A 59,433-nucleotide genomic window follows, 5' to 3' on the forward strand; every position below is an offset into this window, starting at 1 on the left:
ATACACCGGATGAGTCACACACACACACACACACTGAGTGGACACTGTCCATCTCTGAAAAGTTGTTTCTACACTTACAACAGCAGCACAAACACGCGTTAGCGGATAACAACGGTACAAACTCAGAGCAGATCCGCTCAGACTCGAGCAGATCTGGTTTTGGCTCATCTGACAGTGAGATGTCATCTTGGAGAGACACTTGTTTTCTGGCTCTCCTCTGCACCTATACACTCTGCACTAAATAAACAAGCTGATTTTAATGGTGCTCCCTTCACACCGCCCTGACCGCTGCTGCACAACAAGCATGTACACACACAGTAGACCTGTCAATCCACTGCTCCACAGAGGGGCAAGATTTGTGTTCATCCCCATCAATCTCTCCGTCCATCTGTCAGTCTTCCTCCCTTCTGCCGGCACACTCGGTATTTGAGATTTTGAACCTCTTACAGAGCTTCTTTTTTTTTTGGCCTAACACACACAAACAAAGGAAAGCACATGCAAAGTCTTTGGATCAGGAGCTTCAACAAGTCAGTCAAGCTCAACAACTGCAAGCAGGGTTGGAAAATACCCAAGAACATTTACTCAAGTACTGTACAAATCTAAGGCTCTGAGGTGTTTTCATCAGAACATCAAACTTAATTCTCAACTGAATTTTCTATACCATTGCACAGTGGAATATTTCTATATTTGCTCTATACTCCACTGATTTTACACATTTAAGTCTGTTTTAAGGCCTTCAGGACCTCTAATGCATTTGAAAAAAAAAAAAAATCAAACAGCTGAGGGATGTTCCCTAAAATGCCTCAAGTGATGTCACCTTAATCAGCATTGGCTGAAACTGAGAAACAGAGTGTGGAGAAGAAAGAGCATTTGCCAGACCGCTGTGGCCTCGTCTCTGCTTCAGGCTACATTAGCAGCTACTGGTATAATCTTTAACTGAACTGTTGGCGGTCCAGTTGGATTGTGGGTAATGGAGGCTACACTACGCTAAAAGATGATTGCGTGTACTAACACAAAGGTTGTATTGCATTGATTTTTTTTTTCAAACCATGTAATGTCTAATAACAGTACAATGCTAAATCAGTGGAGTAAATGAAGGAATGAACAATTAAATAACTGAAGGCAAACACTCAAAATAAAAGCGATCTTGCAGGTTCATATTTGGTTCGTGTACAGGACTGGAGATCACAGATTTGGGCCCCAAATGGCACCATGACATCACAAATAATGTGAAAGAGTGAAGTTTAAGGGAAAAGGAAGCAAAGAAGTGAGTTGTTAAAAGTCCTTCATTAGAGATTCAGCTTAGGGGCATTTAAATAAATTAGCAGAGAGAGTTGAACAAGTGACATGACGCAGTCTTTGTTTGAAAGCCAATAGAAGCATCTTTATCCAGGCGCTTTCAGGCTGGAGTGATGTCATTATGACGAACAAATGTCTCAGTGACGCTGATATTACATCCCTCTGTGCCTCAACAAATAAAATTAATTAAATGACAATGTGCTCTGAATCCCTATTTGTCAATATCCCAGAATAGTCACAGTATTTTGGTGTCAGCCTTTTCAAAACCAAACAATAAATCCTGTGTTTTTGTTCTTTCTTTCTTGATGGTAAAAGGTGTGACTGATATTTGTGTGTCTCTGCTTGTGTGTGTGTGTGTGTGTGTGTGTGTGTGTGTGTGTGTGTGTGCGCGTGCGAGTGTGCGTGTGCATGCTGCATTGATTAATGTGAGGCTACATGTATTATTTCTGTATGTCCTTGCCTGTTTCTCCATTTTTTTTCCCCAGTGTCTTTTGTCCGTGTTTCTAAAACTGAGATGAGTTGCTATGGAAACCGGGATACATGTGTAAAAAGGAAGTGCCAAAAGAGAGAAATGTGGTTGTCAGGAGACATTTGAAGACCATGAAGTCGAGTGAGCTTACAGAGTATTTTTCATACCTAATTCTACCAAGACTCATTATGTCACAAAGACAAAGGCAGACTCTATTCTTTGATTTTGTTTACAAATGATAATAAAGTCCTTGTTTATGCTCATATACGTCTGTCTGGTGATAAACCTTTGTTCACCGTCACACAGAGTGAGTGAAGGTGTGATCTTTCACGTGTTGACAGGGGTTAAGCGACTCTCCGGTGATAATACAGCCGTTTCAGGCACTCCATCACTTGATAATTACATTACACTGGTACTCCATTGCTTCCACTCGCTCCTGGTAATCTTGTTAAAATCCCAGTGATTGGAATCACAGCGACAGAGACAAATGACAGTCGGTCGGTCGCCTGTGGAGCCGAGCCCTCTCCATGTCTGAGTAAAGGTTTTGAAGTGAATGAAGCCTTTGTCAGGTAACCATGGAGCTGCATCGGCATACAGGTACTGAAAAGCAGAGGTAGTTCCTTCTAGTTTCCATGAAGGAGCTGTCCATTTGCTATTTTATAAAGAAATAAAGGGCCCTCCTCAGTTTTGTGGAATATTTGTGTACTTTTTTCTATTTTGTTTTTGTTTTTACTCAAATAAGGATCCATTAAATCACTACACAAAGGCTGCCAGCCACTCCATTATAAGTAAACATAGCTCCCCTTTTCCCTTTTGTAGTCTAGCATAAAGGGTTTGTGATTAAGCTGCTATGCTGCCCTCTGGTGTCCATTAGTTGACACTCCACAGAAACCGTTTTAATATATCAAGATACAGCATATTGGTTAGTTTGAAATAGAGGAGCGCAAAAATGTGAAAAACATTTGTGTAAATAAATCTGGGTTTCTTTTTGTTCTGCTGCAGAATCAGAGTAGTAACTTCCTCGCCCTGGTCCCAAACCAGCTTCACATTAAGAAGCTCAGTGTGACAGGTAGTTTAATTAAGTAAAGGTCTGCCCCGCAGCTACTGACCGCCTGGCCTGCCAGCCTGAGCCGAGGTAACCAGCATTCATTTGTCATGTGCACGACTGGCTGACACATTATTTATTAGTCATTTATATGAACGTCTCACAGGCACACACCCACCGACAGGCTGTGACAGTGAGACAGGGTTCATACTTTGGAATGATCACCGTTAAGACAACGCTAGGACATGGTTTAACATTAATGCACAATACATGATAATGTTGGATTCATTTGAAAGAACTCCATTTGCTTCTTTTAAATTAACTTTGTGCACATTTTACACTGAATTTTAGTCAAGTATCAAAGTCTTGTATGCAAGTCAGAGAGTCTTGAAGGACTGCTGGAGGGGTCAGGTGTGAAAGCCAACGTGGTCTCAGGAATTTTTGAAGTTTTAGGAGACAGACTTCTAAATCGCCCCCCCACGTCTCTAATTTTCTCAGCAATCTGGTTGATTATGATCAGGCTGATTCAAAAATAGCTATTGCTTTAAATTTTGCGTTGCACTTCCATAAAGCTGGAAAGCTCAAAAGACACACATTTGAAAAAGGAAATGTTTAAAAATGATGCAGCAATAAATGTTAGTACGATTATGAGTCAAGCTCAAAAAATAAACTAGATCCTAAATATCCAATAATGCAGTATAGTATCTTTTGATTACAGCCTCCCTGCCTGATAAATGCCCAAATATAATTCTATGCTTCTTGGACTTTTATAAATCCCTTTGTTGTCTCCAGGTCCAGCTTTCTCCCTGATGACATAACTCATCATTGTACAACAGTTTTCACAGGCCGAGTAGTTCAACATGACGAGCAACCTGAACCTTCACAAGAAACACTGATGGAAATCCTCTTCAATATAACTATACATCAAGAGAAAGCAGGTGAAACCATATGAAAAAGAAAAAAGACGAATCAGCTTAATGTTCACACCTGACAACAACACCTAAACAACAACTCCTCCACCGACCACGACCGCATACGTCATTTGTTCCTACCCTCACATACAACCCACAGCAGTGTTTCCTGAAATAGCTCCCCGTGTAGGTTCAGGTACAAAAACAACCTGCTTCCAGTACGACAAAGATAATTGTTTGGGTTAAAATGATGACTTGAACCCAGTTGGGCATTAAAAGTTGCTGCTTTCTTAACCTTAGTTGTCATGGCAACAGTAAACAAGCTTTTAAAAAAACAACAACAACAACAAAAGAAAACCTCTGCTGTTGTATCTCATCTTCCAACCAACCTGCCTCCTCCTAACAAGGAAAAACCCACATTAAATAGACGTCATCTGAACTGCGTCACTTCCCCAGGACACCAGATTGTCGTTATTCCTACGACCGCTAGAGGTCGCTCGGCTTTAAAACGTAAGCCGCTGACACAAAACATCGACAGTGTGGGCTTGGGTTTTTTGGACAGTTGGACAAAGTCAACATGAAGAAATGCTAATATACTGTGTAAAAATAAAAATAGAAAAATACTAGCTATCAGCAGCACACACAAAAAATATTCAATTACATGAAGGGTACCTCGTTCCACCTCAATACGAGATCTGCTTTAATCTGACAATGATAAAACACTTGTGAGTCTCTAATAAGTGTGTCCCCATCTGATGGGCCTCAGGTCCTCCTGACCCAGGGGACCAATTTGAGTGGTACACAGCACATGGCGCTGTGCTGAATTATCCCCCCCCACGATTGCAGTGGGGATAAGAGGGGGAAGGATTAGGGTTCAGTTGTCTTGGCAACCTAAGATGCCATCTGTCATGTGTGTGTGTGCTGATCCACATCGTGTATCTGAGACATTGTTTTAATTCAATCATTTTCTCGGCGCCAGACAGAGCTCCGTATTCAGTGATAAGATGGATACCACCCTACAGCCAGCAGCTGAGTAGCTTAACTCCCAAAAAACATTCTTTGTTCCACCTGGAATCAGCTGCCAGCCAAGAAATAGTTCCCTGACGATGAATGATATAAAATAACACCAGCCTTATCCTTAATGTTAGGTGTCCTGGGTAATAAAGCACTGTGTTGTCTGGCTTCATTTTAAAATGCAGGCTGCGTTCCAGATGCTGAGGGACTATTTATTAACTCAGTGGGTGCTTCTGAGGCATTCTTAAATTGGTTTAACAGGTCTTTAAGGCGTCGTCAGTACTTCCTCTATACCATACCTGCTCTGAGGCTCATTCAGCCTCAACGACAGGAACAGGACATGATTCACTCTGTCTCAGGAACCTCTCAACCATCAACAGCTCACTCAAACTGCTACTGGTTTCTATCTTTCTTTAACAAATTATTTTTCATTAGTAAAGCACCAACACATACACTCATTACTATTCACAATAGTACAGACGAACGGTAACCAGTGCACATGAGCAGGAGGGCATCAGGGAAGAAGAGGGGAGCGTCTGATAGACGTAGCGACACCAGGGACTCGTCCCGCGGGAGAGACTGCAAATGAACCAGCAGCTACACCTGAGACTACAGCACACGCCCAGCTTAGAGCTGCCTCCAACACCAACCTGATTGATTGAGGCCCTGAAGCTTCTTTCTTCAATTAAAAAACACACACCATAACCTATTTCAGGAGGTGTAATTCATGCCAACACCACCCTGGTAGCAGTAATTAAAGTATATAAATGGTAGAATAGATATTTGCTTCATTTCAGTCTGAGAAGAGGTCTGACAGGCGGAGGAGGGTGTTGGTGGTTAAACGGATAAAGCAGATGAGATGTGGTCCTGAGCTGCTACATAAAAGAGCCTTTCTGTATTTATCTGGTGAACCAGATCAAAAGGTTCACCACAACAGTTATTATCAGAGAGCTCAGTCACAAGGTGAACTTCAGATTTTCTAGCAGCTCCTTTAAAAAGGTGTGTAGATGTGCACAAACCAGAACAATAAAGGCAACCAACTACGCACGAATCGTACATTACAACCAGCCGTCTACATCTGAACCATCTAACTCTAACTTCCAGATATCAAAGCAGGGATGCTCCATGATATCGAAACATCATCAGACAACGTAGTAAAACCTACATTAAATATCAGCCTGAAATGAACATCTATGGCAGGTCAATACAATGATGCTTTAATTATGCCTAAATGCTCAATGATTGACAGATACTCAAACAATAGTGTGTGTCATAGTTTACAGATCAAAAATGAAATAAGAATTGCAAATATTTTAACTACCGTCTTAAAATACTTTAACTTTATTACATTTGATTACATGTGATTATTGTTCTAACAAATGTTTAGAAGTAGGCAACCAAGCCTAAAATTAAGAGTACGACTACAGGCCGTGTAAACCTCCCACCAAAATATAACTTGAATTAGGATTAAAATGTTTTGATTTTAAAACACAACTACCAAAACTAATCACAAGTGTGTAAATCACAGCTGACTGCAGTGAATATTAAATGTTCTCATAACGTCAAACCGAGTGTACATTCAGGTGGGCTCTATGCTGATTGATGATAGACAGGGCTCGGGGCTGTCCACGGTTTTTCACACTAGTTCCTGAATCACTCTTTTTAAATACCTCTGAATTATGTCTGATGACAATTACTGATAGTGAAAATCTAAGTTTTTCACAAAAGTTTTTAAACTTAATTCTTTTCTCTTTTTTTTTTTTTTGCTGCTTTTTATTACTTACACAAGCTTCACCTATTTTTTGACAGATTTACACAGATATAGTTATAATAGCCTGAAAATGATGTCAAACTGCATATTTGTAATTGTAGAGCGTACAAATATAGACACCCCGCTTTCTTTACGGATGTACCCCCTTTTAAAATCACAAACATTTTGAATAGTAGGCCAACTGTACATTAATTCGGCCTGACTGTAAGCTTTAGTATATTTTGTAATCTAATTATGTAACATCTTACTAGAAACGCTTCCTCGTGTGTAGAGGTGTTTGGTCTGTGATGCTTTCATACCTTGCAGTGTCTGATTTATGCTGATAAAACCATCTGCAGGCTCTTCCTCCGGGTGCAGAGTGATAATCCTCCTGTTGATATTTCCACGGTGTTGTGTGTTCAGCTTCCAGCGATACACCGACACAAAAAAAAAAAAAAAAAAAAAAACTCACAGCACGACAAACTAATGTCAGCGCCACGGCGCTCAAACCCTCTTTGCTCTTCCGGTTAAACACCTGACAGGAGTGACCTTCCATCTAAATAACCTGAGCTCTGGATATCAGTACAGCGACACCTAGTGCTCACACGGTGCATAACAAGTACATCCTGGTTATTCCACGACGGGGTTTTTTTGGGGGGGGGGCTCCTACAAGTCACCAAAAGTCTTATAAAAGTTCCTCTTTATTGAAATTTCAAAACAAATCAAACACAGACAGTTTTTTTTTTTTTTTTTTTTAAAACAGAAGTCATTACAATATTATAAACAGACAATACGCAATACAGCAAAGTACATTGTTTTTAGGGTAGAAACGTTATTTTAATACAGCCGGACGTACAGGACTTCGTTATGTGTTGCTATGAAGACCAAATTGTCTTCCCGTTAGATGTCGACAAAGGCAGCAAACAGAATTGAACTTCTGCAGCCAAATGTGAATGAGTTTATTCGAATCGGACTGGCTGAGAAGTTTTCCAAAACTTTCTGTCTTTCTGAAAAAAAAATGAAAAAAAAAAAAAAAAAAAAGTGTGAAAATACTTGACAAGTGTTTGATTTTTTTTTTTTCCTTATTTTTTTTTCCAATATAGCCTAACTTGTCCTCAATGGTTGTAAGTTGACACCACAAACTTTGCAGGCGTGTACAGCGCAGTTGGTTTTACAAGTGACGGCCCCCATCACCATGTTGTGCACTCACATGTGGCGGCGCTGAGGGCGGTGAACATCTGGTTGAGAGCGATGAGTGCATGTGTGCGGACTAATACGGCCGAGACGCTGTGAGGGAAGTTTTATGACAGAGGACAGAAGAAACCTGCAGCTACTGTTACAGTTTTGTACGTAAGTTATATTTTACGTTTTAACATTTATTGAATAGGAAAAGCGTAATTGCTGATGTTTGAGGGGGTTATGATGATCATGATGATGGCAATTTTTTTTTTTTAATAAATAATCATTTCACCGTTAAAGTTTTGTTTTGTAAAACCTTTGTCATGTGAAATATGATCCTTCTGCTTAATGACAGGGATAACACAAGAGTTTCAGCATTGAAAATAATTGACTTCAAGTTAATTAGAAAACTGATTAACATAAAGTTTTCCAATGAATTTTACTGGGATTAAAATTGATCTACTAAAATTGATCTCTAACTTACAAATGTTTCCCTCTTGTTCATTCTTTTTGCCTTACCGTGATGAGTAAATTATCAAAAACAAAACAAAAGGTAATTGTGTAATGTAATCAGAGGAAAATATGTGTTTAGTGTGATTTTTTTTTTTTAAATGAGTAATGACATACTCATGTAATGAGTAATGACATCCATGGTGTCATGGAGTCAGATGTCACTCAATGAACACACTGTTCTGAGGTGGTTTATTTGATTTACCTCCAGTCAATCAATGGAAGATTCTTTTAAATCTTGGTGCCACAGTTGTATTTTTATTGGGTTTTATTGAAGCTGGAATACAGTAGGTCTCCACTGTTCACGGTGCCTATATAGCAGCAGGCGATAGACCTTGCCATCCTGTGTTGATATGAAGTTTATTTAGTCTAGCAGCTGAAGGGAGGCCAGGGGGTGAGAGCACAGCTATAGCTGAAACCTATACCACAACTATGCAGTTTTATCCATTCAGTACCTGTTATTCATTCACTAGCTTTACACGACCTCTTTTAAGATGTTACAATCCAACAACTGACACCTGAGACAGACTCAAAGCCGATGGAGAGAGCGACGGCTACCAGCAGCGCTGCCGGACATCCACTTGAAGTTATTAATCTTGATATTTTGTGAATAGCTCTTCCTAACAGTTGATGCAGAGAGTGGACGTTGAACAGCCTACAGGTTACAACAACAGCAAAATCAATCTGTGCTGAAATTAGTTTGGAGGAACAATGACACACTCAGTGTGTAGCTGAAGAGATGAGTCTTTTGGGGACAGATTTCCTGCTTCTACCTTTTTACAAAGTAAACACGAGAGCTGTGTCGACCATCGAAGAGACTGAATTTTGTTAACTAGTTGTGAAGTTAGTTGTTTACCAGACACAAGCTTTGGTTTCATGCTCTGGAGACACCCATGTTCGAGCTGTGCTGAAGGGCACATGCACCCAAAATCATCAATCACTCTGTCATCTTACATACAGCACACGTTCAGGTATTTAAGGCACAGCTTCAGCTCAGATCCATAATTTTACTCACGTCTTTTAGACAGGCTGGTATTTAATTTGAGCTGTTTCCCCCTAATAGAAGGTTAGACGGTGAAGATGCTTGCTATTATAGCAAAAACACAATTAAAGGCTGTGACATACCACTGAAGAAAATCTTGCTTTGGAAGCATTACAGGTTGTGCAAGGTGTATGTGGTGGGATAGAAGCTATGATACATGCATAGGCCTGTGAGTGTGTGCGTTCCAGTGTGTGTGTGTCTATAGACATGGACGCTCTGCAGGAATATAAAGGCTGCTAGTGTCTGAGAGCTGGGCCACTGGGTGACCTTTGCTTTCCCTTCCCAGCAGAGCCATCCCGTAGCAGAGGTGTGAATATTGCACCTGGATGTTTTGTTAGAGACAGAGGCTCTCATGCCTGCTGGTCAACCTGTAAACCAGCCTCAAACTCGGCAGGCTGTACCCTCCACATACACCTCGTCTCTGTCCCACGTCTGCATGACATGTTTACAAAAGACTCTTTTCACTATGTCCCTTCAGAACCTTTTTTCTACAACATCCTCACACTTATCTCACACAACCTGAGGTCAGAATTCCCTGACATACATACTGTATGTGGCCCTTCGCACTACCTCCTCTGTAATCCTGGTGCAAGGGAACTTTTTGCTGATGTAAGGCAACCTAACGACAAAATTATCTAGTTATTAATCTGCAAAACTGAGCTGCAGGTACACGTGAGCTCAAAATGCCAGTGATGCCAGTCAGGGTCGCAAACATCTGTCCTCCAGATGTGCATTTACGCCTTCTCAAGATAAAGTCTGTGTTAGAGATGAGATTTATATCAGTCATGTTAGCAGGATGACAATGTTTTGTCTCCCAGTAAGTCTATTGGTTTACCAATTTGGTTCAGGTTATATGTCGACATCTTTTGGATGGGTGGCTATGACATTTTGTACAGATATGAATCCTAATGACTTTGATATCCCCTGGATTTAATGGTAGAGAGTCTGCACCCACAGTACGTAGTACTTTATCACCTTAGAAGTCTCCAAGTGCTTTACACTGTTTCCCACTCACACACCAATGGCGGCAGAGCTGCCATGCGAGGTGCTCGCCTGCCATCAAGAGCAACTTGGGGTTCATGTCTTGCCCTAAGACACTTTGCATGTGAACAGTAGCAACTGAAGATCAAACCATAAACCATTTGGTTAGGTGGCAACCGTCCCACAATTATCTGGGCCACAGCCGCCCTTGAACGAATAATGTGCAGTACCTGCTAAAGATGAACATGTTAGCACTGGTTCTTAAGTTAACATTTAGGTCAAACTATAACTGTGCCAAAGTACAGCCTCACAGAGGCTAGCAGGGCTGGAGAGAAGGCCACATTCAGACCAACAGTAGCCCTACGTGAAACCAAGGCAGCCCTCTCATACGTGTGTGTGTGTGTGTGTGTGTGTGTGTGTGTGTGTGTGTGTGTGTGTGTGTGTGTGTGTGTGTGTGTGTGTGTGTGTGTGTGTGTGTGTGTGTGTGTGTGTGTGTGTGTGTGTGTGTGTGTGTGTGTGTGTGTGTGTGTGTGGCAGTTTGGCGATGCAGTGGAAGCAGGCTGCAGGGTCGCACGGCAAAAAGTTGAACAACTTGTACCGCAGGGCAACATCATGGGGCCAGGCATTACGTTGGCTTGTCTAATGCATTCAGGCTCATATTCTCGATGGCTTAATTTGTAATAGGAACTCTTTACTTCATTAAAGATATGATTCTTGCCACCACGTTCCTCCCTGTGCAGTGTTTTGGTATCTGAGAAGCATTAAGATGAATTGTTTTTGGTACTCAAACTTGACTTCACAGAAATCAGACATCAGCCCCCATTATCACTGCCCGTTGCAAGATGTAAGACTGTCTTCAGTCTAAATGTTTGCTTAGTCCTTAGTTTAAAGTCAGTCGTCTGGTGCAGACGGAGCCTCTGTCTCTACTGTATGTTACTAAGTAGACCCAGTGACCCACTGCGTATGTTGTCGTCTTTATTCCAGTTGATTAGCAGCGAGCATTACTGGCAGTCAGAGCATGTCTCTGCATGGGACTGAGCTTTACGATGCTGGCTGCTCTGGGAACAGGACAAATGAGCCATGCAGCAGCACCAGGAGACCGGCTCAGGGCTGCAGCTGTACATCTTATTAAACACAAGCTGCCTGCTCTCAGTCAGTTTAATCCCTTTGATTAATGATTGTGTGTATTGTTTGGTCGGGAATAACATGCGTGAAAGCCGGTGTTGCAGCCAAGTGCAAAAGGTTTCAACATGTATTGTTGTTTTTGCACAGTCACTCTAAATAATCCTTTAATACCCGAAAAAAAATTGAGTTTTACTTATTTTCTGTTTCCTTAAAGGACAGATTCACCTTTTTCAAGTCTGTGTCACTCATTCTTCCTTTTGTTCATATTGTATGGCTGAGGTGTCATCTTAGTTACAGCTCAACTTAAGTGCAATTTTGCATGAAAAGAAGAGTGTACATCTCGTTTCTCATTTCTTCCATGGGGGGAAGGGATCTCTTTAACAAAAGGATGAACATGAAGAATGATTAAAGGGGCTTTTTCAAATATGGGCATGTGAGTTATGTCTTGAAAAAACATGAACCTATCCTTTATAGTCATATGGCTTACTATCTCCATAAATGTTTGCAGCATCATGACATTTAAAAAAGAAATCATTGCAATGCTGTTAGGATTTAATGTACAAAATGTTACTCCTGTTGCTAATTTATTGTTATTCCATTTTAATTTCCTGTATTTTATTTTATTTGTCCTTTGCTTTCACTTGTATTAATTCAGTGGTTTACACATCAATTACCTTCCTGTGCTGTGTTAATAGTCAAATGAATGACACAGTGCAGCTGAGTCAAGTTGGCTTGGCTTTTAGTTTTAAACCTGCTTATTGAAGCAAGATATTCAGTTTTATATGTTTTATATATATATCAAAGTAGTAACATTGGCAAATATAAGTATAACAACCTGGTGAACAGAGCTGACCTTTTCCCTTTTTCCAAATCTTTCTAAACCTACAGAAAAAACAACTGTTTGATTAATACAAACAAACATTTATTTTTGGCCCACCGAGGTCCGTTAAAGACCAACCAGAGCTGAAGTATGGACGGTGAAGGGGGAGCCATGGACACCAGCCTTGATAGTCCTCTGAGCCCGAGACACCTGACCGGGTTGGGGATGACCTGTCTCCTCTCCCCGAAATACAAAACCTCTGGGCCGGGGCTCGCCAGTCCGCAGGAGTACAGCCAGTGGCTGCCTTACCGCCATGACGCCAGCCTACTGCCCATGAAAGAAGACCTGGCCTTCTGGTTGAACACCATGATGGGTGAGGCACTTTCCCTGTAGTTCAAAAACTTGGTGGACTTAATTGCCAAAATCTGTAAACTGAAAACTAGACTCTTTCCTTTTTGTTTTTTACAAAATAGAGATTTTTGGTTGGATTATAAGAGAGGATGTCAATTCAAAACTTTAGTTCAACCTATTTAAATGATGTTAATACCATCCAAGAGTCTCCTCAAGTTGTCGTTTGTCACAGTCATCCACCAATGAACAGGACTGGACAACTCTGAGTTCGGGATTGGGGCTTTTAATTTGAAGGAAAGGTTAAAAAAGCTACAGTCATGTTTAAAACAACGGCACATTAACCTACTTATTATCCCAAATCCCTAAAATGCCTCTCCATGGAGAGAACTGTGTCTGTGTCTGTTTTGTCCCACTTTCCTGCATTGTCAGAGAAAACATAAAGGGTCGGCACATGACACAACCTGTTGGAAGATGTCTGGTTAGTGACTCAAAAGAGCTGACTGATACAACACAATACACGTCTGGTGGGCCAGCGAGTGTGATTTGTTTAGGGAAAAGTAATATCATTAGCACTAATTACAATGTGTTAAAACTAACTGTCATTCCTTGACAAGTCAAAGCTTTTCTCAGAGGGAGAATGTGGCTGTGTTTGGTGTTTTGTAAACCTATAAATCAAGAGATTTAAGAACAGAGTTTTTCTTTCCTCCTCAGTGATTGCAGCTGTAATAGACACAATGAATCAGGCTACATAAATATTCAGCTAAGCCACATGTTTGCAAAACTTTACCTTCCCATTTTTGACTTATCATCAACTACATATATTTATTGATATTTAAAGGAAGCTGACAGATGAATTTAAGAATTAATTCAGGAAAATTTGGAAAATAAAAAAGTGTTTTCACGAGATCAAACATTTACTGTAGTTTCACCTTTGGTCCTTTCTGCTGAGCTGCAGTTTAGTTAAGAGCCATTTTGTTTTCACCTATTTGATCAGATAATTTTAAGTTCATCTCATCTTTGGAGGCTTCTGCTTACTAAAAACTAGTGACACTGTTCCTCTTGGAACAACAATTAGAACAACTTTGTGATAATCAGTAACATAAAATCTAATTGATCTCTGTATCTTTTCATAAAAAAAATGTCAAAAGGCAAATTGGACAATCTTGAGTAATAGCTCTACGTTACCATGTGTAATTCATGGTGTGTGTGTGTGTGTGTGTGTGTGTGTGTGTGTGTGTGTGTGTGTGTGTGTGTGTGTGTGTGTGTGTGTGTGTGTGTGTGTGTGTGTGTGTGTGTGTGTGTGTGTGTGTGTGTGTGTGTGTGTGTGTGTGTGTGTGTGTGTGTGTGTGTGTGTGTGTGTGTGTGTGTGTGTGTGTGTGTGTGTGTGTGTGTGTGTGTGTGTGTGTGTTCTCCTCAGGTGTGACGCTCACAGCAGACAATCTGATGGAGAGGTTGGATAACGGCGTTCTCCTCTGTCAGCTGGCACAGCTGCTCCAGGAGAAGATGATTTACACCAACAACAGCAAGGTGCTGCAACAACACACAGTCACGCACACACACACACACACACACACACACACACACACACACACACACACACACACACACACACACACACACACACACACACACACACACACACACACACATGCATTAAGAGAGGATTAATGCTAATGTTACAAAAACACAAACTAACTTAACTTAAATCCACCAAAGGAAAAAACTAAAACTCTGTTGTCCCATTATATATGTCATAATAAAGCTGAAATATTGAAAATAGTTGATTCAAGTTTTGTCGTAATCGGTTTATAAGAGTTTATTAAAAAAAAAATACCTGTTTCCACCTAGTTGTCAAGAATAATTGAATTATAGGATAGTGGTGTCATTGAAATATTAGAGGTAAAAGCCAGGTCAGGTCTGAGGTTGGCAGTTATCAGGTGGTGCATTCAGTAGTTGTCTTTGCCTGTTCATGTTTTCTTTTACTAAGCCTCACCTCACTCCAGTTGTGTTTTGAAAAGATCATGTTGCTGATATGTCCTCTGTGCACACAAAAAAAACAACATTGAAGAGGATGTCAGTTTGTTTATATTTAAACAGTGCTGTAATTTGAATCTGTATTGTTTCTCTTTACACGGAGGCTCCTGCCCTGAAACATCGACCAACACATGAACCAGCATTCATCCATTAATGTGGTACTGCAGAAATAAGAGAGCATCTTTCCACTGCAGTCTCACCACCTGTGTGTGTGTGTGTGTGTGTGTGTGTGTGTGTGTGTGTGTGTGTGTGTGTGTGTGTGTGTGTGTGTGTGTGTGTGTGTGTGTGTGTGTGTGTGTGTGTGTGTGTGTGTGTGTGTTGAAAACAATCACAGCCCTTCATAAGAAGAGTGATCCAATGGCGAGCTGATGCAACTTCTGGATCATTTTTCGCCCGAGACAACACCGCCAACTTCCTCTACTGGTGTCGAAAGATTGGCGTTGATGAGGCTTACCTTTTTGAATCGGAGGATTTGGGTGAGTTCAGACCGGAGATTGTGTCTTACATTATTGAGTCAAGAAGCTCTGACTGTCTATGACTTTTACCACTGAAGACTTTATAGTCTATGAATGATGTCATGCAGCACTAGCAGACGGATTAAACTACGGTCCATGAACTTTAACTTTAGAACTGTTTCAAGCTATTTATGTATTTGACTGTAGTCCATGTAGTGTGAGAACATGATGTCTCTTGTAGTTCCTCTTTAATCTTTCCATTGCTTCTCAATCTTTTCACCCTATTTTATATTTTTTTCCCTCTGGTTAAGTCTGCATACATGTTATAGACGCAACATAATGCATCTTATTTGTCAAAAATACTACTTACTTGCATCGTATTTGTTACCTGTTCCTGCTGTTAGGCATAACTGGAGGCGTCATGTTTACGGTTTGCCCGTCCGTCCGTCCGTCCATCTTATGACCCGTGACATCATTTTTCTGTGACATCACTTTTCCGGCCATTATTAAACAATTCTAGTTAATTCTAGTAATTATTTTTACTACTGGGCACATAACACTTTAACACAACTTTTTTCATGTTACATTTCTTACACAACATTTTTAATCCTGCATTTAAGATTAAACAAGAGGACAGATCTGTTGTCAGTGGGCGGCTCTTGTCTTCCCACTTCTTCTGGATGGAAGAGAGAATCTACTTCTGATGAGGCAGAAAGTCTTCGTCCTGCAGAGTCTTGTTTTTTGTTGTTCTATTTTCTTTTGAAGATCCTCCACGTTCTTCACGGCCTCCGTTTCATAGTCCTCCGCCTGGATCCTCAACTCTTTTTCTTTGTGGAGGATCTTGGTGAGCTCCTCCATGTCTCCAACCAGACCGTCATGCTTCTCTTTCACCACCTTCAGTTTGTCAGCGAGTGTCTTGCTTTCAGCTGACAGCTTCTCTGTGATTGTTCGGGCCTCCTCCGATCTTTGGAAGAGAGCCTCGTTGATTTCATCGGCCTCTGGTTTCTTCCTCTCTGCCTCTGCTCTCAGCTCCTTCTCTTTCTGGATCTGCTGGTCCAACTCTTCCTGACGTCCTCTATTATAGTGAAGTGCAGGAGGTTTTCAGCCTCAGCCTCGTCCCTCCGGTTCCGTTCTTCCTGCAGCATTCGCTGTAGTTCCTGGATCTCGAAACAAAGTTCCTCCTCTTTAGTATTTTGAAATGTGGGCTCATCTGAAGGCTCACCTGAGACCTTCGGCAGGTCTTCCAGTTTCTTGAAAAGAGCCTCTGCAATCTCCACAGCCTCCTGTTTCTCAGCCTCAGTCTGGACCCTCATTGTTCTCTCTCTAGTGCTCCGTTGAGGTCCTCCAGGTCACGTTATATGACACTCAGCTCGGCGGTGAACACCTCCTTTTCATCCAGGTGCCGTCTTTTTACCTCCTCAAGTTCTGAGTTGACTGAAAGCTTAATTTGTGAGTCATGACAGCCACACTGAATGGGAGTGAGACATTGATTATATATTTTTTTCTGCTTTCAGACTCCCCGTGTTGTTTCTCATTCACCTTCTGTATGTACGATGCTTTGTGTGTCTGAGGAGAAAACAACTTGCAGTTAAAATGCTAACATGTATCATTAAAACCACTCTTCTTTATGCACTTATTACTTGGGCATGTCTCTGCAAGGCAGCAGATGTGTGAGACTGATAAAGTGCAGGTTAATCCCCACCAACAACAAATCCCAGCTGCAGGCAAGGTAACCTACTTCACTTGACTAATTGACTGATGGGGAGAGTACACTTACTGTACCATACCATACTATACTGTACCATACTACACGGTACTGTACTATACTGTACTGTACCATACCATACTACACGGTACTGTACTATACTGTTCTGTACTGTATTGTGCTGTACTGTAGTGTACTGTACTGTACTATAGTGTACTGTGCTGTACTGTGACAGGCAGTTTACTGTCTCAGTGACACGAAAGGACAGATGATATTCTGTTTCTTTACTGTGGTCTGATGGATATCAAATACAGATGAATGAAGAGAATCTGCTTAATCATAAATGATGTGGGCTATTGTACATGTTTTCATGTTCAACCAAATGTCCTCTTAACATATTAGACCTAACTTTTTCTGACCCAAACCCTTTTTGATGAAAAGATAGTGGAGCGGAAGCAGGAGCTGCTGACTTGTTGATGAAGCTTTCATGCCCTCATGTCCTCAGCTGCACATTCAGAGCCCACAGGAATTCCTGCTCAGCTTCAAAGATAGAGATGCACAATAGACAGAGTACCCCCCTGAAATGTCCTCCCTCTCTAGCAGCTCTGACAGAAGTTTATCTCCGGAAACATCTTTCCTTAAAGATGAGTAACTTTTTTCATTTCTGCCCCTGTGTCCTTTTTGTTTGTACGTCATGCTCGCGCTGTGTGAAGTCCTCCACAAACAGCCGCGGGAGGTGTGCCTGTGCCTGATGGAGCTGGGACGGATTGCAGCCAGGTAACTACAGATTAACAACGAGTACAGCTCCTTAACGTTTAATGTTTAATTAAATTAAATTGCAGTGAGGGGAAAACTGCTGTGCTATATTTTGTGGATTGAATTTTTTCAACATGCTAAAGCATTGGAATATACGAAATATGAAACAGGAAAGCAAGAGTTTGTTCTCCAGTGGTTTCAAACCGTTACTACCTATTCTGAAGTACCACTTCCCGACACCATCCATTACAGATGTATTCATTAAAAATGATTTTGAAATGGATGTTATTTAACACTGTTAAACATATAAGGGTTTACAATGTTTTTTCATACAATTGATCCATCAATGCTGAGGTCAGTTAGGTTATGCTTTTTTTGCTTTTTATTTTGACTGGTGATCAATTACTTTTATCTATATTAATTTTAGCCACCCGTTACAATAATTATGTCTGCACTGATGATAACTATGGCCAGATTAAGTTTTCGAGTTGTCTGTCTGTCCCTCCAAGTCTCAGGGACGCAATTAAAAACGCCTTGAGGGAATTTCTTTAAACTTGGCACAAATGGTCACTTGGCCTCAAGGATTAACTGACTAGATTTTGGTGGTGAAAGATCATGATCACTGTGACCTCACATCACTCCCATCCGTCTTTACTATTCTCATGACCACGCTATCTTAGGAACACCTTGAGGGAATTTCTTCAAATTTGGCACAATCGTTCACTTGGACCCAAGAGTGAACTGATTTGATTTTGGCGGTCAAAGGTAACCGCCACCTTACAGAACACGTTTCTGGCCATAACTCAAGAATTCATGTGGTAAATATATAAAATTTCAGTCAAAAATATTATCCTTCATCCATTAGGTTTAGCTGCAGAAGTCTGTCCTGGGGTCCAAGAACCCTTGGCTGGGAATCACTATTTTGTACAACCTGGTATCAGAGTCAGTGTCGGTGTTAGTGACAGTGTCACGGCTTTGCCAAGCAAGACATGAAAAAACAAATGTTTTAGGACAACAAAAATGTAGAAATGGACGTGAATTAGAGAAACACACACAACATGCAAAAACACAAAACGTGTGATTGCTGATATGTTTTTGTTAAACCTCACTTTCAGGTACGGAGTGGAGCCACCAGGGCTAGTGAAGTTGGAGAGAGAGATAGAGAGGGAGGAGGGTGGGTGCTTATCTCCATCCTCCCCTCTCTCCTTTTTTCCTCCTACATCCGTGTATTCACCATCACAATCATCCCTGTCTCCTCCTCCTCCTCCTCCACCTGCTCCCCTCACTCCGAGCACAACCTGTCTGTCTGAACCCCTCGCTGCCTGCCTTGCCTCTGATCTTCCATCAGTCACAACAAGCCGTATGCCCACATGTTTATCTCCTCCTCAGTCTTCCCTCTCGGCCTCTAACCCTTGTACAACCACAGTCTCAACACAAACACCTTTGTTCTCTTCATCCTGCACCACTAACACATCTGCTTCAACGCCGCTGACAACGCCTTCCCTGGGCCAAACCCTGGTATCCACTGCCAAAGTCTGCCCTACCACAATAAACAACCACACTCCCCCAGCCACACCGACCATCACCTCGCCACCTGCAGCCCCGACTCCCTGTTCATCCACCAAATCCACGAGCCGGAGGAGCACTGGCACCAACAACATTCTAGATGACATTGTATGTATTTAATTTCCAGTGAAAATGAATCTTATTTGAGCTCACACGTGTTAAAGGAGGGAGCATCTTTGTCTTTTCTGCCTCCGTTTCAGGTGAGAAACATTATTGAAAATCCACCCTGCAGCTGTCCCACCAGATTCCTTGTTGAGAAGCAACCTAAAGGCTGCTACCGTGTTGGGGATAAAGTTCTCTATATACGGGTAAGTATGCTCCTGCTAGCTGTGCCTTCTGGAACATGAATTTGATGCCCTACAAATAAACCACACACCACATGTGAAACACAATCTCCTGTCAAAGTCCTGCACTTTGTACAGCCACCATCCACCCTTACCTCCTCCACTGCCGACATCATACAGGCAGTGATTACGTTTCACATCAAACATAATAAACAGATGAGGAAAAAAATTAATGTTTTCTGGAAGACAAGCTTAGTTTGTATGCCACTAGTTGGATGATAATACTTCTGATTTGTTGTTTTACATGGTATTAAAGTAGCAAAATAAACCAATTAAAGCTACTCTCATGTAAACTAAGACAAATGAAAGAGAATTGAGGATGTGTGGTACCATAACATGTAAATTATAAACCAAGCCTATTGGCTCATCAAATGAAGATGCATCATAGATGCTACAACACCTTAAGACGTGAGGCGTGACGGCCGCTCAGGTTATTAATCAACAGTTGAGTCAGCAACAAGTGCAGTGTGTCAGTGACTGTTTTGCAACCACTTGGGATGGAAGCGTTGGTGCCTTTCAGCCACCCTGAGTCATGCTTCACCCGTGTGCCTCTGTATGAAGGCTCAAGGAAGGGGAGGCATGGTTGCTTGGCAACCAATGGTCGGGATAAGACTGGCCTGACAATGATTGTATTCAGTACATAGACCTTCAGCGAAGAGTTCAAACCTGGAGGAAAAACAAACACGTCTCTTTGAGGATGATTCTACGAAGATATGACCCTGGTGAGCGCTTTAAATGGCAGCCCACTCGGGAGTCCATGTATGTGGGGAGGATGTTGAATACGAGAATTGGATTTTACTTCACCAGCTTTATACATACATCCGTCTATACAAAGAGAGAATATAACAGCTTCAGTGTGCACACTGTATTGAATATAAGCAAAGTACCTCTAATCTCTATATATAAAATAATCTATTTCTTAAATACTATACCATTGGAAAAAGAAAAACCAATAGAGCTAAAAATGGTTGTGAAATCCTCTTAAAACCGATCAACAGCATGTGATTGATGCTGATCATCGATAGTGTCAGATGTGTATCAGCGCTGGTCTCTAGACTCTCTCTAAACTGGGAATCATTGCTGTCAACAGTAATTTGTTACAATGCAGCTATATTTTGACTGGTTGACAGACGACATCATTTTACTGCCCTTTTAGAAAGTAATGCTCCGCCTGGAGTCACAGAACAGCTGTTTCTGCACAGCAGACCTGCCGGCAACACGTCAAAGAAACCTACCGTGATAACAAAAGCATTGTTTGTTTATGGTCAGATTACAAATGCATACGTGTCCAAATATGTAAATGTAGACCACATAAAAGATATCTTAATTTCAATATTTGAAAGATTTGTGTTTCTGGAGACCGTCGACCTTCTGTGCTCACCGTCTGAGCAGCCGTGCAGATACGAGGTTTTAACCATAACTCTGCATCCAGCTGTCAAGTTTTAGCAATAATAACTGGCTTGCAGACACTAACAAGCAAACACACCTCAGCTGTTTGAATAGAGCGACGCAACCCATCGACCCCAACGGCATCCATTACCACACGTGTGTGCAGGGAAACACGCCATAAGCCTCAATTACCATATACCATGATAGCCTGTGTGCTGCTCCTCGGAGAGCGCTGCATTCACCCTGTACAGACCTTTTTAAAGAGCAGATACTATTGATTACGGAGACAGAGTCATTAGCGAGGGGTTTAATCAGACAGCTTGTTAATGAGCGGCTGAGCATGACCGCCCCTCCTCACATGTAAACCTTCTAGCCCCCCCCCCCACCACCACCCTATTCCCCCAGGAGACTATTCAATCATGCTGGCCCTGGAGTGCTTTGCCATTCTCTGGTGTTGAAAAAGACGAAGGCTTTTCTTTCTTCTCCGAGCCCAATTAGGCTCTCCTTCTCCTTTGTAGCGGGGACACGGTCTGACTGTGATGGGAGAAGGAAAAATACATTAAAACACCTCCTAATATACATATGAGTTCTGTGTTTATCTAAATAAAAGATAAACCTGAAAAGTAATCACGTTATGAAGACTGGCTGAGCAAAACCACCATGATAAAAAAATAAATTGTTTTCTCACCTTCAGGCTGACATTTTAACAGAAAACCTCTTCATCATATTCCTTTCTCAAGAGTCCTTGAGCCTGAATTTGACTCAATAGAAGCTCTGTGGTCTTTGTTCTGCAGCTGACCGTGACCTCTGACCTTACAGTGGAGGGGGAAGCAAAGAAATAATTCACCAAAAGCAGGACTAAAAAGACTTTCTCTCAATATCTGTCATTTCTAAAATGATTCATCTCAGCTGACTTTTTTTTTTTTTTTATTTCAATGACGTAATCAGTTTGATAAATAAAACAAAGAAGCTGCACGTGTGCAGCAGCTCTACTCAGGCACAGCTGTAGCCGAGCTTAGCTTAGCACGCTAAAATGCCAGTAATGTCCGTGTTACTAACGAGCTGGAGCAACGTTAACCCTTGCTGCGTTCAAATACAACGGGTGGTTGCAGCCGAGGGTGCTCACCGTGTGCGTCTCTCAGGATGTTCAGTTGTGAGACCGCCGCTGCTCAGCATGGAGGCTAACGAGTTAGCACACTAGCAGGCGGGTAGCGGCGCACGACATATACCTGAGACACATTATTTAAGTTATGAACAAAAAAAACCTCTACATTACTAAAATAATAATAATAATAATAAAAAAAATACAAGATATCAGCTTAACATCCAACGAAAATATAATTTCTACAGCCTCTGCCATTTCTGTAAACGTCAACAAACACGTGACGTGTGAACACCTCGTTTTTAATCCGGAAGTCTCATCGGGGTAAAGGTCGCTCGTGCACGTGGGACCTGAGTGCAGCAGCAACAAGTTGCCCACGTGTTGAACCCTGTAACGCTCCTCAGTTAAGTCTCTTCACTATAACGTTAAAGTACTGAGTGTCACTGCACAGGAGCGTCAGAGAGCAGCGGATGTGGCTGAAGCCTGCCTCCTACTGGCAGGTGGTGGGATGACTCCTCTTTCCCTGAGTACACTCATGCATCTTTCAGCAGGAGAGGGGAGAGGGAATCAATGGAGCTGCCAGGGGGGGACACAAGGGAATCCAGACGGTAGTTTATGGGCTGCAGACGTAGCACACTTTGGACGCAGACCTGGAGGGAGGGAGAGGGGGGGTTGTGGAGACGGAAATAAAGGAGTCTGCCTCACAAAGAGCACTAGTGTGGAGTATTTCACGACAGGGAAAGACGCTGACTCTGGTTTTTTTTCTCAGATTAATAGTATGTATGATCGGCACGTGCTCTAACAGTGCTCAGGTCTACGACATACAGTCAAATGTATCTCTAGAAAAGCGTATATCACAAAGACTTTTGCCAATTAATATTATGAATTCATTTAAGGAAGTCAGAAAAACATTAGTCATGCAATCAGACAACTCTAGTTTTAATAACTGTTGTAATAGTTAAGCATCTTAATTTAAACATTACAGAACAGCGAGGAGGGAAGACGAGAGTAAATATGCCTACCGGGAAAAACATATATTGCATTTGAATAATTTAGTAAAATATGTAATTCTTTGGACGACGACTGCATTTTTGTATCAGATTGATGTTCCCTCCATGTCTGACAGGAAAGTGGTGCATTCAGGATGTCAGACTTGACCCCTGTCAACCTCAACATTTTAATCTGCAGGATGACAGCTGAGATTGACCACGTCTGGACTTTCCTCCATAGCTGCCCGTGTCGCCTGCCTACCATTGATTTTTTTTTTTTCCCTTCTATCCTACACATGTGACACACACCTCCCCTCACGAGAAGAGTAGATCTGCTTGTATTATCACATTGATAATGGCTCCATAATGAAGGGTTTATTGGCGATAAAGTGAGAGGGGGGGGGGGGGGGGCGCTGACAGAAGAACGGATAGCTTTGCAAAGCCTCCTGGGAATGTTAATGTCTCCTGGGAGTTGAGGGTCTGTGTTGAACTCATCTCAATTTCTCCTTCCATTTTTTTCAAGGCTTTATATTGTGGATGTAGTTGCCATGGCAGCAGTTGGTTTTCAGCTGTAAGGATGGCTGTCTGTAAACGTGTTCATTCAGAGCTCACTGAAACTACTATTAACAGACAGAGCGACTATGCTGCCATCATTGTATTTAAAATAGTGCTTATTAGGTAGATTGTGTTGCAGGTCTGCCCGGATGTGTCTTGGTGTGTCACCGCGTGTGCGCATGCATGCTCATGTGTGCATTAGTACTGCATGTGTGCTCAGCTGGTGCCATGAGGTGGTTTCATTTGGTTTAATGAGATTTTGAAAAAGCTATTCGAGAGATCATTTGCCTTTCATGGGCAGAGTTAGACATGCACAAGAAGGTTGTAAATATTAGAGTGGTGTGCATGTGTGTGTGTGTGTGTGTGTGTGTGTGTGTGTGTGTGTGTGTGTGTGTGTGTGTGTGTGCGTGCGTGTGCGTGTGTGTGTGCGTGTGTGTGTGCGTGTGTGTGTGTGTGTGCAGTGAGGGAGGCTCTGCTTTTTATATAATTGAGAATTCATAAACATCCTGGCCATAAATCAGCCAGACAATATATGCATCCTTTATTTCCCAGCATTCCCTCCCTGACGGTACAGTGTCGTGTCACCTTTGCAGATGCTGAATGAGCGCCATGTGATGGTGCGCGTGGGCGGAGGATGGGAGACCTTTCTGAGTTACCTGCAGAAACACGACCCCTGCAGAGGAGGAGGGCTGGTGTGCAGATCTGAGGTCAGGGTGTGCAGGGACAAAGCAAAGCCACCCAGCTTGAACATATCAGCCGACAGTTACATGGTGGTCGGCGCCCATTACCGCGGCAAGAAGTAAACTCTCAGACTGCTTCTGGCTCCCGGCAGCAGTGTGAACACTCACTTCATCAGACCAATGATTCATCACACAGTTCAAATCCCTTTTACTTAAAGTTTAACAGGAAATTCCTCTTTTTTCTTGTCAGAAGTGTGCATGAGATATCCAACCCACGGGGACGACTGGCAGTAAAGTTACATGACTGTACGTGTGCAACAAATAACTGGCAAAGATTTTAACAATCAATCAGTTCTCATGCAACATTTCCTGCTTCCAGCTGCTTTATAGTGAGAATCTGCTGCTTTATTTGGTGCATACGACAGCATCTTCTTTGGGTTTTGGACTTTTGGTTGACTAAAATCTGAATATATCGTCTTAAGAAATTATAATAGATATAATCATTAGTTGGCACACCAGTTGTAAGTGTAGCCTCTATCATTACTTTCATATAATCCTCATCCTGATCAAAACAAGTTGTATGGAATACTTTAGGCAATAATGTCATCTCAGTCTATTTGTAGCTACTTTTGTTGAGCAGGTATTAAACCTACACATTTGTGTTTATGTATCATGGTACTGTAGTTTGAATTTGATATGATGAAGCTATGATCGAGGTTTTTGTATTTTGGATGCCAAGTGCCTTAACAGCAGCAGTCCTAAAGATCTGGTGATGTTTATGTATGGACATTTTTACTGGTTTCTGTTTAAAATAAACTGTTTAAAAATATAGATATTTGAATGCTGTTGTAAACATTAGTTAACAGAGAGATTTAAGGGACAAAATCTTGCACAGTTACAGTTTATAACACTTGTGTTATTGTTGTGTCATACTTTTATTTAATATTGTGACGGATGCATAGACCACCTGTATAGTTGTCCCTCATGAACATCATGGGCCTGTAGTAGAGATTTGATCACTTCAAAAAGCAAAGACACCAGACATCAAGTCCTCCCTCTAGATGGCACCATGTCCTAAGTGACAAAAGGCCAGGCCATGCCTCCCACTAGTTTGGAGGAGGGTGCAACACTGCTGCTATGACCGTGTCATACCTCTTGTGTACGTTCATCTCTTAGTTGGACTGGAAATCTATTTTCAGTTTCAACTCCTCAATCTATCTCATCCTTGCAGATTCGAGAAACATTCAGCTGCCTCATCGGCCAGATAAGGACAGTCACAGTCACAAAATTTTTCAAGATGAAAGTTCATTAAAAAAAGAAAAAGAAAAAAAAAAGAGCATTAGTTGAACATGATTCACAGACAAGTGTGCAACTTCGAGCAAAACTGCAGAATCCAGCCACACATACACAGACAGCAAGTCACAACATATTAATAATTACATGTTTTATTTCAGTAAAATAAATCAATTAAAAATGGACACAAGTTTTTAATATATTGAAAGAAACTAACTGTAATGAGATCATGCAAGACTGTAATGTCTTTTTTTTAATTTTTTTTTTTATCCCCACATAACATCTGCAGTGGATGGACCCAGTATAAATGACTTGTAGAAAATAATAGCTGTGCTACTGAAACATGTGCCACTCTAAATGGCGGCGTTTTTCACAGGGCTTCTCTCATTGCACAGAGTACATTTCTAAGTTCCTCATGAAACACAGGAAGTTGCCACTTGAGAGGGATTTTACAACAATTTTTAAATACAATGTTACACTGTGCTGACCTCATTCGTTCTTGAGAGTTCAGTATTTTGTAATGTTTTGTCAATCTTGCTACTGTGTGCTACTGTTCTTCTGTTTTGAGTCAATGACAAACCTTTAGGTTCAAAATACAGACACTGGTAGGTGTTGGTGTTCTTGAAATTTACTATTGAGATAGAGGGGTGTAAATATGTGCTTCAAAGTTTTAGATTGTAATACTTTTTGACTGCACGTGTGCAGCGGTGGAATATCAGTACTGGAAAAGTCAAGATTTTCCCAACACGAAAAGAGTTGTGTGCAGTTGTGCTTCAGTCCTAACAACACATTATACTTGCACCATGTACTTATACATTACAGTTTACTGCTTACAGTAATACTTTAATTACTGTGGATCACTTTGGGTGTGAACTCAAAACTTAATAAAACCATAACACCAGTTGCCAGTTTAAAGACCATAAATATTTTCATATTTATAGTGTGTCCTAGTTTCTTAATATTTTCACAATAAGAGCCTGGACCCACTGACCCTGAACAAACAACACGGTATTATAAACCCAAACTCTTTGTAAAAGACACAACATGGTGCTTATTACATGCTCTGATCATCTTTTGCTCCCATGTGACCTTGCAAACACATAATGTACTGTATAACACCACCTGCTTCAGACCTCAGGTTCATCGACTGTTATGAGATGCAGCAAAGTGCAAAGATTCAACAAGACACTGAAGATACAGTTTTCAATCATGCCGCAGTTAATTTTCCTCATTAATGGTGATGGTGAAAGGACTGAACATCACACACAGTGTTGTTAACACACTATAACACGTTTTTTTTTTTTTTCTAAGAAAGTTCATTGACATAGCTGATAGAATATCTCATAATTCATCTCAGGCAATCAACACTTATAAAAACTTCATCACACATGGCTGTAATATTTTTGTATCATGAATTTGTGGTGAGTTTCATGACTTCAAAATAAATTCTGTCTACTTACTGGGGGATCAAAACAAAATATCACAAAACAAAAAACTGGCTGCTGTAAGTTATTATCACCCAAAATGTGTCACCAGGAGAATCATTTCTTTTTTACCATTGAACAACTTCCAAGTCCGACCGCCTACAGTCCATTTTCTAAACCTTTTACCTCTTTCAATCCGATACTATATACACATCGTTGTAACTTAGTTCACAAAAACGGGTGTTGACATCAGTCAAACTTTCCATTTGAAATAGCACCTCCAATTTAAAAGGATTTATTACTTTGTTTTTAATCATTTGTTGATTTCAAAAACGTAAAAAATAAGACAGCAAAAAATGCATAAACCTCAATAAGTGTTGGACATTAGCATCTGTTAAGATGTCACTTGAAAATCAAGTCACTGAATACTTGTCATTTTAAGTATATTCATTTTGTTGTTTTGTCATCTGTGAATTAAATCAGTTAAAATACAAAATAAGTATAAAGTGTGTATATGTAATACAGCTTTAACATTACATTGCTGTAGATACTATAAAGTTCCTATTTGTGCTTTTATGGACACCAGATTTGAAAGTATTATTAAATTCAAAGATTAAACCACTAAAGTCAGAAAATAAAAAAGATGAAATTATCGCCATGTTCCTTTCAAGACCTACATAATGTACAGGTTGTAAACTAGGACACAATAAATGTCTGTTTTACTGATACAAAATTTGTACTGATCCAGAAATGATCAAACTGTGAACTCAGAATACCACAATCTTAAACATGTTTCATGGATTTATTACTTCATTTACACCTGTTTCATTTTTGGTTTTGTTTTCTAAGATGCCACTTCACCAACTTACATATTAAATAAAGAATAATAATCAGAGTGAACAGCTTTTCCATTTACAATATGCATTCGATTGTGGGACCATGATGTCCTTCCCATAAATGATCTTTCATTTTCTGCTTATTTCCTTGTTTCCAGTTACACATTTTTACTTTGCTCCTCTACATGTTATTGTACTTGTTGCAGACGAGGATTTTGAGCGCCGCTTGTGCTTTTGTTTTTAGTGGAATCACTAAAATTTCACTTTTTTATTCTAAAATTCCTTAACTTGCTAATATTCAGAGTATTAGACAAAAACGGTCGACCAATATTAAAGGTAAACAACGGAGCGATCAAACACTTCCTTCACAGTTTGGTTTTATGTTTAGCTCTGGTCGGGTTATGATTCAGCTGTCAGCAAACAACCGTCTCCATCAGAGCGGTGACAGCAGCTGCGATATGTTTTAATGCTTTCCTTAGTTCTATTTATTTGGTGCCGCAGAAATGCCTTCACACGGCCGAATGCAGTGATGGATTGGACTTTTTGTCCACTCTGTACTGTCACCATCATCCCCTCTGAACAAACAGAAAACAAACATTCAGATTCTACTTTACACAAACGATGATCTGGATCGACGTAGAAATGCATTTGTACATTTAGAATCTTCAAAGAAGCTTAAAAAAAATTCGCTTTTCAGGCAATTTTACTTCCGTGTATTTTATCCTTCTCACCACACTGCTAGATCCATTAGAGGCTGTAGACGTCTATCCCCGGGGCTCATGTTTGATATCACTTAGTGTGCTACACTAAAGATAAGCGATGGGCAGTCAGCGCCAGAATATATATATATTTTTTTCATTACGAACAAAAACACAGCACACATCACTCGACTGAAAGAGGAATGCTGACAGGATGCTCTCGCCTGATGTTTGTGCTCCTTCTGGAGGATCTCTCTCATGATTCATCCAGAGTAATTAAGCATGTGTGGAAAAGCTGGTGTGTGTGTGCATGTGTGTCTTTCCTGTGTGGGAGTGTGTGTGTGTGTGTGTGTGTGTGTGTGTGTGTGTGTGTGTGTGTGTGTGTGTGTGTGTGTGTGTGTGTGTGTGTATTGTATGTATTTCAGAGAGCACCATTTTAAGACAAATTCTCTTCAGAGAAAACAGTCACCTTTAGATCACCATAAAGTCAGCACATCAAAAATCAAAACCCCAAAAAACTAAAAAGGCTTGTTTGTGCTATGAGAGCCATGCTCCAGTCATACGTCACTGTAGGTGTCACTCTTGGTGTTCCTGGAGGACCCTCAGGGATTTTCAAAATTAGGTGTGTGAAGTTTGTCGTTGCTTTGCTCCTTCTGTCACAAGTCAGGCACACTGAACACTGAAGGGAGATGGCGATGTTGAAGGTGTTGTGAGATGGTGATCAGACAAAAACTGTTTCAGAGTTAAACATCAAGGTTGGAAGGGTGTGGTTTGTGCGTTCGGTGGGTCGACCGCGTCACGACGCCTCTGTCACACGGTTCCATTCTCCTGCCTCGGCTTGTGGGTCGTCGTGCGAGCAGGCGTGCTCAGGGAGGGGGCCAAGGTGCAGAGGAAGCCAGCCAGCAATGTGAGACCGAGGCCCCCCCAGGCACAAAACATGGACCAGCCATAGCCATGGCTAATGTCTTCAGGGAGGCCGTACATGTAGCGAGGGTAGCGGGATAACTCAAAGTTGATTCCTGCCACACATGTGCACAAGGAGATGATGCAGCATGTTCCTGTGTGAGCAGAAGAAACCAGCGGTGATTTAAAATGGCTCGTGATCGATCATTAAAATCCTACAAGAGTCATGTTACTGCACGACATTGATCTGCTATCTCATGTTAAACCGAAGGCGCTCTCAGCTGTCACCAAACAAGTATAGAAATTGAATAAAATTGGATTTTGTCTGCATGCTTGTGTGTGGATGTGGGCATGTGTGCTCTCACAGTACCTCCCATGAGAAAGAGTAGCCCAGCTACATATTGCATGAGGTCATGCTGCTGGCAGCATCCCAGCACTCCAATGATCCAGCCAAAAAGAATGATGGACACAGCCATGCCCACAAAGCCAGCCGTCATTCTTCTTAGATCTGCAAGCAGAGATTAAATCATCACCAGGTGAATTTACTGGTACTCAACAAGACTTGTTGTATAAACTGGGATAAATGGTAAAGATGTATTTCCACCTTAGCAGCCTTAAAGATTTACAGTTTGCCTCCCATTCACACCAACAGTGACAGAGCTGCCATACAAGGTGCTCGCCCACCATCAGGAGCAACTTGTTGTTCAACGTCTTGCCCAAAGACACTTTGGCATGCGGACAGGATGGTGCCGGGGATTGAACTGTCAATCTTACTATTCCTGGGCACTTGTGAATGAATGAACTATTATTTTAATGGTATTGTTAGTCAGAAAAGGTGTGAAAGAACAACCCAACCAACACTATTGATCTAACATGCTTTATCATCCTTACTTACATCAAAGAATTAACATTAAGCCTGTGAGTTAGCACTTATTTTAATGCGTAAAATGTTATTGATGTATTTACTGTATTTTTTTATATATTATGACAAAAACAGGGATGTCTTTGAAAGAACCCCACCGACTCAACCCAAGAAAACATTACTTTAATATGTTAATAATGTTATTGGAAACTGTGTTTGTTCTTTATGTTTGACTGTATGTTTGCCTGCAGACAAATTTCAAATTTGTTCCTATTCAGTCCACCTGATGTGGGCTGGCTCCACCCGATGTGATTACGCAACACTGTGGTCAGTGTAGATTTGTTAAGGCTGCTCCAGTAGTTTTGAAATTAACTAATTAATTATGGTCTACGCCCAGTAGGCTGCGGGAGCGTAGACGGACCCAGATATTCATAGTGGATTTGGGTCTGGTAATACAAGGCTAAACCTGCTGTGCATGAATTGAAGGAAAAGGAAGCGCACAAATTTGTACAAATAGTTTTTCCTAGAAAACGTTTTGTGATTTAAGAAATTATTGTTAAATTATGACATTGGGCAAACACTAGTGAACTTAAAAAAAAAAGGATCAATGTGTAACGAACGGTAATGATAGTGGTGATGATAGGCGTTGCCAACATTGGGCTTTAGCCGGGAACGTTTTCATGACGAGCCCTGAGAAGAAAAAGTCTATAATCATCAGGAAACGTAATCAATTTAATTCCCGACTGCCTCCGAGCTTTGCTGCTGCCTGTGTGTAGAACAGACTGAGGGGCTGAGTAACATCCACTTGTACACAAGCTCAGTCCATCTGCAGCCCTCTCTCTCCCATGTCCTCACCTGCACTATCGTATGGACACATGGCATCCGAGGATGCTTCGGCTCCATGCTGTGTGTTGGCTGTCGGCTTCACACAGCAGTTACAACACCGCACCAGAAAAGTACATTTTCCACTAGTTTATTGACTAGTGTGAACTGCTGAACTACCAACTTACAGTGTTTTATTCTACACGTCCAGATCATTTGTGGACATGTTTTAATCTTCACTAGACTCATGTAAAACAGCTGTAGATAGTGAACGCCAAAAATGACAACATGAACTTACCTACGAGCCTAAAGGAAATTTTTATTTTGTCAAAATTGGTTTGGTAAATTATGAAAATAACTGTTTGTGCTTTTATTCATTTTGTGGTTGTTGAAACCGATGAGACAGAAAAAACACCAACACTGGTTAAAAAACAAAAAACAAAGGTATGCATCCTATATCTCGGAAATATCCCCAAAAATCTTATACACAGCAACATTTATAAGATTTACTGTTTGTGAATGCGAAAATCAGGTAGCACTACATTATTTTGTCATGCCTGCGTAGACATGAGTTAAAGGATACACAATACTTAAAGAGTTAGTAACACAATTTGGAGAAAAGTGAGATGTTAAAACACCAGATATTCCCTCAATGGTTGTACAAAGAAACCAGTGTTTCAATTCAGTCTCCTGCTGGTTTATTTTATTTGTACAACACAAAGTGTGAAACAAGACAGCAGGCAAAGAAAAATATAAAACAGAATAAAAATGTAAAAGAATAATTAAACAGTAACGCTGTAGGTTTGTGAATTCTCAGCTTCCCTGCACATTTTGTCCAGGAAAATTGTCTTAACATTACTAAAACAAGCTTAATTTCAAATGAAAGGCATTGTTTGTAATAAAACGAGGCAGTCATGTTCCAAGCAGAGCAGCGAGGACCAACCAAGAAAATCTGCCATCAGCAGACACCCTGACAGCAGCTGCAGTTGGTCTGAGCTTATCCTCAGACCTGGTCAACTCTTGGAAACGCCTCTGACAGTAAAACCTACAAAGATATCCTCACTAAGTAGTGTAGGTGTGTATGAGTGTAACGCATGAGAACAAGAAAGCCTAGATAATGGTTGAGTATAACAAGTTTAAAGCATCACACCTGTACTGAATACAAAACAACACACGGAGGCAACAAGATAAAAGTCCTCGAACATCACACTGAAAATCACTTTTGCTGCAAACCAAGGTCAAGATCTCACTGCCTCCATCTCTCTGAACAAAGATATCAAGTAAGAAGTACAAACCTACCATGACTTATTATTTCATGAGAGAAGTTGAATAGAAGTCAATGGAGCCAGAGGCTCTTTGGGCTCTTTGTTTTAAGGTGAGATTTAAAAGAAGATACTGATGTGTTTGACCTACCGTCCCCAGATAAGCCATTATAAAAGCACAGCGGCTCCCTAACAGCAATAACCTCTGGTCATGAGTGTAGACATGGGAGAGAAGGGCTCAGAAAGCCCCTGATATATTCAGCCGTGAGGGGAAGGCTGTGCCTTCAAAGTGATTTGGCAGTTCAGCAGGTAACCTGTGTGAAGAGGCTGGCAGTGTGGTGATATACTTTACTCATAGTTTAAGTTACAAATCTCAATGGTGCAACTGTACATAAAAGACTAGTTTATAAAGGACTGAAGAGAAGGACGGCTAGTTTAAACTACTGGTACTACTCTGAACCACAACACATATTTTATTGCTTTTCTATTATTCTATTATTATCTTATTGCTTCTGTATGCTGCTGTAGCGAAACAATTTCCCCTCGGGGATTAATAAAGTAACTACCTACCTACCTATAGTTCATAAATGTTGTTGAATGCTAAAAGCAGGACAAAACAGGGTTTCATTCTTAAAGTTTCCTAAATATCTCGTAATGCCCAAACTGCAGACTAAAAGAACAGAAGGCTTATTTGATGTTGGTGTTACATTTGGTTATAAATAATATTGTACCTCTCTACTGGGTTTTTAGCAGCAATAATAATGTGTTATCAACAGCAGAGTCTACTTATCCATCAAAACTGACTGAGGGTCAATCCAGTTTGACCAGCAGAACTCATGACACAGAAAAACGTGTTTGTGTCAACCTGCTGAACTTAAGCACAATATTCACTCATATTACTCCGGAGGGAAACATGTGGCTCTGAAGCAGCTAAATGTTCCATTATGTTCATTAGCTAGTCGCTGATTGTGTGTTTCTGCTGTTTGCTGACAGATTGAATCAGACGGTAAAGGTGCCATAAATCAAATAACAGACTAATAATTTCAAACAGGTGAGTTTGAATTTCGATAGAGCTGAAACAGGAAAGTAAAAGTAGACTTTTCATTTTCAGTTTCAATATTTTTAAAAATGTTCAGTTTCAGTTCACGGATTAATGTGCATTTAAAGAAATATGTACAATGAAAATAAGATGGGACCCACAATCATGCTTTGAGGAACACCAGTTTCACGTCACCACTGTTTTTCTCTCTTTCTAAAGTCGTCTGTTAACTTAGTGCAGCAGAAAAGTAAATGTGAATCAATTGTAAAGACCAGACGACCAGTGACATTAAAACAGCAAGTCAAAGCAGCTCCATACAGACAAACTCTTTCAGACTTACGGAGTGCGTGCCACTCATCCTGGCGTATCGTCTTTGTGATGTTGATGGGTAGATTTCGTGGCAGGATGGATGAGGAGTAGTGATACTTGACCGGGGTACATCTTTGAATTATTCCTGGCAAAACAGAGATAGAGACAATTACAAATGGAGCACAATTACTCTTAATTCAAGTCGAGGTTTACAAAGAGGAAAATCAAGGCAGAATTGCACTTTGCGTCACTCCTGGGATCAGAAGATAATGTGAACAAACATGGTAGAAAAGCTTCTTATTTCTTCGCCACCCTCACTAAGTTATCATTTTCTGAGTTGGCCTTATTAACTTGATTTACCAGCCAATCCTACAATATGAAGGAGGGATTAAGAAACAATATGGAATATGGATCATTCCACCGAAGGCCACATACAGACCTTTTTATCGTGAATATCTTCATATTTTTGCTTTTGGTTTATGGAGCTAAAATCTTTTTACATCAGTTTCCACTGCTTTCCTAAATTTAGGGACAGACTGGGGGATTTCTCTAAACTACTCAACTCTACAACCATGACAAACACTTTTATTTCTATAACGAAATATCATAAAATCAATTATAGAAAATTCTCACCACTACTGTGTCAAAGCTTTAACCTCCACTACATTTTGGGGGATTTAGAATCTCTTTGTTTGTGTTTGTGATCTTCAAAGCTTTGATACAACCGTTCTTTGTTAATGACAACCAAGACTACAACTGAAGAGAGTTGTTTTTACATCAGGGTGTTTTTTTCAGTTCATGTTCTCCCAGCAGGCTGTGATTTTACAAAGCCAAGAAGTGACGCAAAACTGCAGCTAGCTGGCTCCTATTAGGAGGACTTCAGCTTCTTAAACCGACATGCTGTGAATGCAGCTACAATCTCACAACTCATGTTCAGAAACATTTAACTTCAGGAAAAATGGTGGCTACACGGAAAAACCTGATATGCAGTTTTCGAGCATGATTAGAGCTGTTATCAGGATGTTGTGGGAATCTACAGACTTTGTGATTGACATCTCCCCGACTCTCCTCATAACTGCGTTGCTGTGTACAGAAGTAGACCTTTGTCATTACTATTGGTATAATGATTCTGGTGATATCATCTAAGCATATTGCCGCCAACTTTTTGTCTTATCAGCTGAAAACATTTCAAATGGAGTTCCACACAGTGATGCTAAATGATGTTGTACTGAACTGTAGGGACAAGCATATACAGAGAGTTTTTCATCCAATAATTAAACTTAGTGCATTAGTGACCTTTAATAATCATAACATCCAAGTTTGATAAACATGAATTCCTAGTGAGTGAGTGTGTCTGAGCAGAAGCCGGTCCAGCTGCCTCTAAGAGAGATAAGTGATATGGTTTTGGTACAAGTTGCACGGAAATTCTGGGAAAAGTGTTTATTCTCCACTTCTCAAGAAGTGGTCCAGTAACACACGTCCTTCTTGTGAAATCTGAGGGGATGTTTGGAAAAATAAGTCTAGTGTTGGGAAAGAGTTCGAAATTGGAGCATAGTGGATCCTACAGACAGATCCTGAGCTGCCTGGTTTCAGCTGCAGGTTTTAGTCAGGCTGAGCCAAACGCTGAGTTTGTGAAAGAAGCGTATACGAATGCTGAGTGTGCAAACTATGTTGTCCATTCTTCTGATAATGTAAGAGATTTATTTAAGATCTCAACAAATCTTGATCATCATTAACTTGGAAAATCATCTCACTCCTGTGTCTTGATTTCTGTGTATTGTGTACTTCAACATCAACAAGTTCAAGTGTTGAACAAGAAGAATCACCAAAAGTACACTTGCTCAAAACATGTTTGAACACTTTTGAACACGTGACGTGTCACTTATAAGTCTGCATAGATCTGAAAAATTAAGCTTTCATTTAACACCAGTGAGCATAAGTCTCAACCAGCAGAATGCACACAGAAAGCTATTTTCCTGACATCCCTGCTGTCACGAATGCAATCACATTAAGACAAACAGCAGACAGTTTTGCACCAATCAAGTTCACAGTTTGCATTACTTTCCGAAGAAAACATCTTCGCCTCCATGAGACACATTTAATAGTTAAAACATTTTTGCAGCTTGTATCTTTCATTCTGTCTGATTGTCAACACAGTTTTGTAAATTATATCCCTTGAGAGTTGTGCATTCACTGCTGCACTGATGGAGGTTAATTAAGGTAACTTTAAAAAGTCGGGCTGACTGTTGACGTCTGATCTCACTGTGTGTTAAAACTCGATTTCAGACTGGTCAGCATAAACGTTGCTTGCAATGAAACTAGCCATGTCAGAGCAGTTATGATGTTAAATTAGGTACATTTGTGCGATTTATCAATTTCATATAATGTTTCTTGTGTAAACTTATCTTTAGTGTAGCGAACATGGCAGCGACAAATTAGCAGCATCTGGTGCAGAAAATAAACCTGTATTCTGTCTGTTTTTAACTGTTATTAGTCACTGTACAGTAATGTTACTGGCTCCCCAATTAATCTGTGAAAACGTATTAATATATGACATGAAAATGCTCATTTATTAGTGCCAATATTTAAACTAAACATAATTATTGAAATAGAACTGAAATATGACATTAAAAGAATTAGACAAAGCTGTTTAATTGAGTAATATCATGTGTATCAGATTGCATGTATTTACTATCGGGCCACTAAAACTAACAGTCAACAGATTTTATTATTCTTGAAAATGAGCCAAGTCCTGATCTGCACCTCCGTTCTGGCTGCTGAGCTCAGTATGTTAAATAACCCAGAGGCAGAGGAGCTGCTAGCAGCCAGACCTTTAAATAGCAGTTAAATACGTTGTAGTCAAGGTGTTTGGATGGTTTATAGCACAAAGTGTGGACAACATGCACATTTGTATATATTTAACTGCAAAAAATGCAGATGCTAAAGTATTTTATGTTGACACTTCGTCTAAAAGTCAAATGTGCTTAGAGTGAATGCAGTTCATTAAATAGCAGTTCAGAAGTACAGCTTCAAGGACTGAATCAACACATTCCTGACACAATGACAAGCTTTAATGTGGTGATTTTTGAAAAGCAAATCTGAGTCTTACATGATTTCACTCCAGAACCTGAAATGATGTTACTGATTTTATATATTTTTTTTAAAATGTAATGTTACATAAGTTGCACATTTTACTGGTTAAACTAACAAAAAGGAGCATTAACCATCAATTCTCTGTAGATAAAGGGGCGTTCTTGGAAGAGAAAACTGTCATTGATGTGCCATTTGGCCTGTTTTACAGGGATCTATGACAACTCATTTACTTCTACTTTGACAGCTGTAATGACAACAACTTGTAACACACATGTTTGAAGCCCCTCTTGGTTTACATGCTCAGTTTTAGGACCTTGGTCGGGACCAGGTAGGGTCTCGGTGTGGTCTGGTTTCTCTGCTGTTAACTGGCTCTACATTGTGTTGTCTCTGCTGCAGCCCCAAAATTCAAAACAGATTTATCAACAATAGGTTTGCACTATGAAATTACTTATTTTTTAAACTATTACATGGTGTTGTTTAGTCTCTTAGACCAGACTATTGTTATAAATACCAACTGAGACCGGCCATTATCTCAGACTGAGCAAGAGGAGGTGCACTCAGCACCATGGACAGCGAAATTCACCAATAAATCAAAGATACAAGCTTCTAAAAAAGACATCCTTATCAAGTTGTATCACCTTAAAATGTAATTCAGAGAGATGAGTTAATGTGAGAGGCCTCTGGATGATCCATTGTTTGTGTCAGGCTAGGTGTGAGCTCATCGCTGAGCATCACGGCCTGGTGCACACTAGAAAAGCAAGGCTTCACGCCACGGCTCCCGTTTACCTTTGTAAATAAGGTCCTCGGTCTCCAGGTCGAATCCCTCCCGGTGACACTTCCTCCACAGCCCGGAGATGGTCGAGTTGAACTGCCGGCTGCAATGGGACTCCATGGCAGACGCTGCGGCCAGAAAGTGCCGCTTACCCCTGACGAGGGGAGCAGCATCTGGGCCGTTACCTTTCCTCTCCAGGCTCTTTGGAGGCATCTGGAGGGGGAGGTTGTGGTTTGAAATGTAGATGTAACCCGGGTCGTTTCGCTTGTTGGCATAGTTTTTACACCTCTCTCGATGTCTCCTCGCGTCGGTCTCGTACCAATAATCGGTGCAGATCGCCATGGCGAGCAGCCCCAGCGCACAGAAAGCCAAGAAGAGCCCCGTGCTGGTTAATATTTTCATAGCGGCCATCTTCCCCACTCGATGGAGAGCCCAAACAGTCGCAAGAAGGTTCCTCCGTGGCCGTGGTGGTGGTGGTACCGCGTGAAATAAATCACGACGGCACTCACAGCCTCGAGCAGTCCTGCACTGGGAGCATGATGGTGCGAGGCCAGCGTTGTCTGGACGGGATGCTGCGGTCTATTGTTGTGGTACCCGGTGGATGCAATGTTGTTCCCACCATCTGTTATGGTACAGGAGGAGGAGGAGAGGGGATGGATGGCGACCAACGCTGTGAGGAGGAGGCAGGGGCAGTGATGTAGTTGCGCTCTCTCGCCTCCAGGTTGTTGCGGGATGGAGAGCAGACAGAAATGTGCTGTTAACGGGGTTGTGGTCATTTGTAATGCTTCAATGGTCCCCTTTGCCATTTTGTAAACATGTGAAACACAGGTAGGACAGAGGGAGAGTTTCATCACGTGCAAATAAATCTTTCAGATTCATTTCTATAGAAATAGCCTTCTGTATTATCAGCAAATCAAAGTGACTGAATTATAGACTCCAATACAAATGCTTTTTTATTTTACAGTGGACTTCATGAATCGTCCAATAATAACTGAGATTAGTTCCAGCTTATTGCCTTTTGCGTGTTTGTGCTCCAAAAGTCCATTTTTATTTGAGTATTAAGCCAAATAAAATGTCCTAAATTCAAACATGACTAAGGTTGTGCTAATTTATCCCCCCGTGTATGAGGTTCACATATAAACTTACATAAACATGTTCATCTCTATGGTTCCCATGACTACAGTTCATATTTTATTCAGTCGTTTAACCTGTATTTCCACACGGTGGTCTAATGAGAGCAGCTCACGCTGTGCACAGTTGGGCAGATTAACCGTCTACATATGTTCAATACTTGTAGGTGTTTAGAGCAAATTAATCTTAGATCCGATAACAGGTTCGGTTTAAAGGAGCCACTTGGACAAACTGAGACTGGAAAGGAGTTATTACTTAGAATGACCTGCAAGCTAAACTAAATCTAGACACTCATCTTTCTTAAACCAGAGGTGCCCAAATTCTTTCCTATAAAGGGTCAAACATGTATTTGGATGGAGGGCCGAGTGCCAAAAATAAATGTTGATGTTCTGTGAAATTACATTTCATGAAAATGTGATATATTACAGAAAATTCTTCTAAATCTGAAATTAAATTTCAGAAAATTGAAAATACTCTTTCATCTTGTTTAACAGTATTTTAATTTTTTTTGCTGAAATAATTGTCAAAAACAGTCATCTTGCCAATATATTCTACATTTTCTCTCGGCAATGTACCATTACATCGATCTGTCAACTTGACTAGCAGCCCAACGTCAGTGAGGCAGGACACACTAACAGCACATGAGCCTCAGCAGGAGAGAGAACACCATCATTGTTCCTACGTAACGCGTAGATCACTGTAATTAATGAGAAGCTGAACAGCAGCAGGCTGTTGATGGTTGCGAAACTCTTGCCTACCTTTTAGCAGCACAAAAATTACAGTTCAAAGTCATTAGTTAGGATTTTACAGTGGTGGTCAAAACAAAGAAGCCTCTCAACTGTTTTAAATAAAACAGAACTGCAATTTTAGCACAAAAAGTTTTTATTAAAGTTGTCCAATGTTTTTTATATGACTGTAACCTCCTGTGTGATGTGCAAACATTAGTTATTGCTTGGTTTCTCTTTGTAACGTCTTTTTTTTGGTAAATTCTTCTAAATATGTAGTTGATGTGCACTTCACACGTAACTCTGCTGCCTTCGTGGCCGGGTCACCACCGGAACATAAATTTGATCTCAACTGTTTGAATGGTTGAACCTGGTTGAATAAAAATATCATAACACAAGCAAGGCAAATATGCCACAGAAAGTAAAAAAAAAATACATTTAAGACAAACATATGAAAAAAATATGAGAGCAGTAAACAAGAAGATAAGAACACAACCAGTATGGGATAAATGTATCGTAAAGTCTTGGATCTGTTGCAGGCACATGTGGTCAATAGTGAAGACATGACATGATCCAGTTTGAGGTCCTGCTGCTGTCGGTTACACCTTCAGAACAAAACAATCCTGAGAGCTGGTATACGATGGAGAGTTGAGATCTTACATATTGTACACGGACTGTTTCATAAACAAATAAACTCCACTTATTGTCTAGTTGTTTGTAATGATTAGTTTCTCTCTGTATACTCGATAGCTACAGTAAACTATATAGTGAGCAAAAACATGCTTTATAATCACTTTACAACAGTTATACAACTATACTTTTATGTCGGAGCAGTTTCAGAGTTTTTAAAAACATATACAAGATTTAAATGTCGATTTACATGATGTAAAGAAAATCTAAATCAAACGTGTCTCACGCTCCTTTAGTTCCTTATTTGTGATGGTTTTATACCTAAATGAGACTCAGCAAATGACAAACCATCTGTTAAGGAGCTTGTTGGAGCGTTTCCTGACAGAGCGGCTGTGTTACGGCACACAGACCCGACGAGACGGTTTCGATGTGCCCGTGACACGTAAAGCTCGGCTCACGTTGGAAACGTTGACAGTTGTGGAGTCTAGAAATCTTGCTGAGGCTGACTTCAGCTCAGGCAGTTAAAAGACTCCAAAAATGGGTGCGACTAACAGTTGACTTCTCACTGCATATTAATTGAAGGTTGATCTTGCTTAATATTTACCACCAAATAACCGAGGACACTCTAATCCTCGGCAAATTATTATATTTGTCATCCATCAGTTGGATATTTGAATCCGCACACGAGGAATTAAACGGTTGGATTAAACTGGGAAGTTACGGGAAAGCAGTGATCCCCGCTGAATGTGTTGGACTACAGTGTAAATGGTGGTTGTTTGTTGTCCTTCTGTGCTGTGAAGGCTCCCACAGACAATAAGCTGCTCACAGGCTGATGACTAAGGAAGGCAACACGCGGCGGAGTCGTTATGGCAACAGAAGCTTGCCAAATAGACTGTGTTGGAATTGGACAAGTGTGAGCACACAATCAATACACACCCCCAAACACACACACACACACACACACACACACACACACACACACACACACACACACGCACGCACGCGCACACACACAGCCACCCCCCCCCCCCCCCCTTTGCGGCAAAATTTCTCTTATGGTGGTTTTTGTGCAGTGAAGTCAGTACAAGGCACTCAGCACCTTTACCAATCAATATCAGGACTTCCTAAATCCAATGGGATGAATATAAAGCCTGGATCCCAAGTATTTATACTACATATTAACGGTCTGCTATCATGGCTGATCTTTTTCTCTAAAGTTATAAACAAAAAAAACAACTTTTTACATAGATGTTTATTGTTTCAGGGGTAGAAACTTTGACCAAGAGGTGTATCAACAACATGACATGAATAATCCTGCAGGGTAAACTCAAACTAAACTAAAAGTTATTATATGTCCCTAGTCTAAAACATTTTTAGTATTAGGTCAACACAGAATAACAATCTTTTCCTCTAATAAAGTAAAATTGATCATCATTATTTAAGCCGATGAGCTGAAGCGGTGCAGCCCATGCTGCACGAGGGAGATGCAAACAGATCAACTTTGATGAGGAGCCCAAACGAGAGTAACGGGCCATCCCGACTTCTTATCGAGACAAAATGATGGCATGGCAATGGTGCACGCCTGCGGAAACTGTGTTCTGATTCTCAATAAATATGCAGCAGATAGGTCAGAAACAGAGGATGAACAACGACGCAAAACATTTAAACGATGTAGGTTTGCATGTAAAGAGGGAGGTCCTTGAACAGGACCAGTAACACCTGCTCCGCCCAAAACAGCGACTATTATTACCGATCTGCGCAGGTGCATCAGGTGTATCTGTGTAATTATATGTGCAAAACATCACAATTATCTGATCAAGACAATTTGATAACAAATATTCATACAAACCCTTTTAATCCTCCTTTGGTATTTAAGTACGGCACACTTTGTAATGTCCAAACATCCACCAGGTGTTCCTGTCAGTCGTCCCCCATAAAGTGCCGTCCTTTGGTCAGATGCTTGTTTTAGTGTAACATGATGTTTCCATGAATGAGGGGGGAAAGGATACGAAGGGTCGGTGGAGAACAGGAATCCCCTCCACTGCTAACTTTTAGAGTTTGGTAAGTCAAGAGGGACGTTTCCTCTGTATTTAGTCGATAATGGCAGAGAGCAGAGCCATGATGGCCACGCCACAGAAAATGAGCAGAATCTGCAGCAGGGAGTGCCTGGAAATAAAAAAACCAAAGGATTCACATTCAGACTTATTTCAGGGTATCAATATGCAGTCTGTCCATCTTCCAAATTATTTCTCAGCAGGTTTTGTTCTACTAAGACCTTCAAACATTCGTCATTAGTCAGACTTCCAACACAGAGCAGTGCTTCTTTTGTAATGTGAACACGTACAAGGATGAACATGTCTGATCAGGCAGGCGCTGCAACTCAAATCCTGCCGTCACGTTATTCCAAAGATCCAACAAAGGCAGTGAGGAAGAGGACAACTGTGAGCTAGTAAACGTGGATGTAAACAATGCGATTTGACACGATTTCAAAACTCGGCCTTCGTGTCTAATGAATACTGAACGTAAACAAAACTGTCACCGTATGAAAAAAAGAAAGCAAAGTAGTATTTAGAAACATCCAACACACCTTAAACTGGACTCCTCCAGCAGGTCAGGCACCACGTTCACCAGGGCTATGTAGAGGAAGCCTCCAGAAGTGAAAGGCAGTATCCAGCTACTGGCATTCTCTACAAACAGCACCACAGACGTATGACTGATTCTGGCCACTGTAAAATGCTCTCCACTGGACGATAATGACTTTGATTCGTCCTGTTTTACCTGTGCCCTTTGGGGACTGAGCACACAGGGCGAAGCCGGCTCCCAGGACCCCGACCAGCGCCGTAAACAGCTGCATGCGAGCGGCGCTCCATCGATCAAAGCCGGCCCGCAGCAGGATGGCGAAGTCTCCGACCTGCAGACGACGACATGTCTCAGAGCGGGAACGGCTCAACGTTCACCCTCACATCGGTCCTGGACGCTTCCAGCCATGTAAACATTTGTTCCATCCTCTAAATATTTAAATCCTTTAAAGGCACTTTAGTAAGAACTGTTATCTCACCTCATGGGGGATTTCATGGAGCAGGATGGCGAAGGTGGTGAGGAACCCAACCTGCAAGAAATGTCCCGTTAATGCTGCTTTGTCTGCAGAAATGTCTCGCGTGAATGCATTTCATCCGTTCTCATGCATTTCATCCATACACATGCATTTCAGATTAGTTTAAACTTCTTTTTAAATTACATTTTAAAAAGGTTTAAAAAGTTTGAGATATCAACCAAATACCTCCTGATATTAAATGAGCAAAATGTTTAAAACTCTGTTCAAATAGAATTAAGTAAAAAAAAAATAGTGAATACTAAAAGCATCCTGATGAAATAATAATAAAATTACTATTTTATAAAAGCAGGGCGATAAACATCATCAAATCAGTGCAGTGAAAGTGAACACAAGTGAACGAGGTGAAGTGGTTCAAGCCACATGAAGCTCATTTTGTACAATCACAAGCTGCCTTTGACCAAAGACGAATGATCTGAGGGGAAACACACTAATTTGTGTGCTATTCACAAATTAAAGATCCAAGTTTAGTTTGTTCGTCCTCCCTTCAGAATTAAAACCGTGAAGCTTCACTCATTCATGTTTCGACAACGCTGCATTAATACAGATCATTTTCCTACTGCTATGAGTAAACAGAAAACACTGGTGAGATGTCTTGTATGTGCATGTTTGAGACATCTAGTGAACTTCCTCTCTGGCACAGTGATCCATAGTTCATGCTGCTCGCCTTATGTCTCTCCAGCTGGACTCTCTTCCCATAGCTACAAATATAAAATCACCTACTGAAGCGGTACAAATGCATGTTGCTGCAGTTTTAAGTGCACCTTTTTCAATAAGCCTCTAACACAATGAAACAAGGAGCAGTTTCAAACGGAAAGAGTTTGTTGTAAGGAGGGCCCACTGAGTATTTTAAAGAGAGTGGGCCTGCTGATACGAGAAGTCTGCTGCTCTGCCAGAGTCTGTAAACGCCTCCAAACATTGTTCTCATTAACGAGCAGCGCTGCGTCAAAATTCTCCAGATACATGTTAGTCCTTTGCTTTCATTAAGTATCGCAGTGCTCTCCTTCTGCACTTAATATTCAACCTTTTAAAAGGGCAAACAACTTAATTTGCATTCACATAGTCACACGAGATGGACATTGTATTATTCAGACTGACGTTGCCTCCTCGTTAGTGTGACTCACCGGATGTAGACTGTGGCTGACTATCCGAGTCCACATTTTCCTCTTCTGCTACCTGCGTGTTACTTTTTTCAAAAAAATCAACCTCAAACCGCCTCCGAACTGCAACAATTTCTGGAGTTATCACATGCCTTTAAAACTCAAAATCTAGACTCTACCTAATCCCAAGAAACAGAAAACTTAACACAAAGCATCGGAGCGAGACAAAGCAAAGCAGCTTCATAATATACAGTACGTACTGTAAACCACTAAGTGCATTAACTCTGTTCTCACACGAGCACCAATAATAACTACATAGAAGGAGAGTTCAGTTCGGTCTTTGCTGTGTTCTGATGGTGCGGGTCGGAGCACACATCTTTCTGCCAGTTAACAGTCGTCTTCGTGCTAACTTGCTCCGTTTATTCCCGTTACTTGTACAGTTTGTACGCAGACTTTGGGTAACATCTGCTCACGCTGAATTAACTTGTTTACTGTCAGTTAGCGGATCATACTCGACTGACGAGGGATCTTGGATAGGACCTCATGTTGGTGAAGTACGAGGAGGTCTGGTGGGGGATGTGATGGAAATCGTGGAGATGAGGGGAAGAAGGCAGAGGAGACCGTTTTGGATGTGACCGCAGTGATGTTAATTGGCAGCATCAAGGAGGAGAGGCCACAATGTGTGGTCCGGTTGCTAAACCTCTGATAAACTCTCACAGGGGCTCAACTATAAGGAACACATTGGTTCTGATAAGGACAACAATGTGTTCTTGGCTGAATACGGTCAGACAGAGTCAGACATAATAATGGACGAACTCCAACGCACAGAATAGGAGCATCAAGAAAAAAGAGGGAGAACGAAAGAGACTTGGGTTCCATAGACCAGCTCAAGGTGAAGTTCAGGTGATCGCAGGTTACAGGAAGTGTACATTCGAAGTGTTTAATCCAAAAGTAGACGGCCATCTTTAACCTAGCATGATCATAAAACCCAAGTTAATGAGGGGATGTGAAGACATGTTGGCTCTGCCTCTGACAGTGACAACTTGTAATGTTTTGGAAAAAGCTGCACATAGTTTCAGGGAAAGTGACTCTTCTATTGCTCAAGACACATTCCAGGGCCACCTGTTCCATTTGGGTTATCTGAAAGGGCTTTTTTGGAAAAACAAGTCCATATTTGGGAAATAGTTGGAAATTAGAATGATGTAGAGTGCCAGATTTTTCACTGTTCGGTTTCAGCTGGAGAAACTCAATTGTCAAAATAGTGTTTGGTCACGCTGCAGGCCAGACATCTCTGAGTGAAGGGTATAAAACGACTGAGTTTGTAAGGTATGTTGTCCACTCAATGAAAAATGTACTGGATTTATTGAAGCACTGAATGACTCCTGTTTCTGTTATCTGTGTACTTAAATCTAACAATAGGTGGAGATCAGTAAACCTGTCAGATTCTAGAATCCTTCCATTTATTTCTCCCAACAGAAGTGATTGTAGGAACGGAGCGAGTGTTTACGTAACACATTACATTTCATAGTAAAAGTTCAGTTTAAAATCACACAAACACAGCTATGCAGTTATGATCATACCGGCAGCGTATATGAATGAAAAACACAGCTGTTCCAGCTGTTTAATGTTTTTAGTGAGGAGGTCGTCACAACTTCTTACCTTTTTGCTAACCAGGAAGCTCCCTGCTACTGCTAGCCCATGGGTGAAGTTATCAATACAGTTGGCCAGCAGATTTAGATATCCACTTGTCTGTGACACACAAAATAGAAGTGCTACCGTTACTCACATGAGCCTGGATTAGTCAGAACAGAGAAAACAACAGCAGTTTGTTTGAAGACACAATCCTGGTTTCATTGACTGAGCTGTATCTCAACATTCAGATTGTAACCTTGTCAAGGTTGTAATCTTAGTTATTAAGTAAGTGTTGTGATTAGGGGTGGGGGCGACATGACCCTAAAATGATATCACGATATATCTGGGTATTTTTTTTTATAATGATATTCTTGACTATATGAAATACAGAAAAGGGAGTTTTGGAGGTGCAGCGGTGCAGAGAGCTACTGTCTGTCAGGACGACTACATGGTCAGCTGCAGAGCTTCTGACTACTTCCTCACCTGTCGGCAGATTCACATGTTCTGGACGGATTGTAGGAAGTTCAGCGTCGACGTTTGTCCATTAATACCGTGGTTTGGGGCTTTTGTTGAACTTTTATGTTGTAACGACTCGACCACCTGAGCGTCTGCTGCACTCCGTGTGTGTGTGTGTGTGTGTGTGTGTGTGTGTGTGTGTGTGTGTGTGTGTGTGTGTGTGTGTGTGTGTGTGTGTGTGTGTGTGTGTGTGTGTGAAGCACACAGAGAACCGAGGAGGAACAGAGCCATGCTGAGTTTGAAATGTATGCCCTACATTTCCACTGCGTAAAAATATGACGTCGTTGCATTCTATCGCGATATCATTTTTTTGAATACCTTCTAAAAAATGTACCCGTATTATTGTGAATGATATGATACGGCAGACCCCTTGTTGTGAAGTCAGCCAAGTTTACTTTCAGCTCTGTAGTCTGACCCCATTAAAATAAGGCTGTAAACGATCTGTTTCTCAAAGGAAACCTGGAGTCTGAGTCCAGACTAAAAGGGCAAAGAAACTAAATAAGTAAACAGTAAATAATAGATGCACTGTGTGAAAGGATATGCAGCAAATATGCAATATGCATGGCAACCCAAAGAATACAGAGAAAACTGTGGTGGACCAGGCCGAGGATAAACAAGGGTCCCAGTCTCAAGGTAGATACCTGTTTCAGGGTAGGAGTGGTTGGCAGGTATTTGACTAAAAACTATGTAATTTTGAACTATAATAATAATAATAATAATTATTATTATTATTATATATAATAAAACTATTTATTAAAAAATGTACTGTCTGCCATACAAATAATATTAAGCAGACATTGGAAAAACAAAGCTTGAGGTGAAGATAGAGGGGTTTATAGGTGCTGTGAAAAAATGCTTTGGTGCTGCACTTAATGTTGTAATGGGAAAACACTGCTTCAGTAATAAATGCATTGTACTCTTGTGTTAAAAAAAAGTTTTGACAAGCAGGTTGCACTGAACAATAGTCAACAAACTTTGCAAAGTTTATGTTTCTGGTTTCATTAAGCCAACTAAGTTTCTGTTTAATGCTCAGTTTGGAGGACTTAGGAAGCAAAATAATACCTCTTACATAAGCAAAGCATGTCAAATGTTTACCCCCAGCAGCCTAGCCTGTCTTTTTGTTAACCGGGATATGTTTTGGTTGTTAGTATTACCTTGATTTTCTCAGATCTTTTCTGCAGACTCTGTTGCTTGGAGGATTTCCATGACTCAGCATGGTGCCCATTTCGGAGTGATACGGCTGCTTTTCCACTGAAAACTGAATTAGACTGCGTCTGTGGAGGAAAAAGGAAGAAAAACAGCAAAAATGAACACGCAGTTCATACATGTTCAAAGTTTCCTTTTTATTCTTCAGTGAATGATCTTTATGTTCCCATGACTCATGCGTCTACATCGGTAGTATGCTGTTAACTTGGAACCATACAGCCCATCTTGGCCACAAACACCAGACACGCTAAAAACAGTAATTTAATGGTGGCCTGAATCTGACAGCAATAAACAGGCATTTTATTGAGAGTTCACCCACGGGCAGCAGAACAGCTGTTGAAACATTCTCATTATTTTCCTGCCTTCCTAGATGTGCAGTAATCAGAAATAGTTTGTAGTAGTTTTTTTTTTTTTTTTTTCCCAGATAACCCTGAAATTCCAGCCCTGGTCACCACATTAATATTTCTTATATAAAAGAATTGACCCCTTCATGTCGTGCTGTGGCTTGTTTTCCGAGAACAGCAGACTTCCCTGTTCTGTCACACAGAAACCACTTACGTTGCCATTTAAACTGATAGTCAAATAAAAGGAGAGGAAAATAACCTGCTGTCTTCTGGTGGCTGCAAGCAAATGTTTGCTCCATGTCTGTGATTGAAGCATGAGGAAGTAATGAAGTGAGATGCCATTTTTAGGGCAATCAATCTCTAACAGATTGGCGCTACATTGTCAGAGCAAAACACTGAGTTTTGTTTAATGAGAAAATTTAAAACAATCTGAACTAAGAAAAGTGGTGAAATCCTCATCCATCAAAAACACAGATCTGATTCAAGTACAAAATAAATTCAGCGGGTTTTTTTTATATGCTAAACGCAGTATTTTAAGAGAATAATTCCAACCTCTCTGTCTTTCTCACACTGTCACACTCAGTCCTGTCTATTGTTGCCTCTGTCTGTAAGCTGAGTGTTCTCCAGTGGACACTGAAATGGCTAAAGCAGCTGCTTCACCCCGGCACTATAAATAGACACAAGTGGAGGAACTGAGCCGTGGATTCCAATCTTCTCCCTCAACGGCATTAGAAAGACAGGAGGGAGGACAAGACCTCCTTTACAAACACTCTGCAAACAGACACTGGGCGGCGTCTACAGAGCAGCAATGTGTTAAAGACGAGTTTGTCAATCAATCTAATTTCATGTTGCACCATTTTTAATACACTTTCTAAACAAAAAAAACTTCAACTTTAACTCGAATTAGAAAAGAAACAGTAATTAACTGATAACATATTAAATAATAATACCACAGCAAACACAATATCTAATGTTGATCAGGTTGCTTATTGAGCAACTTCAATATCCATTAATATTAAGGGGATATTAAAGGAGTGATTTGAGAATAGACTCGGATGTACACAGTAAATGTATACAGCAGCCAGCAGCCACTTAGCTTTGTACATACATGGGAAATTGGGAGGAAACAACCAGTCTGGCTCCGTCTGAAGGTAACAAAACCCACCTGCCATCAATTCTAAGGCCAAGTAATTCGAATGTTAATATCCAGCTTGTTTTATCTGTACAGAAGACTGAGCATAGAAATGACATGTTGTGCCTTTACAGATGTTAGGTTCAGAACCATAACATAGCACTGATAGCATAAGAATCAAACCCACAGTCAGACAAACACAAGGCTTGGCAACAAATCTGAGTTTTACTTGCAGCAAGGGAAGTCCGTGCAGGGTCTTAGAGTTGTAAGCTCTTCACCTGGCATCAGCCAACTCCGAATCAGACTTCCCTCTTTGCTCCTTTTATTGTATGTATGGGGTTACAAAACATCACTTGATTACATTACTATAGATAAGGTCACATGTTGTGTACCGTGACTGCATAGGGGTTCAATGCTCTTTGCACCCTATATGAGTATGTTTGCTTTTAATCAATGTGTGTGCTAAACTAGATAAGCCAGTTCCTTTGTTGCAAGAGAGGAACTTGTGGTTTGTGTATGTAGTAGTGACCTTTCAACTACAGTTATCTACATAGACTAACGAAAACTTTTCACACATAACAGTAACTTAATTTACACACTGACAATGAGTTACTATTTTTCCTAACAACAGATGTTTTGTGACTATTTCTTTACCACAAGACCTGAGAGTGACAATCCCTTTATGTCATATAGCACATTCCCCCAAACGCTACTGCTGTAAAGTGTTGGTTGTCATGTGATGCTAATCATGTGATGGTAATCAAAACACCACCGACAGAAATATGCAGACCGAGCACAAGAGCTCTCTGCCCAAAGCATACCAATGAAAACAAAAATATGCAAAGGCTTGTATTGACATGCATGTGCAGCGAGACTCCTGCGAGCAGCGGAGAGCACATTTGTCTAAAAACACACTATTTCAGCAGAAATACTTACAGCAGAGTTAAACTTCAGGTCTGCATCTGGAGCATCCTCCAGGCTGTCTTGGTCGGGGAACATTTTCTCAAGAAGCAAGAAGGCCAGCAGACCAATGATTACCCACAAGCCCTGGGTCATGTAGTGGTTTTGTTTACCAGCTACAAGGGTAGCAGAGAGATTGCAAATAAGACTGAGAGCAAATACAGTATGTGCCAAGTGGGCAATGCCATTATAGAAGTACTAAGTATGCATTACATACACATGTTGTATGTGCTACAAACATCAGTTCCTACTGACTAGGGCCAAATGAAATACTGTGTTGATATTTTTCTAGAAGCAATGTAATGCATAATAGAGCAAAGGTTATTATATCAAAACTGCTGTGCCAATGTGAATACTTCATGAAATTGATATAACATCGGTCTGTGATGTCTGTGAGAGAGCGGACTGTTTAAAGGCAATGCATCAGTAATAGGATTGTATATGAATATGTGTTTCAGAGGGAAGAATGGGTCAAACCACGGTGAACAGAAAAGGTGGTGATGATGCTGGTGGAAAGGAAACCCACCTGAAGAGCCGGAGAGTGCCCAGGCCTCAGGAAGGAGGTGAAGGAATACATCACCAAGGAGACCACCAATAGCAAAGCTTAAGAGCTGCTTCAGCTTCTGGCTTCCAGCTGACAAAACACAAAGAAAGACACAAGAAACAAATTATTGTGCAGTCAGGTTAATAAAAACTGTAAATTAATGTGATCTTTCATTTTGGTTTAAAATTACTGACACAAATAAAAGAAGACATTTTCATTTCTCTTGTTCTTGATTAACTCATTATTTCACCAGATAAAACTGAATGCAGTGAAGTGTCACTGGCTCAGCCTGCTTAAATGAACTATGTTTACTCATGCTCCACAGAACAGAAACGTTATTCTTGAGGAGTTTCCTCTGGTAATGACTAACCTCAGGTCAGGGCTGCAGCTGACAACCCTCAGCCTGAAATACCTCTGGAATGCCACGTTCCTGTGGGTGGAGCCTCCTAAAGGCATCAGGCTGACCCAGTAACTTAGGCCTGCTAAATGAAGCTCAGTAGACAGGGCTTTCTCTCACCATCATAACACTTAGGGGCAGCCACCGAGTGTTTTTCACACCTTTAAGCCACTACAGCTTCACTAGAAGCTTTGTTTACCATTGTTCGGTGATTACTCTCTTTATGGAAGACATTTCTAAACACTGTAACAATAAAAGTGTTTGTAGCCTGGCCAGCATACCACACTGCTACAACAGCACCTAAAGCCTCCAGCAACCAGGGAAACCCCCAGTAGCCATACTTAATAAGATTAGTGTATCAGTTATTTAAAGGTTAAAGTCCATATACTGACCCTAAAAATCTAATCTCACAACATTCCACATGTTCGACTGACGCCTGGTTTTTAACGTGCTCTTCATCTTTTGTAGCTTCATGGTAGCTAGTAAACAGCTTTTAGGTGCAATGCTGCCGCTCTCTGGAAGTAGTAATGTGTTAGTACCGGGCCGACAGTAAAAACAATGGAAAATATATATTCTTTTTAAGACAAAAGTTGGATAAACTGTTTGATCTTTTAAAATGTAATGACTAGTTGAAAAATGATGACCCTGATTTATGCTTCATGTAGAAAAACGTGCATTAGTGTTCATGAGGTCATCACTGACCAATGTTCGGTTTTCTGGCAAGTAGCAGATTTCCAGAAAGTTCCTTTAAGGCTATAAACCACCTGAAAGTTTAAACCATGAGGAAGGTGCAGCTGGGTTTCAGACCGGCTGACAAAGACCCAGCAGAATTACCTGTGATGCCACTGAGGCTGTTTTCTCTCTAGAGACGAGGTTTCCTACAGAGACACTGGAAACTTTAGGTTTTTAGATGTACAGTTGTGAAAAGTGTGTGAATCGTGGATGCCAGGCCAGACTTCTGGCCTATTTGTAGTTCCTGTACATAGTATGAGCCGAGGCTTTGATACCTTCTGTTGGATTAATGGTTTTTTTGTGTTTTTTACTGTCGACACTTGACCTCTAAACTCTTCTGATGTCAACAGTTAAAAAGCTGTTAAATACTAAAACCTAGTTTACAAAAAAAAGTTACATTATTAATATGGCTAACTCTTTTTAGCACAGTAAACGATTAATTCCTGCTTTTTTACAAATTATATTACCATTTAAAAGTCATTGTTTCAGTCCATTTACACAGAAATCATCTCAATGATTTGTCTTGCACAATACTGCATATTACAGAAATATTTATGTAGCCAATAGATAAATATTGTGATATCAACAGAAATAATTCAGAGGCATATGTATCCCTCTTACCTTCTGTTTTGAGGGCTGCCCCAGCTTCAATAGGAATGACAAGCAGAGGGAAAATCCCGCTGAGGCCGACAGCAACAGAGCCCACCAGGGACAGGAGCCAAACATGTGCATGTTCACTGGCTAAGAAGTCTGCTACCGCCCGGAGGCCCGGGAGGTCATCTGTCAGGCTGGGGCCTGGTCCTGCAGCCGTGGCTGTTGCATGAGCCAGAGCTGTTTGTGTCATCTTCTGGCTGCTTGATGCCCCCCTGGAGGTTAGCATCAGCAGGGAAACGGGGATAAACAGAGCAGCTACAGCCCAGCTGGGCCTCCTGCAGCATCCACCTTTCATCCGTCCCACGGTCCAAAAAGTACTCGCAACCAGTAATGCTGTAAGAGGAGCACACTTTGAGACAAACAGGAACTCTCTTGGACCTTTTCAACAAACTAATTTGAATGAGAATCAAATTAGAGCTGCAAGTGTCACATTTCCCTAAAGACCAGGGTGATGGATTCAAAGTGCTGGTAGTTTTCTGGTATTGAAAACAAAATAAATCTGTAGATCCTTGTTCTCCAAAAACTGGAATCAATCTGTTGGCTGCATTAAAAAAAAAAAAAAAAAGGTTGACAGGAGAACACCGGAGACCCCTGAATGGTCGGACAAGATCGGGATCATCATCCAGTAAGTACGTGACAGTAGTGTCACGTGGCGTTGCTGTGATTACCAGCTACACTCAACTATGTCCAGTGGAAAAAACCAATATCCAGAGAAGCAGCTGACCCCAGTGAACTTGTGCTGAGCTGGCAGCAAACAGTGGAAACACCACAAATATACTGCACACTGCATATATATATATATCCTGTAAATTAGTCTTTTTTTTTCTCTCTTAAAGATTTGTGCTCCAGATATCCACTGAGTGAAATGTTTAACAGCTCAGAAATAACTGCACAGAAACTGGCAGACAAACTGTAACGGAGACATGTTCCTCTATCAGTCTCTCATATCAAGCAAAACAAACAAGTCCGTGATAAGCAAATCTCAACCTAAAAATATTTTTGACAGCCTTTTCTGGAAATGGAAGTTCCTCTTCGACAACCTACCTTTAATCAAAAACTGCAGAGTTATTTTCTGAACTCTCCACAGATGTAAAACTCGTGATAATCGTGCTTCAGTTGTGGTAAAAGTTCAGCTGTGGCAGAGGAAGGAAACTCCAGAGATACCAGGCTTCCTCCTGGCAGCAGCAGCCTGCCCGCATCGGTCCATGTCGGTACGAGTCTTTGTGAAAAGTCAAGAGTACCGTAAACTTACTGAAGCCGATCATTCACATTTTGCAGAAAGGTTGCAGCAGATGGAGACATTTACTGAAGACGCAGGTTATGTGGTTTCCCTGTGTGGAAGTTACACGGAGGCACCAACAGTTACGCCTCACATTAAACCTGCAGGAAATCATAACGCCATGGAGCTGAAGAGGAGAACAACGCGGCAAATTAGTGTCAGGCTAAAAAAAAAAAAAAAAAAAAAAATATATATATATATATTTTTTTTTTAAACTGCGTGAACCAGCGCTGCGCGTAAAAGTTAGCAAGCTAACGTTAGCTTGGTAGCTTGGAGAGATTAGCTCCTCTGACACGCAGTCACTGCTAATTAAGGCTAATGGCTATCCTGCTAAAAAAAAGCCAGCATCAGTTTCACAAACTTACTGGTGTCGTCAGCGGCCGTAAAACCACCTCGAGACATCATCACGGCAGCATGAAAGTGGTCAGCTGGTCTATAAATACCTGGTGGTTTCGGCAGTCTGAGCACCAGTGTGTCCCTGCCATCCAGGCCGGCTTGATGAACGCAGGCTTTGCGCAGCTGAGTCGCTCCGGACCGCCGCAGGCTGCGGGCAGAGATCCACGCTAGTGAACTGTCTGTCACGGCGGCAGACTCTCCCAAAAACAGCCACGTATCAGGATCCTGGAGGGGAAAAGCTACAGCAGCAGAGGAGAGGAGAGGAGCAGCATGGAGCCCGCCCCACCAAACTGTTCAGGAAGTTTCTCCATGCCCCCACCCCTCTCCCAAACTTTATCCACATATCCAAATCTAGGAAGGAGCTCAGGACATGTATCTCCTAGTTCAGGAAAGTAGAGGAAAGACAGTGGTGGAACCAAATCTTTAACTTTGTACTCCATTGCATTTATTTTAAAGCTTTAGTTATTTTCCATGGTGGGATGTAACCAAGTACGTTTACTCCAGTATTGCAGCCCACTTCAGTACAAATATGAGGTATTTGCACTTTACTTAAAAGTTTTTTCCGTTTTATGCAGCTTTAAATTTCTAATCCAATAAATCTCAGAGGAAACTATTGTCCTTTTTACTCCACTTCATTTGTCTGACAGCGTTAGTTACTTTTGAGATGACAGATTTTAACACTTTTTCTGAAATTAAATTTAACTGTTAAGAAACAGGAAAACAAAATCTGCATTAATCCTTTTAGTCAGTTTTTATTGAGCAGATTCAATGCTTCAAATAGGACAATTTGCTGCTTGTCTTTTTCCAGTAAAGGATAACAAAATGAATGTGAACTGCAGTGATTTGCGGGCCCTCGGACGCTGCCCGTCAGTTTTAATTTTTTTCTCAATCTCGTTCCTTATTCTTCTTTAAAAAAAAAAAAAAGAAGCCTTTTGTTGGCTTTAACATCTTCAAAAACTGATGAAACTTGGTGCCTCACACGTGCAAAGTTTTGTGAGGTTTGGAGCATCGTTTGACCTTAAACATCAACTTCCTGTGTCACGGTGAAACATCAAACTTAGCCGCATCGCCTTGGCATGCCTCAAGTGGGGATCGAACCCAGTTACTTCTCACTGAGGCAACTGCTCTAACCACTGCACCAGTGTGTCATACTATAGCTGAGCATGTTGTCAGAAAATCCAAGTAGACACATCCTTTTTTGTTATTGATTTTTATTTGAGGTTTTTTTTTTTATTGTTGTTGACCTTTGGTTACAAGCAAACCTGAAACCGTGTGACTTACCATTAGGAGGACAGCACCCTCTGTGAACCTTGTGGATTACATTGAGTGGGCCTCGAACCCACATCCTCATGAGGTTGTTTCCATCTCTGAAGCGGTGTCGTAGACCGCTGGACTATCTTCAGCGCTGAAGAGCAAGTCGCGGTGGAGAAAGAGTTTCACGGAGTTCACTCAGAGCTTCCAGTGACTCAGCCGACAGTCTGGTTAACTCAACAGGTAAAAGATTCTACTTCACCAAGGTTGATATTAATGGTTCAGATTCCACCTGTTGATGGTGATTCAACTTTTAGTGAAGTTGAAACGTTTGGAGAAATTGAAAAAATTTGCATCCACAACACATTACAGGAAGATATTTAATATCACTGCAGACCCCTTGAAAACACGTATATCTACTATCCAAAGAATGTCTGTGGCAATATTGGTTGTATTTGAATGAACATTTATGGGAAGATTGGTGGTGCAGTGGTTAGTGCTACTACACTACTATCCAAAGAATGTCTGCTGCAAATTTGGTCGCATTTAAATTAATATTTATGACCGGTCCAGTTATAGGTTGCAGTGAGCCAAAGATTTGAGCATCTCCTGGGAAGATTGGTAATGCAGTGGTTAGCACTGTTGCCTCTTAGTCAAGTTTTGGGGTTCAAGCCCCCTCCCCACCCTTTGTCATGACTATAAAAAAAAATCCAAATGTCCAAATTATGAAAAAAAAAAAACCTCATGCTATAGCAAAAAGTGCTATAGAATGACTTTTTGGTCACTTTTTGGCCGCCACGCCACGGGCACACCGATCTACAAAAACAAATTCTTTTGATAACTTTTAATTCCAAACATGTTAAGAGGGCAATAACTAAATTTCAAGGCGGTCCGTTCGTTAACGTTCAACATGTGTGAATTGGCAAAAATGGCGATTAAATTCAAAATGGCAGACTTCCTGTTGAGTTGACATAATGGTGCGATGTAACTTTTTTGTACATCTCGGTGTGATACACGTGTCCACCGAATTTCGTGCATGTAGGTAAATGTGGCCAGCAGGGCATCTCTTTTGGGGGCGCGAGCGAGCCATTTGGCCACGCCCACTCACGACTCCACTAGAATACGACATCATTTTTCGTACTGCTCACCTGAGGCCCTCTACAGAAAGGGGCGGAGCAGACTGTACTTCTTCAGGAAGCTTAGGTCCTCTTGTGTGCAGCCAAATGTTTCATATCTTCTACCAGTCTGCTGCTGTTGTTGGTGCAGCTTTCTCTGCAGCCATCTGTTGAGGAAGCAGCATCAGAGCCAGTGACACTAAAAATCATCAAGCTGATAAAGAAGGTGGTTTCTGTGTGTGCTGAGGACTGCAGCTCTGGAGTCTGGACAGTTCGCTGTTTTATATGCCTGTCAACATAATGGACAACATGTGTCGTCTGACTGGTCAGACAGCAGAGTCTGAGGGCGCCTTCATTCCTCAAACTGAAAACACTCTCCAGTGGAGTTCATTCATGCCCACAACAGTAATACTATGTAATGAGTCACCTCTGGGCCGGGAGGGGAGACTTATTCTCTGACATGGCATACAACTACATCTTAAATCCAATTATTATATTTCTATCTTCTCAGTAGTATTGTAGTTTGTATACAGTATTTGTATATTATTTTAATCCATACGCATGACATGTGACATACAATGACACTGTTACATCCATCGACTGGATATAAAAGTGTTTGTAACTTCCTGGTCTGAAAAATGAGGCCAATGCGGAAGTGCCATAAGCTGCAATACCACCGAGTGCCACTAGAGGTCGGCTCCAAATAGCCTCCGACTCCATAGACTCCTATTCAATGTCTCTCATGAAATATAAAGTCAGTTTCTTTTTCCACAAGTTATGTTGGTATTGCCTGCTAAAGTCACTCCTTCTTATTAGTTTTCTTCAAAATATCTATAAAATAATCCCATCATTATTTAGAAAATGGGGCTCAAAAAGCAGTGTTTTTGGGGGCGTGTCTATTTGATTGACAGGCCAATTGTGCAGTCAGATTTCCACTATGGGTGGGCGGGACGGAGTATAGTTCGGTGAACTATTACACTCAGCATCAAATACTACTCTATTCAACAAAAATATAAATGCAACACTTTTGTTTTTGCTCCCATTTTTCATGAGAAGTAAAATATTAAAGACTTTTTCTATGAAAATGTAAGGTTTATTTCTCTCAAATTTTGTTCACAAACTTATTAAAACACGTGTTAGTGAGCACTTAACCTTTGCCAAGATAATTAACTCTACCTAACAGGTGTCGCACACCAAGATGCTAATTAAACAGCATGATTATTGCACAGGTGAACCTTGGACTGGTCACAATAAAAGGCCTCTCTAAAATGTGCAAGCAACACAATGCCACAGATGTCACAAGTTTTGAGAGAGCGTGTAAATGGCTTGTTGACAGCCAGAATGTCCACCGGCGCTGTTGCCCGGGAATTGAATATTAATTTCCGTGTCGGATGTCGTTTCTGAGAATTCAGTAGTACATTCAACTGGCCTCAAAACCACAGACCAGGTTGAACCTCGCCAGTCCAGGACTTCACCTGCAAGATCATCTCAGACCTGGCTGATGCAACAGAAGAATTTATGCACAAACCGTCAGAAACGTTTCAGTAAAGCTCATCTGGAGGCTCTTCGTCCTCACCGGGGTCTTGACCTGATTTCAGTTCATCATTGTTACTGACTAGAGTGACAAATGCTCTCCTTCGATGGTGTCTGGCACTTTGGAGAAGTGTTCTCGGCGTGGAAGAATCTCGGTTTGCGCTGTGGCCTACCGGGCACACGGAGTGCGTATGGCATTGTGTGGACGAGCAGTTGGCTGATGTGAATAGAGGAGCCCATGGTGGCGGTGGAGCTGTGGTATGAGCAGGCACAAGCTGCACACACTGAGCACAGGCACATTTCATTGATTGCAATTTGAATGCACAGAGATACAGTATCGTGACAAGATCTTGAGGCCTTGTTGTTGTATCATTCGTCTGCCGCCATCACCTCACGTTGGGGTACGACAATGCACGGCCACATGTTACAAGGATCTTAACAACATTCCTGGTAGCAGAAAATATCCCAGTTCTTACATGGCCTGCATACTCACCAGACATGTCAGCGAGCAGGTTCGGGATGCTCTTGAGCGTCTTATATGATAGCATGTTCCAAATCCTGCCAATATTCAGCAACTTTGCACAGCTTGATCAGCTCTATGAGAAGGAGATTTGTTGCACCTCATGAGGTAAATGGTGGTCACACCAATTGCCTCCTTCCCCCTTCAGAGAAAACATGCATATCTGCAGCTACATGGTCAGATAAAACTACACATTTCAGAGTAGCCTTTTATTGTGACCTGTCCAAGGCACACCTGTGCAATAATAATGCTGTTTTATCAATATCTTAATGTGCCATCCATTACTCACCTCACTTTTCATTGAGCGTCTAAGGGCCAACTGTGCAATAAGTTCTCTTTGCCCACCAGGTGGCGCATGTGACAAGAGTTCGCTGCGTAAATTGTGACCTTTGTCCTGAAAACCGTCAAGAAAAAAAATGTCATTGCATAGATATATAAAATAAAAAGGCTGAACAAATGTACTAAAAACAATCTTAGCTTCTCGCAGCAAAATGTTGGTGTTTTTCGGGGACATTATTTTAAACATTTGAAGTGTAACAAATGTTTAAGTTATCAGATGTTTAAATATAGACCAACTGTGGTTGTGAGAAGCAGAGTGATGTGTGAAGATAACAAAAAACACATGATTAATATCCGCACTGAGTCATTCTTGTCTGACTTGAGCAACACATAAAGAAAGAGGAACTTTGCTGCTGGGTGGGATGGAGGCCCAGTGCTTGTATGGGTATATATGGGTAACTGTGCAAGTGTAGTTTGGGAATGAAGGGTTACAAAAAAAAGTTAATGTTAAACAGATTGGGAAGGCAGACTAGGCGTACTATCGCCGAGTAGTGTTCTGATGTGTCATGCAGGAAAATGAACAAAAACTGGTTTTGTGTGTCTGTGTGTGAGTGAGCGCTCATATCCATGTGCCTTGTGATTCGCACTTGTCTAATAATACCCACAGCCCAGTTTGATAGCTGAAGCTTGTGGAGTCTCAAGAAAATGAGGAATCAGGAATAAGAAGTGAGAGGGCTGGATGTCCCCTTGCACGCATGTCAAGCGACCGTTCCATGTCATTGTGAAACACATGATGGCCACTGAAACCTCTGGGGACTATCAACCAGGAAACATAGGCCTTCTTTGTGGACCGTCCACCCA

The 59,433-nt window shown here is 41.1% G+C and overlaps 3 protein-coding genes across 7 annotated transcripts; 1 reads left to right on the top strand and 2 right to left on the bottom strand.

Annotated features, from left to right (window-relative positions):
• The first annotated feature begins 12,370 nt into the window (after positions 1-12,370).
• Positions 12,371-24,214, top strand: gas2b (growth arrest-specific 2b). The gene is made up of 8 exons (XM_069697669.1): positions 12,371-12,518; positions 13,914-14,023; positions 14,865-15,006; positions 17,404-17,467; positions 18,562-18,620; positions 19,017-19,120; positions 19,213-19,320; positions 23,985-24,214. The coding sequence occupies exons 1-8, from the start codon at positions 12,371-12,373 to the stop codon at positions 24,192-24,194; spliced, it is 945 nt and encodes a 314-aa protein (XP_069553770.1). The 3' UTR covers positions 24,195-24,214.
• A 1,284-nt stretch (positions 24,215-25,498) lies between these two features.
• tmem276b (transmembrane protein 276b) lies at positions 25,499-38,057 on the bottom strand. Its single transcript, XM_069697671.1, has 4 exons — positions 37,399-38,057; positions 33,551-33,664; positions 29,596-29,733; positions 25,499-29,380 (listed from the first exon to the last, which is right to left on the bottom strand). The coding sequence occupies exons 1-4, from the start codon at positions 37,793-37,795 to the stop codon at positions 29,133-29,135; spliced, it is 897 nt and encodes a 298-aa protein (XP_069553772.1). The 5' UTR covers positions 37,796-38,057; the 3' UTR covers positions 25,499-29,132.
• Positions 38,058-41,107: 3,050 nt separating this feature from the next.
• On the bottom strand, positions 41,108-54,109 carry slc39a13 (solute carrier family 39 member 13). 5 transcript variants are annotated; one of them, XM_069697676.1, is made up of 11 exons: positions 53,922-54,108; positions 53,244-53,605; positions 52,167-52,532; positions 50,399-50,506; positions 49,849-49,988; positions 47,385-47,504; positions 45,742-45,831; positions 42,929-42,979; positions 42,649-42,781; positions 42,458-42,557; positions 41,108-42,036 (listed from the first exon to the last, which is right to left on the bottom strand). In XM_069697676.1, exons 3-11 carry the CDS (start codon positions 52,492-52,494, stop codon positions 41,961-41,963), a joined length of 1,146 nt encoding a protein of 381 aa, XP_069553777.1. In that variant the 5' UTR covers positions 52,495-52,532; positions 53,244-53,605; positions 53,922-54,108; the 3' UTR covers positions 41,108-41,960. The 5 variants fall into 5 exon arrangements, with proteins under 5 accessions (XP_069553777.1, XP_069553774.1, XP_069553773.1 ...); XM_069697673.1 differs by having other exon boundaries at positions 53,844-54,108; XM_069697672.1 differs by lacking the exon at positions 53,244-53,605 and having other exon boundaries at positions 53,844-54,109.
• Positions 54,110-59,433: the final 5,324 nt, after the last annotated feature.

This window comes from Brachyistius frenatus, unplaced genomic scaffold (genome assembly GCF_029030835.1).
Source record: "Brachyistius frenatus isolate BFR_SWC_R1_liver_20210118 unplaced genomic scaffold, ASM2903083v1 Contig_24, whole genome shotgun sequence".
In the NCBI taxonomy this organism is placed as follows: domain Eukaryota; kingdom Metazoa; phylum Chordata; class Actinopteri; family Embiotocidae; genus Brachyistius; species Brachyistius frenatus.

Bases quoted from the DNA above. Each gene is read 5' to 3' on its own strand.
- gas2b (XM_069697669.1), top strand. From the start codon at position 12,371: ATGACCTGTCTCCTCTCCCCGAAATACAAAACCTCTGGGCCGGGGCTC. The intron at 12,519-13,913 runs GTGAGGCACTTT...TGTTCTCCTCAG, and splicing joins CTGGTTGAACACCATGATGG to GTGTGACGCTCACAGCAGAC. The intron at 18,621-19,016 runs GTGGGTGCTTAT...ACACTCCCCCAG, and splicing joins AGAGATAGAGAGGGAGGAGG to CCACACCGACCATCACCTCG.
- tmem276b (XM_069697671.1), bottom strand. From the start codon at position 37,795: ATGGCCGCTATGAAAATATTAACCAGCACGGGGCTCTTCTTGGCTTTC. The intron at 33,665-37,398 runs GTAAACGGGAGC...CTGTTTTGCCAG, and splicing joins CGAGGACCTTATTTACAAAG to GAATAATTCAAAGATGTACC. The intron at 29,381-29,595 runs GTACTGTGAGAG...CTGCTCACACAG, and splicing joins GCTACTCTTTCTCATGGGAG to GAACATGCTGCATCATCTCC.
- slc39a13 (XM_069697672.1), bottom strand. From the start codon at position 53,883: ATGATGTCTCGAGGTGGTTTTACGGCCGCTGACGACACCA. The intron at 49,989-50,398 runs GTGGGTTTCCTT...CTACCCTTGTAG, and splicing joins GGCACTCTCCGGCTCTTCAG to CTGGTAAACAAAACCACTAC. The intron at 47,505-49,848 runs GTAAGTATTTCT...TTTCCTCCACAG, and splicing joins ACCTGAAGTTTAACTCTGCT to ACGCAGTCTAATTCAGTTTT.